Source organism: Mytilus edulis, chromosome 5, assembly GCF_963676685.1.
Source record: "Mytilus edulis chromosome 5, xbMytEdul2.2, whole genome shotgun sequence".
Taxonomy (NCBI): Eukaryota; Metazoa; Mollusca; class Bivalvia; order Mytilida; family Mytilidae; genus Mytilus; species Mytilus edulis.
The window spans coordinates 76,983,143-77,052,269 of record NC_092348.1 but is presented as its reverse complement, the minus strand read 5'-3'; the positions used below and the strand labels follow the sequence as shown (position 1 = coordinate 77,052,269).

The following is a 69,127-nucleotide window of genomic DNA, read 5'->3' as shown; positions in this document are numbered from 1 at the left end:
GTTACATTTTAGTGTTATGTCAGCTTTAACTGACCTTTTCTTGCCACAAATTTCTCATTTTTGTTTCATTAGCTTTGGCAATCTTGAGCTTATGATTACACAATTTCTTGCCTCAAGTCCCTCTTTATTGTTTCAGTAGCTGACAAACTATGAAAGTTATTTGACTTGCTTCAAGTCAAATTTTCTTGTTTCATTAGCCAATGAAATTTAAGTTTATGTTTGATAATTTCTTTGTTATCCCTCATTTTTGTTCCATAAGGTGATGAGATTTAAAGCTTATGTTTGACCATTTCTTGCCTCAAGTCCATCTTTTGTTGTTTCATTAGCTGATGAAATTTTGAGCTTAAGATCAGCACATTTCTTGCCTAAAGTCCATCTTTTGTTGTTTCATTAGCTGATGAAATTTTGAGCTTAAGATCAGCACATTTCTTGCCTCAAGTCCATCTTTTGTTGTTTCATTAGCTGATGAAATTTTGAGCTTATGATCAGAACATTTCTTGCTTCAAGTCCATCTTTTGTTGTTTCATTAGCTGATGAAATTTTGAGCTTAAGATCAGAACATTTCTTGCCTAAAGTCCATCTTTTGTTGTTTCATTAGCTGATGAAATTTTGAGCTTCTGATCAGAACATTTCTTGCCTCAAGTCCATCTTTTGTTGTTTCATTAGCTGATGAAATTTTGAGCTTATGATCAGAACATTTCTTGCCTCAAGTCCATCTTTTGTTGTTGCATTAGCTGTTGAAATGTTTAGCTTATGTTTGACCATTTCTTGCCTCACGTCCATCTTTTGTTGTTTCATTACCTGATGAAATTATAAGCTTATGATCAGAACATTTCTTGCCTCAAGTCCATCTTTTGTTGTTTCATTAGCTGTTGAAATGTTTAGCTTATGTTTGACCATTTCTTGCCTCACGTCCATCTTTTGTTGTTTCATTACCTGATGAAATTTTAAGCTTATGATCAGAACATTTCTTTCCTCAAGTACATCTTTTGTTGTTTCATTAGCTGTTGAAATGTTTAGCTTATGTTTGACCATTTCTTGCCTCACGTCCATCTTTTGTTGTTTCATTAGCTGATGAAATTTTGAGCTTAAGATCAGAACATTTCTTGCCTAAAGTCCATCTTTTGTTGTTTCATTACCTGATGAAATTTTAAGCTTATGATCAGAACATTTCTTTCCTCAAGTCCATCTTTTGTTGTTTCATTAGCTGATGAAAATTTGAGCTTATAATTAAATTAGTTGTACAGAAACCACTTATTATACGATGTTATTATGCAGTTGCATTTATTATGTGTCCGTGCATTTCATACTCATGAAAAAAGTCCATCATCAATATTTGTGCATGGTATGGACAAAATAGTACCGTTGATCAAACGTATTTATATCGGAGAAAGTCGTACAACTTTATAAATAAATTATTAAGCTGCTCCATTACTGTTATTTTGTTAGGCCTATTGACCTTGTTTGCATAGTAAAGAAGTTAAATGTACAGTTTATAACAGCTTACCAGACACCAAAATTATTTTTTGTATGCTTCAAAGACCGAAAATGTTCACCAAAATACATGCCACTGAACTAAAACTTGCTTTTACCATAGTGCCTGAGTTATGTGCTAATTAATAATGTGGTTAAATAATTGCCCTTTTTTCAATGGCATTTACGCGTAAAATTGCCTTTTCTGACTAGCACCCTGCCCTCGTCAAATCCTGGCTAGAACACTGCTACAGAAACTAACTGCCATATTCCTGACTTAGTACAGGACATTTTAAGAAAAAACAAAAGGTTGATTGAACCTGGTTTAATGGCATGCAAAACCTCCAGCTTTATGACAATGTAAAAAATATCACCAAAACACTACCCGAGAGAAAAACAACAGAAGTACACGCAAGAACATTCACAACAGAGAAAAAACGCACAAACAAATAATGCAACAGACGGCACAAAATGCACATCGCAGAACAACAAACACAGGACAAAAAAAGCGACGCTCCAACATAACCAACATGTAATCTCGAACCCAATACAATCACCTCACAACATCCGTCAAAAAAAATTTCTTATGACAATGATGGCACGGAAATGCAACCCTATAATTAATTGGACCACAAATGATAAGACGGACGATTCTTTTATCAAATGGCAAAATCAAAAGCTAACACACATTTAATGAATGGGAAACTAAAGAGGGGCAAAGATACCAGAGGTACGTACAGTCTCAGTAATCGGAAATAAACCGACAACGCCATGGCTAAAATTATAAAGACAAACAGACAAGCAATAGTACACATGACACAACATAGAAAACTAAAGAATAAGCAACACGAACCCCACCAAAAACTGGGGGTGATCTCAGATGCTCCGAAAGGGTAAACAGATCATGCTCCACATGTGACACCCGTCGTGTTGCTCATGTTATAACAAATCCGATCAATAGTCTAATTCGGTATGTCACATTCATGAATGGGAAGGGGATTGTATTTACGACGTAAGGAAAATATCCAATATCGTCTGTGAAACGGTTATTCCATCTTGATGGCGTCCGTAAAATGTAAGAAGGGATGATTTCAACTTCACCATTTGGAATCTTGTTTTAATAGCTCCCTTGTGAGCAGGAACCCTCTATCAAGAAAATCATGATAGGAAATACAAGCACGGGAATATCGTATCAATATGGAGATATATACCCCGTATGCAGGTGCTGCTGGAATGTTGCTGCTTATTGGAAAGCTGAAATCATCTCTTTTGCCGTCAAGGTTTTTTTTTCAACAGACCCTCATTGTCACTTTCTAGATGTAAGTCAAGGTATGAGTCCGTTACATTCAGTTACTTTCCTAACATGCACTGGTATAGGCATTTCCTTATATTGAAAAGATGGATAAAACCTGGTTTGATAGATGGTTAAACATCTCACTTGTATAAAAGTCGTATATAGTTTTCTTATACTGACAACAGTATGTGAGCAAACCAAACAGACATAATGACATTTATTGAGATATGTAAAGGCAACATCATTTATTTTAACTTTGCTAGTTGTATTTCAACAATAAAAATTTGCCACCTTTCCTTCAAGTAAAAAGTGTGATTAGCCATATAAATAAAAGCGACTTTGAGCCGAACTCACACTGGAGGCTCTAAAGTTTAGAGAAATGCGTTTCTTAAAGAATGAATTATTATAAATGTTCTATCTAATTCAGTTAAGATGACATGTCCAGGGATCCACAATGGAATAGTCAGAAAAGTTAAAGCTTACCTATTGAAAAGGATATTTTGAAAAAAATCAAATCACTTTCTAAATTGCAACCGAGAAACTTGCAGTCCATATAAATTGGTGTCTGCATCCCGTTGGCTTATTGTTGGTGTCTTTTTTTGACACGCCAAATATTTTGCCAACCGCTAACGAAGTTGCTGCCGGATCTTTAAAAAATTATACGATGGGCCTATGTTTTCAGGTAGCAATAAACAGTTAGGAAAAAATACTAAAATTTGCCCTTATGAATTTTACCATCCCCCTTTCATTGCTTTCTTGCAATATCAAGCTTACTGTTTGTGTCATATATGGGCATATGTATGTAATCAGAATCTTCCATAGATTTTATATCCAGCATATAAAATGGTAAAATATAATTTCCTTTTGGTGTATCCATGGCAACAATCTGCATTTATTTGTTATAAAATATTGCGAAAAGGGGGGGGGGGGGAAAGATGTCACATATTTCCCCAAAATTTGGCTAAAAGTAGAATTTCAATCATTTGAAGTAATACCTTTTCTGAAACTGTGTACATATATCATTCAGCAAATCCAATGAAAATCATATGTCTTTCATCTCATTTTTTTGTAAAATTGCGTCAAAAACTTCGCGTAGAAAAAAAGACTGTTTGTAAACAGTACATTAATTTCTGGACCGATGGCTGGTCTAGCTATGAAAATACGGATGGTCAAACAGAAAACAGCCCATAAAACATGTAAAAAATAATCTTGATGAACTTATAAACCATCTTTGAAGACTAAATTAGCACTCATCTGTCTAAAAATGATTTTTATTACACAATAACTTTCCCATTTTAAAAATCCACAGGGGCCAAAATGCGAAACTAAACTCCTAACTGTGTATTGCTACCTTAATAGTTAATATTTTTTTCAAATTCTCCCTTTTAACTTATTTTCTGAGTTCTGCCAGCTAATACGAGTAAAATGGCCTTTTATTTTTGAAAATTGGTTGAGTAATGAATATTTTATGAAGGTTAGCAGTTGACACTGAAACGCGACAAAAACTGATTTTAAAGAAAGGTGCCAAGTCAAAGTGTAAAATCTTGTCTCTACCTCAATTTTTAGCCAAATCTTAAAAACTGTACCTCTTTTGTCAGTTTTTTAATGTTGAATATCTTAATAAGATCTCTGATGATGCAACATTGTATAACATTTAGCAATTTCAAGCATAAAAATGTTAATCTTTATGCTTATTGCATACCAAAGACTTGATTAAAAAACTTGGTGATAGGGAATCAATTTCTTACATCTGATTTAACTATACATTTAATATATGCCAAAATGTAACATGAAATCTTGATAAAAACAATAATTTGATATATTCGCAAGAAAAAAAACAACGCGTTCAATACTTAGGCTACTACATGCAGCCCAATCCATCAGAAGCAAGAGTTAAGCCGATAGAGTACAAATATGAGCCTTGTGTCAAAATGTCTAATTTTGGTTGCTAAGGACTGTAAACAATAAAATTGACATATATTGTCATTCTTAAACACTTAATTTACTCAGAAGTTGATTTAGAATCTAAATATCAATAGATTTGTGGCATGAAAAGTCTTAAATAATACAATTCTGAGCTTGGTAAGTATGCCATAAGGTAGCAATAAACAGTTAGGAAAAAATACTAAAATTTGCCCTTATGAATTTTACCATCCCCCTTTCATTGCTTTCTTGCAATATCAAGCTTACTGTTTGTGTCATATATGGGCATATGTATGTAATCAGAATCTTCCATAGATTTTATATCCAGCATATAAAATGGTAAAATATAATTTCCTTTTGGTGTATCCATGGCAACAATCTGCATTTATTTGTTATAAAATATTGCGAAAAGGGGGGGGGGAAAGATGTCACATATTTCCCCAAAATTTGGCTAAAAGTAGAATTTCAATCATTTGAAGTAATACCTTTTCTGAAACTGTGTACATATATCATTCAGCAAATCCAATGAAAATCATATGTCTTTCATCTCATTTTTTTGTAAAATTGCGTCAAAAACTTCGCGTAGAAAAAAAGACTGTTTGTAAACAGTACATTAATTTCTGGACCGATGGCTGGTCTAGCTATGAAAATACGGATGGTCAAACAGAAAACAGCCCATAAAACATGTAAAAAATAATCTTGATGAACTTATAAACCATCTTTGAAGACTAAATTAGCACTCATCTGTCTAAAAATGATTTTTATTACACAATAACTTTCCCATTTTAAAAATCCACAGGGGCCAAAATGCGAAACTAAACTCCTAACTGTGTATTGCTACCTCAGATCACATCCGAATTTGAACTTGTTTTTTCACCGTGCGTCAATATGGTGTCAAATTGGGAATGTGGAGAAGGATTAAAGACAATTTCTTGTTTTGAAGATATAATTTCTGTTTACTAAGGTGTAGTATAATCAAGTAACCTCCACAGTTTCACGGTTCAATCAGTTTAATTGGCCTGAGAACAGAGTTATTTTGTAGTGCATTTCTTTTAGACAATAAATTCAAATAGATCTCAAAATGATTTTGATAGTGTAGAGGACTACTAGTGGGACAAATAATATCAAAATTAAAGAAACCTCTACCAGCTCTAACTCAAATATTAAAAATCTGTGTTAAGGGGGTTTAAAATAAGTTTGACAGCTTCAGACGTAATAAAAATTGACCTTTTTGAACTGGATCAAATCACTACTTAACATAAAGATTCAGCACCCAAAGTCTTTAAACATGTAATATTACCCCCCTTCTTAATGTTTCATGCATTAAATATCAAGTAACAAATTAGGAAAGAGTATCAAATTAAAACTCCAAGTTACACACTGTTCACACTAGTGACAATATTCGTAATACAACGAAAACCAAAGGACGATAACTGTGTCTTGGACCAATTAGTGTCTGGAGCTGACATGTCGGTAATCGCTAGTATTCTTTACTAATTTTTGTATTATTGTCATTTTATTTTGTTTCTTTTGTTATCTACTCTGAAATCTGACTCGGAATTCTTTTAAACAGAGTTTCTAACTATGCGTATTGCTGTGTGTTTGTTTTTTGACATTGGCAAGAGGTTTAGGGGAAAGGTTGCGATCTTAAAAAACATGTTTAAACCCGCCGCATTTTGTGCGCCTGTCCCAGGTCAGGAGCCTTTGGCCTTTCTTAGACTTGTTTGATTTTTTTATATATATATTTCGGAGTTTAGTATTTACTATTTACACCACTGAGTCGATGTCACTACTGGTGGACGTTTCCCGAGGGTATCACCAGCCCAGTAGTCAACACTTCGGTGTTGACATAAATATCAATAATGTGGTCATTTTTATAAATTTCCTGTTTACAAAACTTTGTATTTTTCGAAAAACTAAGGATTTTCTTATTCCAGGTATAGATTACCTTTGCCGTATTTGGCACAACTTTTTGGAATTTTGGATCCTCAATGCTCTTCAACTTTGTACTTGTTTGGCTTATAAATATTTCGATATGAGCGTCACTAATGAGTCTTATGTAGACGAAACGCGCGTCTGGTATACTCAATTATAATCCTAGTACCTTTGATGACTATTAGTATAATATCCCTTATCACTGACTAATACATCTTTTGGTTTAGGTGCTAGCTGAAGCACGACTCCGGGTGCGGGATTTTCTCGCTAATTTAAAGACCATTGGTTGCCGTTGGCTGTTTTCCGCTCTTTGGTCGGGTTGTTGTCTCTTTGACACATTCCCGATTTTCATTCTCAATTTTATCATATGCTTGTTGATAGTAAAATTATGGCATGGAGAATCAAGATATTTGCGAACTTAAAATAAAGACAAATTTTCACAATAGATTATGGTAAATACAGTTAGATTTTTAATGCGTGAGCATAAATTCCACAGAAAGATATAAGATTGATATTTTAAAAGCACTTATTCACATATCTCCACCTTGGTCAGTTCTTTAAGGGAAAAATCATTAAATTGGCAACATTAATAACGAAAATTAAAAGTCGAGGTGCTTCTTTTACGTTCAGGTGTGTTCAAGTTTTCTGTTATATCTCGAAAACGTATTAAGAAAATATATTTGATACAAGATCTCAAACTTTATCATGTAGTTTGTATATTTAGGCTTCATGTTTGTGTATTAATAATAGGGTGACAAAAATAATAACAGGCAACATAGACCTAAATGTGTTACCCGAGGTGCAATTTTGACCCACTTTTTGTTTCATTCATTAGAAAAAATAAGTGGTACAGATATTCTAACGACAACACATTAACTAGTTGCCAATAACAACAACAAAAATTCAAGAAAGGTCGATATGATTTGTATATTGTGATTATGTCTTTATATAGAAAGATCTGTTATTCAAGGCAAATACCTGTCCTACATATTTTTTGTATCTTTCTTATTTTTAGTGCTAGTTGTGTTGTCTTATAGTGTCTTCACGCCATGCATATGATATGCATGTCGTTAATCTATTCTGCATATCGGTTCCAAAGACCGCTCAGAGCTTCATATATTGAATGTTTATTTAATTTGTAGACTAAAAATAACACTGATTTGATTTGATTTGAGAATACCATTCATGACATACGCTGTAAATCTGATTTTCACTTGTGATTCAAAACAATAAAATATATTATTCCCATGTTTTAACATATGGATTTTTATGTATTACTGTTTGTTTGCAATATTTTATTTATTATCTAGAAGAATGTGTATATGGTAAACTTATATATAAAGGCAACAGTAGTATATCGCTGTTCGAAATTCATAAATCGAATGAGGACCAAATAAATCCGGGTTACAAACTTAAACTGAGGGAAACACATTAAATATTAGAGAACAACGACACAACAGAAACACAACACTAAAATGCAACACACACAGAAACAAATTTTTTAACAATGGCCATTTACCTGACTTGGTACAGGACATTTTAAGAAAAAATGTGGGTTGAACCTGGTTGTGTGGCTAGCTAAACCTCTTGCTTTTATGGCAATGTTTAATATAACATTAAAATGACAACATTACATTACAGGACTACAATACAAATAAATGGGAGAACATACAGGTCAGAGAAACACACAAAGAACACCACTAAGAATAACGTATTTTGATTTATATATGACAGACACTTCGATACAAATTATCAGAGTGCTTACAGAGGAATGTTTGGTAAAGGAAAAAGTAAATAGCCTGTTAATGTAGTCACATCTGATTAAAAAGAGGGCACATATTATAGTCCGAATGATCCACAGGTTGCAATTGGTTGAGATCCGTATGATTAGTTAGCACCTGTGACTATAAAGGAATAAGCAATAACCAGCAACAATGTTGACGTGAGTGAGTCTAAAAAAGATCATCAAAACAAAGGGGAATTAAAATCAGATCAAATAGTGATAAGTTATTGATAGTGAGTCTAAACATGAACACCAGTTAGAATTTTAAAGATTTCTTGGATTTGGAAACTGTAAGAAGAATAGTGACAGCAGAATTAAGTAAAGACAAAAGGTCACTCGCAAAAATTCGGACTGGATTAATGTAAGTCATATATATATAAATATGATTCTAATGCAATTTTTATGTATTTTTTTCTTTCATTGGTTAAAAATTACCGTCAAATCCACAGTTCACCAGGCGTAACTAAGGAGGGACCCGCCATCTTGAATTGATGGATAGAACAATAGAAATAGAACAACACCTACCTCGAATTCGCCGTTTGAATGTAATTTTACCAGAATTTGAATCTTGGAGGAGGTTTCGTATTAACCTCCAGTTTGTAAGTTTTCATTTGTATGACGTCACGCCTTTGCGCATAAATCATTCATGAAGTTTCGCGGATTTTTTTTGTATGTCAAATTTATACATTTTGTCAAGCATTAACGTGTCATTTCTTTTTGTAATGCATCAGAATCTGAATAACAGTACTGTAGTTGAAGAGTTGCCGCCGTCAATTTTGATTTGATGGCCTCAAATATCCGTTTTACTGTCTCCGCTACGCGTCGCCAGTAAAACTGCATTTGCGACCGTCAAATCGACACCAATAGGAGCTATGTGACTAATATGTACCAAAAAAAGATTTTTTTGGCCTTAATTAAATTCAATAGAGTTCTTTGACACATTTAAAAAATCGATCAATGGGAGATAACTCAATATCTTTACAAAAGATTCTTCATATTCTTCATTGATCATACCATGGAAGTAATATTTACATATAACTTCCATGATCATGCAGAAACGAAATATTAAATCAACAATTTGCATTTATAATTGGGTCATATTCTAAAGAATTTAATCGTTATTCTCCTTAGAATATGATCCAAAGATTTATATATATAATATATATTTTACACTCTCAAACATATATCCATTTCTTTCTCACAAAAACTTTACCATTAGATCAAACGAACTATTTAAAATCAAGCAATGTAAAGGGAGAATTTCAAAATAGCTTGGTTTTTTTCAAAAGTCCTTTTCAATAAGCAGTAATCAGAAGTGTCGCATTATTTTCAGTACAAGTAAAAACATTAGTCTATAATTTTTGAGGTGAGTATTGCCAAAAAGCAATAAAACAAACATGTACTCTTTATTGTAATTCGTGCTATAGTAGAGTTTTTCAATTTCTCTTTGGGGAGTGGGATTTAAGTGGTAGCTGCGGTCATTTGTACTTTACGTATGTGCAGTTTTTTCACCAATTCCTGTTATCCCTGTATATGCATTACAAACAGCATAGACTCTTATATTATATATTCTTCTCTTCTTTGAGGTTTTGAAAATAAATGCCTGTTTGAAAGATACTTAATGTATACGTAACTAAAACATTTACCCAGCAACACAGATAAAACCTGGTGTTATAACTAACCTAACATCTCACTTGTATGGAATTCGCATATAATTATGTTATACTGACAACAGTGTGTGAGCAAATCAAACAGACATAATGAAATTATTTAGATATCTTAAGGCAACAGCATTTCTTTAACGTTGCTAGATGCATTTTTATAATAAATATGTGCCACCTTTCCTTCAAGCAAAAAGTGTGATAATCTAAATAATTAAATGCAACTTTGAGCAACACAACACAAATATAAATATAAAGAATCTAACGATTTGAGGAATGTGTTTCTTAAAATAATTAAAATATAAATTTTCTATCTAATTTAGTTAAGATGACAGGTCTTCATAACTCCATGTATTCACCATGGGATAGTCAGAAAAGTTGAAAAATTAAAACTTACCTATTGAAAAGAATAATTTGAAAGCAGTACGGTAGAACTGATAAGATAAATTTTGAAAAAAAATCAAATCAGTTTCTTAATTTCCAACTCAATACTGGCAGTGTATAGACATTAGTGTCTGCATCCTCCTTGTTTATTGTTGGTGTCATTTTTTGACACGCGAAGCATTTAACCACCGCTATAATTATAACGAAGTTGCTGCCTGACCCTGAACCGATAGTCAACGATTGACTGATGTTTTAAGATCAGATTTGAATTTGAACATTTTTTTTTTTCGTGCGTCCATATGATAACATATTCGGGACAGTGTGTAGAAGGCTTTAAGACACTTTCTTGTTTTTGAAATGTAATTTCTGTTTACTAAGGTTTAGTATCACCACATTCCCCTAAATACCAGTTTCACGGTTTATTTTGCTACATAACATATAGTCTGTACATAAATAGGGGAAAACGCATGTGCGCCGTAAATGACAATTTTAAAAGCAAGAGTGTTTAGGGTTATTCCTATTATAGAGAGGTTTTCATAAAATATTCTTTAAAGTTTGAAGTATAATGTATACATAGTTTAGTTGCACTTGTCCAAAGATAAATGACCATGTATAATATTTTATAGACTAGCCAGTGGGGTTTATGATGTAGGTCAACACTCCATTCAGAATACTGAATGACCTTGTTACGTAGACCCCAATACACCTGTTACTTTTAAGTGTATGAAACTAGTAAGACAAAACAACGATCTTGGCATTCACGTGTATTAGCTTTACTGAGAAAATCTGAATTGAACTTTTTAATCAATCTCAACATAACAACCAAACAAAAGCTACGAATGGCTCAAGACAAATTAACAGCTATAGATCAAGAGAAATGGTTAATTGATGTTTTTGACGATAAAAATTCTGTAAATGGAAACAAGCTTAGAACATTCAGAAGGTTTAAAAACAATTGCAAAACTAGTCTATTTGTTAAAACAATCAACTTTCGTGACCATCGACGCATTTTATCAAACTTTCGATGTGGATCGCTGCCGCTTGCGGTTGAGACCGGACGTTACACCAAGCCGACCACTCCATTATGTGATAGACTTTGTCTTTTCTGCAATAACAATTTTATAGAGACAGAACAACATTTTTTAATAGACTGTAATTTTTATTCAGATATAAGAGAAGAACTTTTTAATTATATTAATGCTTTGAATAACACTTTTAATGCTTTTAACTCTGATGAAAAATTTGATTTTATTATGAACTGTGATCATGCTCAGGTTTTATTAGCCAAGACATTACATCTTATGTTTAAACGTAGGAAAATTAATTTGTAAATTTTTTATCATTATTGATTGTATAAATGAACTTAGAATGAAATTCAAAACAGTGTGGCTGTGGCCATTGATTGACACATTAAATTCATCCATTGACTGGGACAATTTAGTGAACGTTTGTATATAACAACTACTGCTCACTATGTACTTTTTAAAGACACCTAAACTATGGGGTCACCAAAGGTTCTCAACACCTTAATAAAGTAATTCGAAAAACTAATCAGAAATAACACGATGTTTTGATTTATATCAATTATATAAATCAAAACATAAAGGTTATTCCTGATTAATTTTTTGAATTATTTTATAATTAAAGGTGTTAAGAAACCTTTGGTGACCCCACAGTTTAAATGTTTATCGTAGGTACGTCGTGGACAGTGGTCGTTACAGACAAACGTTCACGTAAATTGTCCCAGTCAATGGATGAATTTAATGTGTCAATCAATGGCCACAGCCACACTGTTTTGAATTTCATTCTAAAAGAGTTTTCATAGAATTTTTAGTATCATGAAAAGTTTTATTATTTAAATATTTCTTTTACATTATAGTATATATTTTTTAGTTTGAAAAGGATGAAAGTGTCTCATACGTCTTAAAGGCAGGGATCTAATATGGTTTTAAAGATTTTTATATTGTATATGATGATGTATATTGGATCGTGACACTATAATAAACTATTTACTTACTTACTTACTTACTGTATTTGGAGACGTAGTTTAAATAAAGGTAATTCAACGATCACTTCAAAGATGCAAATGTTTAGTACCTACATTTACGTTTATTACTTTATTTGATTAATGGGATAATTTCTTCGGGTACTAGAGAAACAAGTGTGTTCAGTTGGTGTATTATCTGTGTATTCCAATTGAACAGAACTATGTGTTTTTTTTATTTTAAAGGTAACCTAATAACCGGACAGTTTCAGAAATCCTAGTGGTAGTATATCAGTCCTAAAACAGGAATAGCAAACAGTTACTTGTCATCTACACACCTTAAAGTTGCATCCATCCTCTCACTACACCAAGTGGAGTAAAGTCTCACCCCAACAAACACCACAACCAAGTATAAAATTTACACATAACGATTTTGGTGCTATAGTTTTGTTTAAAATATAAAAAAAATTAACCAACATAAACAAGTAAAGGATTATACAAAATATATCCCGCACATGGCTTATATTTACGGGAAAGTAAATGTGTTCACTGATATCTAATTATATTGACCACTTTTTATAATTGTGTATCTAAAACATAGACATTATAATGTTTGAAGTTCTAAATTATTTATCTGTTTGATAAAAAGTGTATGCTGAATGGAAACAACTATTTCGATTAAAACACATACTGCATCTTTTTGGGGATATCAAACCAAGAAAGTAGAAAGATATCATGGTAACTAAATATGGTGCAACTTAATAAAATCAGGAAACAGAAAATAGAAGTAGTTTTGACTTCAACGTTTCAAAACGTTTTTATTCTTCATGGAATGATGCACTTGTGTCCGATTGAATCATAATTCATCATAACTACTAGTACACTAGTACATACATAATGTGTACATGACAATGTTTTTCTATAAAAAAAATAAATTTAAAAACAAAATCAAGGATAAGTTTTTTAGCGTGTACGCCTATGGAGCAGTCAATTACAAGACTTCAACCTTCACGTCATATAGGCCCCATCTTTCCCTATATAGATAGAACAACACATCAAATTATTTTTACTCATCAAAAGACATTGTGTTAGGCCTTTGCATATTTTTGTTGAATGTTGTATTAACTGTCATATTCAGTTGTTGATGATAACAATGAGAGGATATAACTCGCATAATAAAATATAAATCCAATACAGATCAACTAAATAAACTTCAAAAACAATCATTACAATTTTGTAGTCCTATCAAACCTTTAAGTACACTACTATTCCATTAGGGACCGTTCAATATTTACCAGATGGATTGGCCGGTGCATTCTTAATAATGTTTTATTAAAAAAGTTAATGACCATCCTTTTAAATTCTACAAAAAAGTTATTGCCCATCTAAAAAAATCTTTACAAACAGTCCTTGCCCCTCTAAAACTTAAAGACAATCAAAAATGATTTAGGTTCTTTTTTTAATTTTAAAGTTTACATGTTTATATCTGGAAATAAAATAGACTTTGGTGTAAATATAAAATACAAAAGTGCTAGTTAATTCCATATATACAAATGTATATATATTTATGTTTGTATCAGAAGAGTACATTTTATTGTTTTTAAAACCAGTATGAATATACATAAAATTGAGAATGGAAATGGGCAATGTGCCAAAGAGACAACAACCCGACCATAAAAAAAAAAACAACAGCAGAAGGTAACCAACAGGTCTTCAATGTAGCGAGAAATTCCCGCACCCGGAGGCGTCCTTCGGCTGGCCCCTAAACAAATATATACTAGTTCAGTGATAATGAACGCCATACTAATTTCCAAATTGTACACAAGAAACTAAAATTAAAATAATACAATACTAACAAAGGCCAGAGGCTCCTGACTTGGTACAGACGCAAAAATGCGGCGGGGTTAAACAAGTTGGTGAGATCTCAACCCTCCCCCTATACCTCTAGCCAATGTAGAAAAGTAAACGAATAACAATACGCACATTAAAATTCAGTTCAAGAGAAGTCCGAGTCTGATGTCAGAAGATGTAAACAAAGAAAATAAACAAAATGACAATACTACATAAATAACAACAGACTACTAGCAGTTAACTGACATGCCAGCTCCAGACTTCAATTAAACTGACTGAAAGATTATGATTTCATCATATGAACATCAGGCATAATCCTTCCCGTTAGGGGTTTAGTATCATACCATCATAACATATATGAGAAGAACATAACCCGTGTCATGCCAACAACTGGTTTTTGAATAAATGTGTTTAGTTCCGATGCAAAGACCCTATCAGTGAATCAATATTAACGCCAAAATATGCAATCTTTAATGACCTGTTAACAGTATCATAACTATATCCCTTCTTTATAAGTCTATTCAAAGGTTTTGTTAGTTTTTGAGGTGAATACTGACACCTTTGTGCTTTATAAAGAATATTTCCATAAAAAATTGGATGTGAAATACCTGAACGTATAAGAAGTCTGCATGTTGAGCTATATTTACGAATCATGTCCTTATACCGATGATAAAATTTAGTAAATGTTTTGACTAGTTTGTGATATCGAAAACCCTGGTGTAATAATTTTTCAGTAATACATAAATTTCTCTCGTTAAAAACATTGTTACATACACGAGCGTATCGTACAAGTTGAGATATATAAACACCGTAAGATGGTGACAAGGGAACGTCACCATCTAAAAATGGATAATTAACGATAGGAAATGAAAAATCATCAAAAGAGATTTTAGTATTCAGCTTTCCGTTAGTGATATAGATATCAAGATCGAGGAAAGGGCAGTGGTCATTGTTAGTATTATCTTTATTTATAGTAAGTTCAACAGGATAAATTTCTTTAATATACATACTGAATTCGTCATTATTGAGAGCCAAAATATCATCCAAATATCTAAAAGTATTATTAAATTTGTTTATCAGATGTTGTTTCGATGGGTCTTTGCTTATTTTTGTCATAAATTGTAACTCATAGCAATACAAAAACAGGTCCGCAATAAGTGGTGCACAGTTAGTCCCCATTGGAATTCCGATAATCTGGCGATATACGGAATCCCAAAAGCGAATGGAAATGTTATCTAGTAAAAATTCAAGGGCATATATACTATTAAAGCATGTCCAATTGACATAGTTTTTTTGTTTATTGCTACTAAAAAAATGACCTAAAAGAGTTTGAACATATATATTCACATTCTGATTTTTTAAATGCCCATTTAATTAGGTGTGTGAATTTTTTCTTAATGAGAATGTGAGGCAATGTGGTATACAGGGTAGAAAAATCAAAACTTTGAACAGATTCAAAATCACCAATATAAGCATGCAATTTATCAAGTACTTCCAACGAGTTCTTGACGCTCCAAAAGTAATTAATTCCATTATTTTCGAAGGCCTTATTTGAACAATTTATTATCAGGTTTTTAATTGTACCAAGTGTGCTGGTAAAAAGACAATTTAGTAGTGGAACAATGTTTGAAGACGAAATAAATCTATATTTGTAAGGTGTTTTGTGTAGCTTCGGAATCCAATACATAGTTGGGACTTTCATTGTATTTGGCTCTGCTTGTAAAGCTGTAGCTAAAAGTTTATGTTTGTTACAGATGTCGTTTTCTGAAAATGGAGTCAGTTGGAATGTTGGTGAATTGGTGATTTCTTTTTTCAGAACCTCAATGTAAAATTTACGTCAAACAATAATAATATTATTAGCAGCTTTATCGGCAGGGACAAAAACAAATTTCTTGGCTAGTTCTTTTAGTTTATGTTTGATACGAGATATAGGTTTATTGTGGTTATTGTTAATAGTAAAATGTTTTTTAAAATGTTGAAAACGTATATCAACTATCTTCATTACTGAATTAAATAAAGAGTCCAAAGATTTTTTGTCAGCTTTTTCCCGTTTTGTCCATTTCATACAGTAAGTATGGAGTGAGTCGTGGATGATATTACGACACTCATTCCAATTAATAATTGACGGGGGACGATATTTAGGTCCTTTACTGATGAATGATTATAACTCTGGGTCTTGAACGATGTTAAGATCTCCTGTTATAACATGGGCAATGGGTCCATAAATATATTCAGAGGTACTACAATTACATGAAGTAGGTGTAGTTTCACTGATATTAACATCTTTACATAATTGACTATAATTAAACACAAATTTCCGGGTAGATTTCTTGTAAATATAACAAATAAGAGGTAGCTCAGTATTGTCAAAATATCAAGGAATTTGTTCTTTAACAGAATGGTCGTTAAATATACCGGCAATAATTACAAAATCAAAACCTTTATTGACATAATTTATTTTAATAAAATGTTTTTTTATGATCTTCAGGGCGATTAATTTTGGGAAATAGTTTAGAATAACAATATGCCATAATAATTTGAACAATTTCATACTTAGGACTGCTATATGACATTGTGTTGCAATCCTCCAAAATTTTATTTAACTTATTAACCGTTAATGAACAGAGTTTTGTTAACAGATAATGTCTGCCGTTGTTTTTTGAAATAGAAATTAGGTCCGAAATATTGGTATGATTGGTCCGAAATTTTCTTTGATTGCGATTTGTTCTACGACCGTGAGAACGGGTTTTACGAACAGTTTTAGAAACTATATCTAAAATGTTAACGGAATCGGTTCTAGATATATTACCAATTCCCATGATATTATCATTAAGACCGAGAGGGAAGACTGTCTGTAATTTTTTAATCCAATTTTATTCAATTATTTTCCGTGATCGTACAAACTTTAAATGAGATTCACCAGGCTGCTTATTTACTACTTCTAAAGGTTGAACTGCTAAATATTTAAAAGGATGGTTGTGCTTCATGAGGTGTTGGTAAATGATACTTTTGAATTTATTGGGTCTTTTAAAACGATACAGATGATCTTGAGTGCGTTTGGATAAATATCGTCCAGTTTCTTCTACGTACTGAATACCACATCCCGGTTTTCATGTGAGTAAATAATTATACTGTTTGTTTTTCAAGTTATATCAGTTTCAAAATTCAAAGAAAATGTGCGACCATTAAACGTGGACATTACAGTATTGTTGGTGAAAAGACGGGGAAATGTACGTAATTTTTTGGCATGACACTTATCGATTGAAGGGTAACCAAGATTTTTATTGTTAAAAATGTTAGCGATGGTAGTATTTTTAGATAACCGATTTTGAAGATTGAGACGTGTAGTTACCCTTTGAACAAGTTTATTATTTAATATTTTTCCATTTCTAAGCTTCATAATTGTTTTTTGTTAGTGAATAATATAATAAAGGAGCAAAGACTGGCGTCCAGAATATGAACCAGCATACAATAATTCCAGTTATGTAAAATTGATAAATCTGTTCGGCTAGAAATGTCAAACGCTATCAGTATTAATTACCGAAGAAGATAGGGTATATCAGGGTAGGACTGATGGCTGACTAAATAGTAGAATGGGGCTGAATATTGAAATACTACCTTTTGATAAATATTCCTAAAGTAATGAACTAGAGCAGTTCTCGCTCGGACACACACTCCATAATCTAGTTTATTATAAGAGCATAAACCTGAAGCACGGGGAGGCACTCTACTGCCTCCACACGGCACTAAAGACAAACTCTGAAAAAAATAAAATTGAGAATGGAAATGGGGAATGTGCCAAAGAGACAACAACCCGACCATAGAAAAAAAACAACAGCAGAAGGTCACCAACAGGTCCTCAATGTAGCGAGAAATTCCCGCACCCGGAGGCGTCCTTCAGCTGGCCCCTAAACAAATATATACTAGTTCAGTGATAATGAACGCCATACTAATTTCCAAAATGTACACAAGAAACTAAAATTAAAATAATACAAGACTAACAAAGGCCAGAGGCTCCTGACTTGGGACAGGCGCAAAAATGCGGCGGGGTTAAACATGTATAGATTTGATTTTATATGTCCAGCTTCAGAAACAACATGACAATTAAATCGCAAGACATAAGTAATAGTATACTATTTCAGCCAACCTTTCATAGAGGCTTAAGAAGTGCGAACAATATTAATTTAAGTAATAAAACATATAAAGAAATATTAATTATACTATTAAATGTACTTAGTTTATATTTCTTTTTTAAATCTAAAGTCATTTTAAATTTGAAAGTTTAATGTACCGGTATCTCTTTTTATCTCTTTCTTATATTAGATAATTTTCCCCCTTTTGTGACCATAGAACATGAAGATTAATTCAAAACTAGTGTATGTATTGTGAACAATCAAAAACATTTATTAATTAAATATCCAAATTGTATACAATTTTCAACCTATTGATTTAAAATAATTAAAGGAAAACAAGAATGTGTCCCAAGTACACGGATGCCCTATCCGCACTATCATTTTCCATGTTTAGTGGACTGTGAAAAGGGGATAAAATCTCTAATTTGGCATTAAAATAAGAAAGATCACATCATAGGGAACATGTTTACCAAGTTTCAATTTGATTTGACTTCAACTTCATCAAAAACTACTTTGACCAAAAACTTTAACCAGGGACAAACGGACGAACGGACGGACAGACGAACGGACGCACAGACCAGAAAACGTAATGCCCATAAATGGGGCATACAAATAAATTAAGGGACAATAACTCTTGGACTAGTAAACATATGATCATATGAGGAATTACCTAGTATTGTCTTAATAACAGAGCATGTTGATAGTTAAAATATCAATGTCTCTTTATCTTTTCTACTTTTCCAAAAAGAAATTATTGTCTTTTTAAGCAATTGAGGTAAACATGATTTTGACTTTGATGCAGCTTTTTCACCTATAAATTAAATCCCTTAATTTGACAGCAAAACTTTAAACTATCAAACAATCTGGTATTCTTTAAGATCAATATATAGATAAGATGGCCGTAGAGTTTTATTAAAATCCAAGTACATTTGGAAACGTTACACCATTTTTTAAAGATGACAATCTGAATTTAGCCTAAACTGAAAGTTTGAGCTTTTTTCACCCATTACCACAATCCATATAAATGACAGAAATGCACAAAAACTACCAAACAACCAGTCATTCTGTAAGATCAATACATAAATGAGATAGCAGTAGAATTATATGAAAATCTTATTTTACCTATTTACTAAATCCATAAAAATGAAAGCAATAAACCAAAAGTACTAAACAACCTGGAACTCTGTAAGCTCAATATATAAATGAGATATCTGTAGAGTTTTATAAAAATCAAAGTTGATTTGAAAAACTTATAAAAAAAAATTTAAGATGACTATCTGGATTCAGTCTAATCTGAAAATTTTAGGTTTGTTTTTGTTATAATCCTGGTACCTTTGTAATTGTTTGGCTTTATAAATATTTTGATATGAGCGTCACTGATGAGTCTTATGTAGACGAAACGCGCGTCTGGCGTACTAAATTATAATCCTGGTACCTTTGATAACTATTTACACCACTGGGTCGATGCCACTGCTGGTGGACGTCTCGTCCCCGAGGGTATCACCAGCCCAGTAGTCAACACTTCGGTGTTGACACGAATATCAATAATGTGGTCATTTTCTTTTTATAAATTTCCTGTTAACAATAGTTTAAATTTTTCGAAAAACTAAGGATTTTCTTATCCAGGCATAGATTTCCTTAGCCGTATTTGGCACAACTTTTTGGAATTTTGAATCCTCAATGCTCTTCAACTTTGTAATTGTTTGGCTTAAAAAATATTTTGATATGAGCGTCAATGATGAGTCTTATGTAGACGAAACGCGCGTCTGGCGTACTAAATTATAATCCTGGTACCTTTGATAACTATTTACACCACTGGGTCGATGCCACTGTTGGTGGACGTTTCGTCCCCGAGGGTATCACCAGCCCAGTAGTCAACACTTCGGTGTTGACATGAATATCAATAATGTGGTCATTTTCTTTTTATAAATTTCCTGTTAACAAAAGTTTAAATTTTTCGAAAAACTAAGGATTTTCTTATTCCAGGCATAGATTTCCTTAGTCGTATTTGGCACAACTTTTTGGAATTTTGAATCCTCAATGCTCTTCAACTTTGTAATTGTTTGGCTTTATAAATATTTTGATATGAGCGTCACTGATGAGTCTTATGTAGACGAAACGCGCGTCTGGCGTATTAAATTATAATCCTGGTACCTTTGATAACTATTTACCTTTTAACTAGATCCATATAATAGACAGCAATAAACCAAAGTACTAAACAACCTGGCATTTTGTAAGATAAATATATAAATGAGATAGCTGGATAGTTATATAAAAATCAAAGTTGATTTGAAAAAGTTATAAAAAAAGTGGAAGATGACTATCTGGATTGAGTCTAAACTTAACATTTTAGCTACCCCTATTAACTAGATCCATAAGAATGACAGCAATACACCAACCTATCAAAACAACCTGGCATTCTGTAAGATCAATATATAAGTGAGTTAGCTGTAGAGTTTTATGAAAAACAGAGTTGATTTGAAAATGTTATAATTTTTTTTTTAAATGACTACTAGTATCTGGATTTAGCCCAAACTGAAAACTACATGTATTGTTGAGACCATGTCAATTATGTTTTGTGTGTCTGCAGAAGAAATTTCCTACACACCGCTAAAATTGATAGCAAAATTTTCCTATGAAATATTCCTATAAATAATCCACTATACATATTAAAAAAAGTTCTCGCCCATCCAAATATTTCCACAAAAAAGTGCTTGCCCCGCCCCATTTTGCACCGGCCCATCCATCGGATAAATATTGAACGGTCCCTTATGGTCATTTAAAGACGACTACATTTCACTAAAATTAAAATGCTTTCTCTATAAAACTTTTCAATATAAAGTCATTTGTGTAACGTCATATGAAATGAATTTCATGAAATTTTAATGCTATCAAAATTATTGGAGAAGCATTTTTATATATTACTAGAACACACTCGTGATATCGCGGGTCCGTGACTTAATTAAAGTATATAACTATGCGCAAGCCTTATTTTAGTATTGTCATCTGATAAAGCCATGCCGATTATAAGATTCACAGTTTGCTCTGCTTTCAAATCTTTCTGTTTAACCCGTCAAACTGGAATTATTAGTAATATTAATTATTTTGAAAACAAAAGGTCTTGGAATGGAGTATTTTTTAATCAACAGCATTGTCCTATATTAGTTATAAATAAAGTTGAATTCTTTGAATCGCTATTTTACGTCATGCCCGCTAACAAAGTGAAAACTGTACCTCTACGCCTTAATTTTAGTCCAGATTTTTAGTATTCGTATTGTTATCTTAGAAAGTCTTACTGATTAAAATACTACAATAGGTAACAATTTGACAATTTAGTAGTGACAACCATGTGATTATGACCCGTGTATATAACATATTAATCCTGAATACACCGTTTAGTGGTGCGCCTGTCAGATGCGGAACGTACAGATAAGGTAATATGTAACAGGTGAATATACTACTGGTATCGGTATCAGACGCCACCCGGAACTTCTTAATTATTGGCAATAATAATTACGTGGAAAACAAAAGGGCCTGGAGTGCTGTAATTTTTAATCTACACCTTTGTACTATATCAGTTGTATATAAAATTGAATTCTCTGATTCGTCGTTTTTACGTGATGACGGCTGACAAATTGGACCTCGTTATTTTAGTATTATAGATATTAATCCTGAATACACCGTTTGGTGGTGCGCCTGTCAGATGCGGAACGTACAGATAAGGTAATATGTAACAGGTAAATATACTACTGGTATCGGTATCGGACTCGACCCGGAACTTCTTAATTATTGGCAATATTAATTACGTGGAAAACAAAACGGCCTGGAGTGGTTTTATTTATAATCTACACCTTTGTACTATATCAGTTATATATAAAGTTGAATTCTCTAATTCGTCGTTGTTACGTGATGACGGCTGACAAATTGGACCTCGTTATTTTAGTATTACAGATACTAAGTCTTGCATTCAATTATGTATCTCATTCAGTGGTTATTGATCGCAATGCTAATTAAGTTTCATGTATGTTGACGGAGTTAACCGGATCGTGACATTGATGAACAATAAAAGCAGAGCACATAAAAAGCGTAATAGTATCAGATAAGTGAATTGAAAGAGCCAAGACTTTTTTAATTTTCCATGCGTTCCCATTTTTATATTTAATTATTCCTTAACAGTTAATATTTTAATCTGTTATTTCCATTAACATTCAAGATCGCGTGTGTTTACATTCTTTCATCATCGTTTCCCCTCGCATTTACGCTGTGCCATGGCCGAAGTTATAACGAGAGACGTCGTATTTAGGGTCACTGTATACAGGAAAATATAGACTAATTAGTGTCTGGGAAGTCAATAATTTAATATTGGAAAAATTGTATGAAGATTGTGATACCATAAAGGATTTTCTTTTCAAAGCCGCACGTTCACTTCTTATAAGAGAATCTTAGCCATTGAAGTATAAAACCATGTTATACTTTTAAAATTTTGAAGTTTCATATGATTTTAAGGTTATGAAAACTCGTACGGTATAAATTAAGTACACACTTCATCCAAGCAACAAAAACGCCAATATTTCGACCAACGACGTTCTAGTTTCGGTAAAATGGATTGATATTTTAGCAAAAACAAAAAACAATAGATACTTATTTTGTTTCATTTCTAGACATCTAACTTGGGTTGTACTCATTTAATATAAACCTTCACAAATAAAGGAAAAAATCCAGCCACTCAATGGTCTTCAAATTTTGCATTTTTCGGCCTTTTAAAAAAATTTATTTGCAGTTCCTTGATGAGTCTATTGTAGACAAAACGCACGTCTGAAGTACGAAAATGTAATAATGATATCTATGATTTGTTTGTTCAAAACACAGGAGGTAGGATTAAACAGTCATCGATTTATGTTGATCAGAAAAAAGAACCAAAGACAAATTAAAACTTAGAAATTGAACGTTGCTATAATTATCATAGTTCTTTACACTGTGTTCAACATTATTTTTAAATAAGACTATTTTATGAAGTGGTATTTCTTTTTATGTTGGCCTTGTCATTGGATGCAAATACTCATCAAAGTTAAAGGCGTCAAATTAATGTAATCAAAAACGCAAATTGTCGCGTAATATACAAAAATATAAAATATAAGAACTGAAGTGCATTGATGACCCCAAGTTACGAAAGATTTTGCCAAGTACAGCTATCGTTAGAAGCATTTGTTTCTTGGGTATTATAATACACACTAATGCCAGTATTATTACACGCAAGTTTTGATAATTAATTACGTACAAGTCAAATAATTTCTTTCAAAGTAATTAAAAAACAAATCATTTTCACATACTTATACATACATATGGATTTCTAATGTTGTAATGTTTGCAATTTTTGTCCATTATTAAAAAAATGTATAATCAAACGATAGAATAATAACACGATCAAAAATCGAACTACTTCGAATTCGTTTTTGAGATATAAATATGGATTAATAATAGAATCCTGTGATGTTGTGAATATGAACCGTAGCGGACGTTATATGACGTTATATGGAGATATGGATGTTGCATTGACAATTTATAGCCAGTGTTTTTGTGGAGGAACAAGAACAGGTAACTCATAGAATCTAATATTTCTAAGGTAATGTAACACCATTGCGTTTAACATTTTATGCAATTTGTTTGCCATTTCTGTAATACGGACGAGTTCAGGAACATTATACACATCATATGATACAACCATCATAATAAAAATCAATCGGAAGTAGTGGAGTTTAGGGATTTTGGGAACAGTCGTGCAGCTGCGATTCAAAATATCAGCTAAATAAAAAGTCTTGAAAAGTCTTGAAAATTTTTACACAATTCAGTGAAAAATCAAAAGCCCTAGATATATTTCTTAGTTTTCCCAATCTCTATTTCAAATATCTGAATACGATTCAAATGAAGAAAAAAAAATGTCAATAGTATTATCGAATTGAAAGAAAAATACTGAGTGATTGACATTTTACCGTGGTAAAATTTCAACCTATTGAGATATTTCGGTAATAACAAAAATGGAACAATTCAAGCGTTACATTTTTTGTACACCTTGAGTTGATGATGTTGGTTTTATAACATGTTTGAGACATACCCTCACGTACTGTTAAACAATTTCTGGAAATATTTATTAGGTCCTTAATAATGAAGATAAAATAATTTTATGAATACTTTTGTACTTAACTGAACAATACAAAACATACTAAGAGACCATGTGGTCACTGGTAAAAACGTCATATTATTGAGGTGCGCCTAGTACAGTGAATATGATCATGTAATCGTGTGTTTGTTATGACGAACAATGCGAACATGTAAACATTCTGATTTTTTTGTCAAGAAACTGTGAACATGTATTCAAACTAATTGACTTTGTTTAAAGCTTATGCTAGTATTTTTTAAGAGAATTATATAATCAATAATTTGAAACAGAATAATGTCTGCGTATTTAAAAACTCGTTTGCCAACCATAATACAATATAAAAAAAAAACACGATCTGTTTGTTACATCACACATTCGTTATACTGCGGATTCATTTATTTTTGTGGTTATCAATTTTGAACTTTGTGGATTGAGGAAAACTTGCAATATCTTGGAAATTCAGTTTCGTGGTTTTGCCGAAGTTTACAGACATTCTTTTAGAAAATTTGTAATTCATTGGACATTCGAATTCGTGCTTCCCGGTCTCTGCGTTTTGTTAGAAACTGGAGAAGCGGTATATCCCTTGAATGATCAATTCTGTCCGTTTGTGTTATGTGTAAACGTCACAAAAGAGAAAAACTGTAAGTAATTGTCAAAATCAAATCTCAATATAAGTAAACTGGGTCAAAATTGTCAGTCACTCTTTTTTAAGGCTGTTACCCTGAACTGACGATTTTAACCCTTTTTCAATTTGTGTTAGTAACTATAGAAGATAAAGGTAAAATGTAATTAGATTTTTTTTATCAGCAACATCAGATCTTCAAGTTACTGGAAATGAATCCCACTTTTTTTGATAAATTTAAATGTGTCTTAACACCTTGAAGTCTATTGCAGATAGGCAGAAATCTTAAATTGCGAAATGCATTTATAACCTGAGACACATGTTACATAATTACTGCATTTTCTTATAAGATGTATTATCAGCCTTAGATCCGATGCTGTAAAAAATGTAATGAAAATTGTGACTAGCCATCATGTTTTCATTCAGGATAATGGGATACCCAATTAAACATAGGCTTGTTGCATGTCTATCCAGAACATACTGAAACAAAACACTACGTCTAGTTAGTATGACATATTTATTAGAATAACAATGGAATTAGTGTGTTGGGTATCAGCATAAGGATACTCCGCATTCAATAGCAACTTTTTGTTTAATTAATTCAAAAAGATAAATTAGATGTATTTCATCGGCACTTAATATCCCCCACAACGTATTTGATTACCAATTTTTAAAATGTACTAATATTAAATACCACACGAAAAGATCCGTATTGATTATCATAAAATGTTATTTAAACTGATTGTTATAAGGTTAGAATAAAATTTGGCTCAATACAGGTTCTTTTTTATTTATATTTTAACTGAGATTCTTGTGTATTTCTTTCCCACACACAGTATGCGGAGTTTGATTGACACAGATGACAAAAAGTTTTTACCGAAATGTAAAGAAGAGATAATTACACCCCCCAAAAAAGGTACAATGGAGAATGGATGCATATTCATGTAAGTAGTATACATATTATACATGTATTGTCATGTATTGTCAATATCAAAGGAATATCAAAGGAATAAGTAACCACAAAGATACAAGAAATAGATATGGAATATATGTTGAAAATGCCTACATACTCATACATGGTGATATGCAAAACATAATGCTTGACATTTACATCCGTATGTCAGTATATTATAAAAGGTAGTAACAGGTATATAACAGTTTTTAAAATGGCAAACCAAACAAAACAACCCAAAATGATATGATGGGGTTACTATATATCTTGAACTTTAAATATGTATCAATACAGCATACTGTGAACCAACTAATTTTCGTGACCGATTTATTTTTCCCGATTTTCGCGAGTAGAAAAAATTGCGCAAATATGTAAAACTTGGATTTTCCTTATCTTGTCATATGAAGTATTTGAAAATCGAAAAAATCGAAAAAATTAAATCGCCGCGAAGTTGGATAGAAAGTGCTTAGCGCAAAAAAAGTACTCGGGTAAAATAAGTTTGTTCAATTTTTAAAACTGTTATAATGTAAGAATTATTCATTACAAAAGGAAAGATAGCTCAATACTTTGTTGTAACAACAAGATGTGTTCTTTATATACATAAGCTAACTGATCAAATAATTTACAACCCCCAGCATTTATTTTTTACTTATGTGTGTAAAATAGATTACAAAGATGTAAGATATTGAAAAGTTACATAAAGAAATTAAAAAAAAAGTATACAATACAAGTGGCATGTCCATGCGTTGTTATTTTCTCTGACAAACGTTTGATGTGTGGAATTATCTAAGAGGAGCTTTTAGATCAAATGGGGGACACATGGTTTCAATTTGACCTGAAGCATGCAGCAATCAATAGTTTAATGTTTTTTCGTCATTGAAATTCATGATTTGCAACCATGAATCATTTGACAACATATTTTGATTGATTGATTGATTGATTGTTGGTTGCTTTACGCCGCATTAGCACAAAAAGGATATATCGCGACGAACAACATATTTTGAAAAAATGTACATTTTTTTCAAATGTATCAGTGTATCTTTCAATCTTGAAATCTCCAAAATCGAATATCTGCATCATTGTGAAAACGTTTTGGAAAATTACTTGCAATAACATTTATTTGATCCACCATTTATTTATATTTTACATTTTGCTGATAATTTATGATTTTAAAATGTTTAAATTTGATTAAGAATTCACCATTCAAATGAATCCAGTCACTGTTTCGAATGGCTCGAATAGTTAGCTAAAGCAGCATGTCATGAAGTACACTTCATTGTTGAAACAAACTGTGCTTTGCCTTTTGAAACTGAGATGCGAAAATTGTAGATGATGATTGGGTTTTTAAAATGGAAAACAAGTAAACGAATGAGTTAATGTGATGATGGATATTCTTAATTTGAATATCTAACCACTTTATCCAGTTTTTATTTTCAGTGCATTACTTACATTAACTTACTATTGGAAAATTATTTTTTCAGGGTATTTGTAGCCTTAATTGGATCAGGAGGAGTACTTATGTCATATTGGTGGACTAAAGATTATACATACACAACATATGTAATAAAAGATGACAATACTGATAAACGTGAAGAAATGACTACTGATAAAAATGTAGACATGACTACTGATAAACGTGTAGACATGACTACTGATAAACGTGAAGACATTGGTAACATGAGACAAGAACTCCTACAGTGTAAAACCAGGATAACACAGATAAAGCAAGATTTTACTCGTTTACAGACCAATTTCACTGAAACACAAGAAAAGGTCGAACATTTGACGAAAGTTATTACTGACTCAATTAAAAAAGCTAGAGATGATTTTCTCCATTTAAAAAGGGACATGAAGATCTTGAATGGGATGCAAGAAATCCATGATCACAGATATATAACATATTCTGGTAAGAACTAGTTTTGCACTGAATTTCTAAATTTATTAATTATACGATTATGATTTAAATAATTTGCCATTGTGATAATTTTTTATAATCTCACATGAAAAATAACTCGTTTATTTTCACTCTCGAGACTCTCCGCGCCTTTTACTTTTTATTTTTTTCACAGACAATGATACAAACACAATGCAAAAGCACAACTGTATATAATAAGTGATTTGCAAAAGAGCGACATCCGTTTCCTTTTGTAGTGCTTCACCACTTGGTCGAAGCTACTGCTGGTGGAGAACATTTGAATAAAAAACCTTGCTTCTATCTCTTGCCTGTGACATAAATGGATGGCAAAATAATGGACAACAGTGTAGCGAAGAAAGGTATCTTCGACAGATAAATTGTACATTAAGTGTAATAAAAGGTCTTGGATTTGAAATGTGTAGAAAAGTTCTTCAAGCAAAACAAAAACAGTTAAAAGTTTGGGGTATGGAATCAAGTCAATGCTTCAGATGATTCGACTGATTCAAACATTGATAACTTTATAAACATGATTTATTAGGAACCATGTTCCTCTGCCTAATTTGTTAAATTTAACTCTAACTCTTATTTGGGATGCGTGGTGGCAAAGAGTATTGAGATCTTAACTTTGAAGATATTTGTATTTAAGTAGACTCCCAAGGTGAGGAATATCTCTGTCACTGAACGTCAAACAAAAACTAGACAATAAAATGATCTTAACAACATGAAACAAATGAAACGAAAAGCCTGGACTCATCTAAATAAAAACCGTTTCTGTCAATTCATTTAGCATTTTTCTTAGTAAAAGACCAACAAAGATGACTCACCACCTGTTTTCCTTGTCATAAATCATGTTATCAATAGGTTATATTATCATGCATGGTTTAAATCACCAATGGGAATTAACACTATTTATAGCATAACTTCAAAAATGGTGAATCCGTGTACAACAATCACAGTTGAAAAGAAGCTAACAAATCATAGTACCCGCAAACATCTTATTCAAAGACTACAAGCCAAATGTGTTAAAATGCCCAAATTATGCAAATAAATGGCCATAAAACCAACTGTTATTCGAGATTAAATGAGTGCCAACAAATGCATATATCTGATGTCCTGAATGATACTTCTTGAAAAAACTCTATGCTGGCCAGCAATGCATACAGCATATCATGACAATGCCATTGTAACACCAATTACTGTTTCAAGCATAGTATCACACACATCTTGTAGTCGAACAATTGCACTAGTGTCTACTCAGATGATCTACGATCATAGAATGTCATCTTACTTCCAAGTGAGAAACTACAGCCATGGTGGAACATTCAACTTTTTCAGTTACACTGGAAATGAGAAAAGACAGCATGAAACTGTTTTTCTTCCAGAACAAGCAGCATAGAAGAAATTCAAAAGAATTCTTCCCTTAACCTTGAGTTATTCTTCCTCTGATTAATGGTTGACATTCTGTTTATGACTAGCTTATTTATCTACAGATAAAAATTTAATACATGTATTTTACATCAATTTGAACAAAAACAAATTGTGCATTTAGAAAATAGTGTTTTTAATCATTTTCATAACTGCGTGGACAATCGCAATAAGTTATGTTGGTAATAATACTGAATTATTTACCTGTAACTTATTTGTCATTGGCTATCGATTCTACGATCACTTAGTCGGTCAAAGGCCTTCCAGTGGGAATTTAAATAACATAAAAGAGTAAAGTACATGCAGGTGCAAGAGAAAAAAAAAAGATAGTTGAAATATTCAACATTTAAAACAACACACAAGGATTATTAGTCCTCTGCTAGTGATTCTTATTATAAGATTTAGGCGTTTATAACCTTTGGCGAACCCACAGTTTAAATGTCTATATCACGAACGATATGACAAGTTGGGCGTTTTAAATGAACTTTCACCTTATCTAACACAGTCAATTGATATCATGAACGCACAAAGAAATGGTCTTGTCCACCCTGTAATGAACATGATTTTAATTTCATTTATGCTTTTGGCATATAAATGTAAAATATAAAATATACATATTTGTATTTTTAATTCCCTTTGAATATGAACAACATAAAAATTTAGATTTTTTACTTTTAGTAATAGCATGTCCAATACATGTAAACTGACAATGTACAATGCATATTTATCATAAGTCTTAGAGCGAATTATCAATTTTATGCTGATTTGGGAAACTTGACTCAGTGTAAATAAAAACACCATTTTTGGTGAATTAATAATGAAACCCAATTTTCTTCTTATTTGAAATAAAAGAAATAACAGATTTATAGGCTAAATTTTTGCTAGACGTATTTCTCATTGTATCAATCTGATGAGTTTAGACTTTTTCAACTGATTTTTATATATAGTTCGTTCTTATGTTGTACTGTTACACAACTGTCCCAAGTTAGGTGAGGGTTGGAATCCCGTTTACATGTTTAAACACGCCACATTCTGTATGTATGTGCCTGTCCCAAGTCAGGAGCCAGTAATTCAGTGGTTGTCGTTTATTGATGTGTTACATATTTGTTTTTCGTTCATTTTTTGTACAGAAATAAGGCCGTTAGTTTACTCGTTTGAATTGTTTTACATTTATCATTTCGGGGCCTTTTTTATAGCTGACTATGCGGTATGGGCTTTGCTCATTGTTGAAGGCCGTACGGTGACCTATAGTTGTTAATTTCTGTGTCATTTTGTCTCTTGTCGAGAATTGTCTCATTGGCAATCATACCACATTTTTGTTATATATATATAAATGTCAATTTCAAGGCAGTAATCATAGAAGACAAAAATAACTAGTAGACATTTATAGGGCAACATATATACATTTACATGTATGACCTTCATAAAAAATTATAAAAATACTCAAATTCAGCTGAATAAAAGTTCGTACGTGTAATAACCTGGAAGTTTTTAAGTCAAAAAGAGAAGATTGTGCCAAAAGTATTGAATTTTATAACTTCATTTTAACTGAAACTTCATTTTACCATAGTGCCTGAGTTAACGTCTAATAAATTACGAGGCTTAAAGCTATTATTAAAGACTTGAAATAGTCCAGCCACTGAAGAGATTCCTAAATGAGGACAGGCACATGAAGAAAATGTTCATGTTACCCAGGTTTTTTATTTATAGCTACAATAGCACAGTTTCAAATTAGTTCCTGCTTATTTACGACGAGAACATATTAATAATTTATACAATAGGTTGGATCTGAAAGGCAGGCTGACTGTAATGACAAGTGGGATTTGGCCTTCCACTGGGTGCTGAAGATAAGTTAGACAGGAGTAGAAATGTCGCCTTGCAACAAGCCTTAAAAATGTATTCAATAAGTTTCTCTATTATAAAGAAATAATATGTCGTCATTCTACCTATGCTGCGTAATGTAAAAAAATGTACATCCTGTATCAACAAAACGTAGAACTCTCTCTCTATTGGGTTCTATTGCTATTAATCCATGTTTTGTATTACAGAAACAGCCTATCTTCTACTGGTGGGTTTGATCCTAGAGACATTGATAATTTTTCTGATTGTTTATAAGTATTTTCCATGGAGAAATGGTAACCATGGTAGTCAGGGTTAAATATTACAGAAAAATTTATGCTTATTGAGTCATGGAAGGTTGATTTTTTTCTTCACATGACTGCCAAATGTTGTAAAGGATTAATCATAGACCACCAGGATATTTCTGATCATTATGCAGCAATCAGCCATGGTGAAGACAGCACAAACTCGGACAATCCCGGAAACATAACAATATAGTTATATATACAAACGGCTAGGATAGTGGTAATGCAAGCTGTTATTTGCTATTCTCTCAAGTGTAACAATATAAGTTCCGTTTTAGACGAGCTACTTGTCATGTCTTTTTATATTGTATTCCTGTTATGATATAATCTGTTGTGTATGCTGTTGTCATTACATATATACTTAAGCGTTTCTTGTTTATGGTTTAATTTGTAATTTATTATTTTCGTCTGAAAAGCCAATAGCAATTTGGAAGTTAGAGATAATATAGATATCAACAACAATAACAACAACCACAAAACATTTTGAAGTGTAAAGAGAGGTATATACTGTGTCTGTATGTATAACTGTCTGTGTGCTCTTGATACAAAATATGATTTTCTTACCCCCACGTCAATTTACTATCAAATACGCTTCCAATTACTTTTTTAATCGATTCTATTTTACCCTAATTATAACAATTAACTTTTTAAAATAACACCGAATCACATTTTTACTTTTTTACCATATGTAGCTTGCTAATTTTTCAGCCTCTTAAACAATTTTATTTGATAATATAACGTTGAAAAAAATCAGAATTAGAACCCAGCATTTAAGACATAAAATAATATTCTTACTCTTCAAATATCTTCTCTTGAGAAATACCGTATAGCGGTTTTTTTCGCGGGTGTAAAATTTCGCGATTTTCATTAAATAGGGTATACGAAATATTTTGACGGTTATTATTTTAGCGGATTCAAAACTTTTATCAATACCTTATCATGTACACGTTTAAAATGGCGGAATTTATTTTGGCGTTTTTGTTCTATCCGTTAAAATAAGCGAAAATTTACACCCCGCGAAAAAAAACCGTTTACGGCAGCTTTGATGGTGGGTTATTTATAAACGTGAAAGCTGGTTTTACTGTATAGTCTGTGTTTAATTTTGAAATTATTAGTACTTTTGATGTTTAGTCTGTTTTTTGTGGTATCCAATTGACGTGGCCCTGTACTTATACATCGGTTTTTTTTAGCGACAAACCGAAAACAATTTTTTTCTTTCAATTTTAGCATAACATATAGTGGGAGCTGAGGGTGAAACAAACAATTTATTTTTCTCAGGGTCCAAAACAAATTATTTCCACTCATAAGGGATCCATGTTGTTATCGAGGGTCAACACAATCATTCGACTTAAAAAATGTATAATACAGCCCAAACACACTTGCAAAACTTTTTTTCTTTCAATTTTAGCATTACATATAGTGGGAGCTGAGGGTGAAACAAACAATTTATTTTTCTCAGGGTCCAAAACAAATTATTTTTTTCACCAAAACCTGGAAACAAATTTTTTTTTCCAAAAAAAAACATAGCCCCCCCCCCCCCCCAGAAAATCAAATGGTTGCTGCCTAAGATAATAACAGAATGTTGACTGCTGTTCCCCTATTTTTGACATTTTTACCCTATTATGTTTTTTTTTTCTGCACATAGTTTTGTCAATATAATGGAATTGTATGTGACTATTTACAAGTTAGAGGTTTAGCTACCTATAAAACCAGGTTTAATCCACCATTTTCTACATAAGAAAATGCCTGTACCAAGTCAGGAACATGAGGAATATGACAGTTGTTATCCATTCGTTTGATAAGTTTGAGCTTTTGATTTTGCCATTTGATTTAGGACTTTCCTTTTTGAATTTTCAGTTCAGTATTTTTGTGATTTTACTTTTTATTGTACTTAATCGTATTGTTGCACACGAAACGAAAGAAGATGAAACAATTTTTGTAATATATATACATACATTTAAATGTAGCCAAGCCTACGGAAATGTCAGTCAAACAAACTTGAGTAGATCCACTCATAAGGGATCCATGTTGTTATCGAGGGTCAACACAATCATTCGACTTAAAAAATGTATAATACAGCCCAAACACACTTGCAAAACTTAAGAAAATTGATCTGCATCAATGAATCGATTGCGTACATGATTGGGAACTTGATTAGTGCATGGCTTATAAATATATTTTGTTACGCCAAAGATTTTAACACCGGTCACGAAGATGCTACCGTCTCCTGAAAAACTCAACCGACGGTCACACGCTTCATTCGCTAGTTTGAGATTCCGTCACCCGATGTTTTAGGATCAGACTTGAAATTAAACATTTCCTTTATCGTGCCACTATCTGGTGTCAATTTAGGTGATCAAGACCATATGAGTATTTGGACCGTACGCGTACGGTCCAAATACTCATATGGTCTGGAACATAGACATACAGAAACTCTCGTTTTGGAAATATTATTTCTGTTTACTAAGGAATGTTAACATAAAATAGCCTGAACACTGTCTTATTATATTTTGCTACAAGAAATATCTTCATTAAACAAAAAATCGCGAAATCCATTTGCGCCAGAAATGTGTTCTTTTGCCAATGCTACGTTTGCGTCGCTAGAAAATGCATAGTATCAAAAGTGTCAAAAATAAAGAATACTATCACGCAAATTAAAACTAAAATTTCTTTTCTCCTCCTTTATCAAGGCTTGGGACCAGCACTCTACACTTAAGAGATTGAAATCATTTACATTTCAAAACATAAACTATGATATTCAGACAACATAGTTATAGTAAAGGCTGCGATTTGTAATTTTTCTAAATCAACATGCATAGAAGTATAATTCATTCAGACCTGCTATATTAAGCAAAATACCAAGCTAAACGCGCGTTCCTTTACAATATGTTGGTATCTAATTGTGTAACTTTTAATTTTGTCATTTTTTTACCTATCTGTTTTTCTTTGCAATAGTTTTCAGAAGCCACAAGTCAATTGATATCAAAACTGGCTAGGCTTGGGCTCTTATTTGCGCCTGAGGTTAAATTCTGTAAATTGATTTTTTATTGTATATTTTGGAGATATCAAATGAAGGTTTAAATTTTCTAATTGTGTGACAATATTTAAGGTTTTATTCGAAATAATTTTATTTTTGCGTCAAATGGAACCACATTTGAATTCACAAGATTAATATATTTACAAACACATGTAGTAGAATGCCAATAGAATCATACAAAATGTTATGTTATGTTATGTTATGATTCCAATTTCAGTGAATGCAAAATTGTAAATTGAGAGATTAAGACTCCCTGGAGCTTTCGGTTTTAATCAATGCGCTAAAATGTCCTCTGAATATAAAAAGGTCTCTTTGTCACAAATACTGATTTTATTTTCCCTGTATAATGTTAACAAATTAGTGCTATTATCCCTCATATTAAGGAGTGGTTCATTTGTTTAACTAAAAACTCGGTCGCGAAAAAGCATTGTTATTTTAAGACATTTTAAACGAAAATAAAATGATTATTTTTATCTGTTCTATAGTTCTTTATCGACTGACAGCGAATGCATAAATATCACTCGTCTCGTTCGTCCATTGGCCGTCCGTGTCACACTTTCACATAATATCTACAACGCCTGAAAAACGTTTTGAAAAATTTCAACCAAACTTGCACAGATTCTACTACAGGAAATAAAGTTGTGCGCATTCTTTTTTTAAAATTTTCGATTTGTTTAGTTTTCCTTTCCAACAGGTGGATTTTGACCGTTTCTGATTCATTGTATCACTATATAAATTCATTTCCTCTTGAAAACGACGTAATTGAATTCACCCAAACTTCACGGGCACGAATAGCAGAAAAAGCAATAACGACACAAAGAACATATAGTAAATACTCTGCAACTGTAGATTCGATTATCATTATACCCCACCTACGATAGTAGAGGGGCATTATGTTTTCTGGTCTGTGCGTCCGTTCGTTCGTCCGTCTGTCCCGCTTCAGGTTAAAGTTTTTGGTCAAGGTAGTTTTTGATGAAGTTGAAGTCCATCGACTTCAAACTTAGTATACATGTTCCCTATGGTATGATCTTTTTAATTCTAATGCCAAATTAGAGGATTTACCCCAATTTCACGGTCCACTGAACATAGAAAATGATAGTGCGAGTGGGGCATTCGTGTACTGGGGACACATTCTTGTTTATTTCATCTTTTTGTAAATCAATAATGTTTTGTACTTCGAATGCAATAGTTTGAGGAACATTATGTTTGATAATTGCAAATAGTTATAAAACAACCATTTGACTTAGGAAATGCAGTGGACAAGATAAGGGAAAAACATCAACACCGTTGATATTTCGTAGCATCAAAACATTGATCTATTAAAATTAAGGAGATCCGGAAAGTTAAAAATATATATTCGTATTGTTTTTTTTTCAATTAAAAAACATTTATTTCACATTTATTAAATTTCACATTCAACCAAAAACTGCATTCTTGCAATGCTCTACACAAAATGCGTTACTTATAAAGATGGAACGATATCTTCATCGTCATTTGATTTTTTGTCCTCTGCGCCATCACCTGGTTTTCTGTCATCTGTTGTGGTATTCCGTCTATCCAAGATACGATTTCTAGCCAGTAACAGAAGCACAGGTATCATTAAGCTCGATATTGCACCAAAAATTATTGTGATCAGATTGTTGATATCTAAAATAAATAAAATAATTCAAATTAACTTCTTTGTTATTCGTAGATTTCTCGTTTCTTTCTTAGCAATCTAATAATTGTTTTTCTAAATCGTTTTTTTTTTATCATAAATTTGGCTGTAAGTTTTTTCTAGTTTAAATTACTTTGTGAATTTGGCATTAGTTCATATAGGAAACAACACGGTATAGGTTTTTCAAAGTCTCATTGGGGGCCGTACGGTGGCCCATAATTGCTTGCTAGCACTTTATTTCAACTCTGTTGGATATTTGTTTCATTGGCAATCATTTCACATTTTTATTATTTTCATATCTTTATATGTAGTCGTTGGTCATTCTTTTGGAAGAATAACATTGACTTCGAGCGGAAATAATCACGTGACTATAGCGACATAGGTAATAAGAATTACCTAAAGTACTATCAGAATCTTCTTCTGACTTATTTTCTGTTAAAAATATCATACAATGATTATCTGGACCGCAATTAATCATCTCGTGGATTCTGAAGTTAGTCGGCCGCCTCTGATTAAGTTCCCTGTGTCCTTAAAAAAAATAGTCAAGTTAGCAACGATAATTATAATAGAATAAAGCAAGAATCTTAAACATGAGAGTAATTGGTACAGGTACCATTCAAGATGATGCAAAATGCACAAAAGATAAATATAAATACACGTCAAGAAAAAATAATCAACAAGAATGTGTCCCCAGTACACGAATGCCCCACTCGCACTATCATTTTCTATGTTCAGTGGACCGTGAAATTGGGGTAAACCCTCTAATTTGGCATTAAAATTAAAAAGATCATATCATAAGGAACATGTATACTAAGTTTGAAGTCGATTGGACTTCAACTTCATCAAAAACTACCTTGACCAAAAACTTTAACCTGAAGCGGGACAGACGGACGGACGAACGAACGGACGCACAGACCAGAAAACATAATGCCCCTCTACTATCGTAGGTGGGGCATAAAAATTGGTAAACATTGATTGGTAAATAGCTATATATATAAAGATAGATCACTGATATAAAAAAAAATCATTACAAAAACTAATCCTTCAATTTCTTAAAATATAACAATTTAATCTCACACATAATCTATTCAGAACCTTCTAAATGTGAGGCAGTTAACTGCATTTACGATAATTCTTGGTAATATTTATTGTCTCCAATCATTTTCTTATACATCGAGTAACTCTTATGTTCCCGTTATAAATACGTTAACCGTTTGCAAATACACTATACTAAATAAATGTTTTAATTCTACACGATTGAGAAACTTCAGCACTACCGTCTCATTATAAAATGTATCCATCTTAAACAAATTAACTCTAAAACAGGATACCCGTCTTCGTTTGACAAACTTAAGATGAAGCAGTCTTCAATAATAATTTTTCGTGATTATTCAAAAAGAATTGACAGGTCGTATTTATTCCTGGCTCAAAAAGATAAGCCTAAACAACAGCGATGTTATTGCTGTTTGTCATCTCAAAGTCACTTGTCTCATGATAAAAAAAAAAACAATTTAGACAAACCTGCTTGTATTGTGCGTACCCTGACGTTCGGGCTCTCTTTAAACGTGTTATTAAAGATGTGCATGGTTATATTTAGCCTGAAAGGAAAGTTTGAACACAGAATCAATGGAAGTCTGGCTTTCGACCAATTACAATCAAAAGGTACTTCCTCTAGTATCTGTAATAGAGAGAGATCAAATCTACATTAACGAATTAAGTAGGTATTGAAAAAGAAAATAATTGTATGTCTTAATCTTAACAGGTTGATTGTAAAAATCAAAAATCTGTAATTAACTTTGTTGTGTGTGCAAGACAACAAGATACAATTATACAATGTAGATATGAAAAATCAACAGTTACAGCTTTTTTATACATCCAAACTTATCTTGTCTCAACCAGGGATATAACATATGGTACATAGATATAGGAAGATGTGGTGTGAGTGCCAATGAGACAACTCTCCATCCAAATAACAATTTAAAAAAGTAAACCATTATAGGTCAATGTACGGCCTTCAACACGGAGCCTTGGCTCACACCGAACAACAAGCTATAAAGGGCTCCAAAATTACTAGTGTAAAACCATTCAAACGGAAAAACCAACGGTCTAATCTATATAAAAAAAAACCAGAAACATACATGTACAAGAACAATCTTAAAAAGCATTAATTTTTATTCATAGAGACGGCAAAAATTCTGGTAAGATCAAACAAAGCTTTGGTGCTTCTTTTTGTAATTAATTGACGTGAAAATGGTTACAGAAGCACCGTTTATATGAAGCATGTGCACCATTCTAAAATGTGTGCACTGTTTATAACTTTTGTTTTTTTGAATTCTTAAAACATTGTAAGTTCAAGATAAGTCCTATTTAAGTGGACAGGTTCATTGTTTAGCCTAATATCTTAAAACCCTCCGCATATCCGATCACAATTTAGAAAAAGAACAAATATCATGATTATACAAAAAACTGTTATTCATGTTATTCATCTACATTTCCCTAAATCAAGTGATACAATACAGTCTCCCTACCTAAATACTTACCGCGGATTCAAACAATGTTTCATTGTTGTTCACCAATAGTTTCTGCTTTTCGAACGTAATTGTATTATTGCCCTCTGTATCACATGGTACGAATAGATCCATGACCTCATAGCACAAATGTGAATATTTTTGTGAGTTGTTTTCCTCTTTGTATCCGGTCAATACTATAGAACATGGTGGATGTAAGGGGTAATCATCTGATGTAATGGCAAAGGACTTGTTTTCTAAAACTCCATAATGTTGATAACATTTGTGTCCATACTGTCTTCCCAGTATCACTGAAAAGATAACAAATCAATAAATAGGTTAGATGGGTTTAGAAAATTATTGCCAAAACATTCAATGAATAGCGAAAAATGGCCGCCCCTAAAAAAAAAACAACAAAGGATAGAGAATAATGGGGTCGAAGAGTATTAAAATCAACTGTGGAAAGTATAAGAATTGTATATTCAAATCTGATTACAGAAATAAAAAATGGACAGAATGAAGAAAATTTTAATCATGAATAAACAGATAAAGGAAAAGGTAGGAGAAGCCGGTAATTGTTCTGTCCCCTTGTATTCGAAAAATCTACCAAATAACATGCTTCAAATAATCATGATCTGACATTAGTCTGTTCGGCATCAGCACTTATATGTCATAATTCTGTAATTGCATTAGGGCATAAAGTGCTTGAACTACGTGCAAAACACATAGATATCAATAACAGCTTTTACGGATAATTCTGATGCTCATATCTATTTTGTCCGAAAGCAATTTGTAAATATAAGGTGTCCAGATTATGCTTGATAGTTTTACTATTTTTTCCAATTTCAGGAGACAACTAATCATGGCTCTCGTCATACCTCATGTAAAATAGTAAATTACTTTGCATGACAGACGAAGCGTTATTTTTAAAGATACATGGTCTTACAAATACAAATACAGAAATGAAGTTCCTTTCCATGTCCCAATAACCGAGTTTGTCTGGCCTCACGGTCATAAAACTTTCGAGCATGATTTTTGTACTCAGACTCGAAAATCAACCAATCAAATTGCTGGATTTCATGTTTTGAGCACGTTTTTTGTGCTCCGAGCACTGAGCAAAGTTTTATGCCTTCAAGGCCTGACCTTTTGATTTCATACTTCAACCTATACAGTAATCTGAACATCGACTCATTATATTAATCTGTTTATTTGTTCTTGATGCTTTTAATGTTTTGGTGTATGAGGATTCTTAAATATATATTTGTAATGCGTACGGGAGTCAGCAAATGTATCATGGTAAAAACTCAGCATGAATACGATATAATAAATAAATATTATAAATATCTTATCAGTATGATTTTATGGCAATATATATTGAAAACGCTTTTCGTAATTTATAATTTTTGACAGTTTACATAACAATTTCATGATATAGTCTGGGAGTTTTCTTCAACTCCCTCTTTTTTAAAAGTACGGAGCTATCGTGCAACAGTATTATACAAAAACTTACATTTCTTCTGACTATTTTCAGGAAAACCATATCCAGAAGATACTATCGCCACAAAGAATATAAGCTATAAATGTGAATGATATTGGATTAAAATAAAATAAAGAAATACAGTCGGGTCTTCAATTAGAACTAGAGTTCAGACTGAGGGATACCCATGCTATGTGTACGGTAGCCAGTTAGCGCTCCATTACAACATAAATGTTTTTCAGTGCGGCTCATATTATATAGGGAAAAATAGTAAAACCTTTTCCCGACTTTAGGTTGGCCTTTCGTGTACACAAGTAAAAAGTAAAATCACTAAAATACTGAACTCAGAGGAAAATCCAATCGGAAAGTCCATAATCACATGGCAAAATCAAATGACAAATACATCAAAAACGAATGGACAAGAACTGTCATATTCCTGACTTGGTACAGGCATTTTCAAATGTAGGAAATGGTGGATTAAACCTGGTTTTATAGCGCTTAACCTCTCACTTTGTTGACAGTCTCATCAAATTCCGTTATGTTTACAATGATGAGTGAACTAAACAGACATAATAAATGATATAGTCAAAATATGGGTACAGCAGTCATCATCGTGTAACAATTTTAAAAGGAACAAAAGCATCTATCTACAAACACATTAATTGATTCGCGTGTCTGACGTCAGAAATTATATACGTCACATATTTTTGTCGTTCAATGTTTATACAAACAATTTTAAAAATTGACATGGGCAATGTTAGCAGACAGGGTTAAAAAATCAAGAGTATGTAAGAATTAATTTCAGAAATAGACCGAGATTTAAAATAGTTCAAAAGTTATATAGAATTTATAAGAATCCACAAATAGTTCATTTCACTACGCGATTGAATAATTTTGACGTTTGTGGTTCAACGTATTGTTTAATTCATAATAGAAATATACCATAACGACATATAATAGTACAATGTCATACTGACGGAATCTTTTAAAGTACAGATTCACCTTATAAGAACCAAAGAAACACAAAAAGTCGCATATACAAAACACACCAGCATAAAATGAAAGATAATACAAACACATTGACGGGATGTTTAAGTACCGAGCCATGTTAAATGGATATCACATAAAACAATCCAACAGTAAATGAGAAGATTCACGAAAGGTTAAAATTGGCCCTTAATGTTTAATGTTGTTTTTTTTTAAATCGGGCCAAAACATTACAAATTTCATATAGAAATACTTGTGAAAATACTATTCAGACTAAAATATTCTTTTTTGTCACCTTTCTTTATAATTTTGGAAGCTTTGACCGTTAAATATACATTATTTTTATATCAGGTCAATTTCGGTAAACTTTCTCCAAAACTTTAATTGTTTTTGGCATAATTAATCGTGGCCGCCATCCACGACCCAAAAAGTTTTTATATTGAGGAACTCAACATCAAAGATGAAATCTTTTGGTTTCAAAACATTTTGGACCGTAGGTGGCGTTCAAGGTTTTCCTTAAGCTTTAAGGTCTGAAAATTGCACACAATCATCATATTTTGACAAAATGTCCAAAATGGGCCTAATTTCGAGAATAGTATGTACTTTTATGAAAAGAACTGATTTATTGAGCATTAAGGCTTTTGAAATAGACCAATTTACGATCAAAATTGTGAACTTTTTGGTGTTTTATGATAAAGTTGATATTTTAGTCCATTTTGAGGATTGGATGTAAGGATATTGTGGTTTTTTTTTCTTTTTATTTATCAATAACTGTAGTATGTATAGTAAGTGTTTTTTATTTACAATATAATTTTGAAACTCATTGACATATTTTTTTTTCTTCAAATTATTCGAAAAGGTTTTAAATTTTGATACCATGCAGAATATGGATACCATTAACAAGCGCCGTTCGAAGATTGTTATGATTGTCCCTTTGGTATCTTTCGTCCCTCTTTTATATGATACTATTTGACTTTATTTAAAGAAAAGTAAGTATTGTCGATAATGAAAGAATATAATACATGTACTGCGTTCCCTTTACAAATGTCAATTCTTGAACCGTAATACAATTATATTCGGAGCATTTTTAAAACAATATCATTTTATTTTAATGTATAATTACTTTATCTTCTATCACAGCATCAGTTAAATTTCAAGAAACATATATATATTTGAGAATAATATTTGTCTAAGTAGTGTTTTGTATATTACTTCTGCTGTTGTTTTTTTACTATATAAATGGTGTTTTCTTACTTGTACGGTAGGAATTCTATTTTTTTAAATACTAATTAGTATACATGTATTAACTTTTTTTAAACTTGCTTTATTATATATAAATTTTAGGAATTTTAAATAAATAAAAAAATTATTGTTGAGTATTGTCGCTGTAATGTAGATTTCAAGTTCTGATAATTGTAACTAAAGTGTTATAATAGATGTTAAACTATGATAATTGTCACTAAAATGTGGATGTCGATTTTGAATTAAGATAAATGTCACTTAAATGTCACTGTTCATATTACTCCCGATAACAATTGTCACTAAAATTATATTGTAGATTTCCTATTATGATAACTTGAAGGCGTCGTTTGAGGAGAACATCAGTTTAAAAGAGCGGCAAAAGATAACAAAAGGGACGTTCAAATGCATAAGTCGAAAACAAATAAACTGAAAACATATGGGAAAATACGAAAAACATGACATAAGGAAACGTTACAGTATACATAACACTCCAGCAACACGCAATCCGACACAGTCTATGGTTCAAAATACATAAAACCAATCCCTTGGTTGTAGCGTAATCAATGATTACTGACAAGACATGCATCAATTCACAAGGATGCTTCATCAAATTGGCGCGTTAAATTTGCGCGAAACATTTTCCACGATTGCACGGCAGACATTCCAAATGTCCGCAAAATTTACAAAGTACCCACTTAAGTCTTTTGTGCAGAGACATAATCAAATTTTCTTAAAAATTGAACATTTTAAAATTTCTAACAGGGGGGATTTCAGGCATATCACTGGGTAACAACTAGCAGGAACCACTGACATATACACGTATAGACTGTTCCTGTCGAGCACATTTATACAAACTGTTAATCCAGACTAAATAAGGCCGTTAGTTTTCTCGTTTGAATTGTTTAACATTGTCTTTTCGGGGCCTTTTATAGCTGACTATGCTCATTGTTTAAGGCCGTACGGTGACCTATAGTTGTGAATTTCTGTGTCATTTTGGTCTCTTGTGGAGAGTTGTCTCATTTTCAATTACACCGCATCTTCTTTTTTTTTATATGCTTTATATCACATAAAATGTTCCTTTAAAGAAAATACACAACTATCAGACATTTGGTGCTATTTTATGTTTCAGTAAAAAAGCTAGACACCTCTATATAAATATATCTTAATTCTTGATTTAAAACAAAATACTCGAAATGTTATACCATTGAAAAGTTTGTTCGCAGAAATGTCATACCTGTCAAAATTTTAAATATAAAATGTTCCTTTAAAGAAAATACACAATTATCAGACATTTGGTGCTATTTTATGTTTCAGTAAAATAGCTAGACACCTCTATATAAACATATCTTTACAATTGATTTAAAACAAAATTACTCGAAATGTAATACCATTGCAAAGTTTGTTTGCAGTAATGACATACCTGTCAAAATTTGTAATTCACGCAATTGTGGTTCGTACCATGAAATAACAAACAAATAGAAACAATATTAACCAAAAACTTGCAATGAAAAAAAGAACCCAAAATGACAACGGGTTCACCTCTGAGTACTCGTTGTTATAAAATAGTAAGTCGAGTCCCAATTCTATTTCATATTTGAGAAACAAAAGCTTTAAAATAATGTATTTAATTTAAACATTTTATACACACATAAACTGAATAATTACACAATTAAATTCAAATTTCGATCGTTAAAGAAAAAAAGAATCGATGAACAATCTTTCTTTTTATAAAGATGGCAATCACAAATAAAATTTGGTTCATCATGAAGTTGCAGAGACATACACACCTATCATTTTTTTAAAGACAGAACTTCCGCATTTATAAAGCACTTTAAATTTCTTAGAAAAAAACATCTTTCTGAAAATTTATCAATTTAAAGAAACAAGCTTACCGTAGTATGTATTACTCGTGTTTGTGCCATTGCATGGGTTCATAAAAATCATTATCATTATATTTCATATACTTTGACAGATGTGAAATGTACATATTGGACCATTATCACTAATATAACGTTCTTCTTGACATAAACTAATATGGTGTCACGGAAAATTTTATTTAAAAATAGTATACAACAGTAGAGATATATACATAAATAATGAATCATTTGTCGGGTAATGAATTTCTTTTGATAAATGTATATAAATCTTGCAGAAGGACTATTTATTTTCCCCGACTTTAATATGTTTAATCAAAAATTATAAACACAATGGTTTATTCCTTATAAATAATCCTGTTACAGGAACATAGATACAAACACAACATAAAATATCTCATGATGGCACTAAACTTTCAAAAGTTATATTAACTCCATTTTCCAACATAACGACATCATTCAATTTATTTCCATACTATATTGAAACAATTAAAATTTAGGCCATTTCTTAGAAACCTGAAATGGTATACCCTCATCAATGATCCTTCTGCTTATGATCTCATGTGATTACCACTTAAATAAATCAACAAATGCCTCTCTTCTAGTATCAAATGATTAAATTGAAATTGTATTTTATCGCTGATAGTCAAGGGTGCCATCTTTACAGAAGTACAAATGTATGTGATTCAATGCTTGCTATCTTGAACCTTTTGCGCCATGCTGTTCTCGAAAAAGTAAATAATCTAAAAATCTGAACAAAAGGTAAACACCTAGATTGCAAAAAATACACAACTAGATTTGTATACATGGTTTGTAATACATAGCTTAAGAAATATAACAGACACATATTAATTTCAATGGTAAGAGGCAAAAGAGGCAAACAGAGAGATGGAGGCAGCTGCAACCCCAATAAACAACCTTTTAAAAGAGGGGCGAAAGATACCATAGGGACATTTAAACTCATAGATGAAAAATAAACTGACAACGCCATGGCAAAAAAGAAAAAGACAATAAGACAAATAATAGTGCTCAAAATACAACATAGAAAACTAAAGACTAAGCAACACGAACCCAACAGAAAACTGGGATGATCTCAGTTGTTCTGGAAGGATAAGTAGATCATGTTCCATATGTGGCACCCTTCGTGTTGCTCATGTTATTACCATCCCGGTAAATAGTCTTATTCGGTAGGTCACATTCGAGAAAAGGGAACGGGATTGTAGTTACGACATAAGGAACATATCCGATGTTCAAACATATATTCCTTAACGGTCAACCAACTCGCGATGGCGTCGATCCATAAAATTTACGAAGAGATGATTTAAACTTCACCATTTGTAACTCTTGGTTTAATAGCTTCCTTTTGAGCGGCAACCCTCTATCAAGGAAATCATGATAGGAAATACAAACCCGAGAATACCGTATCAATTGGGAGATATATACTCCGTATGCAGGCGCTGTTGGAATGTTGCTACATAGAAATGGAATGTTCACAATTGGGAAGCTGAAATCATCTCTTTTGTCGTTAAGTTTTGTTTTCAACCTACATTCTTTGTCAATTTCCAGATGAAACAAGATATGAAGCAGACCTAACTGTACATGTATCTGTTGTATCCTTTATCTCTAGTTCGATGGGGAAGATGCGTTCAACATAGTCACCAAATTTTGAATTATTAAGTGAGAGAACATCATCTATATAGCAGAAAGTTAAGTTAAAGGCTATTGCTAACTTTTTTTCTTTCTTTCTTAGAAGTTTATGTAAGAAGTCAGCCTCATAAGAATAAAGGAACAAGTCAGCAAGAAGAGGGGCATAATTGGTTCAAATGGGAATGCCGAACGTTTAATGAAAAACACGTCCTCAAAACGTAACAAATATGTTGTCAATCAAAAACTCAAGAATCTTGATAATGTCAGTTTCAGAGAAATTTTTGTTTGAATCAGAGTGATTCTTTACAAAGTAGGATTTAAAGGTGTATTTTTAATAGTTCAACAGTTTGGACGCAATTCATTTACATTTATTACGGATCATTGCACCATTAATTACACAATTGGTGATAATCTTTTATAATGAAATAGTTGGACAATTTAATATTTGTTTTAAATGAATTTCCACAAAATTATCGCAGTAAAATTTTTAAGAATAACTATGAATCATCTAGCTAGGGTTAAATTTTAATTTACACAGTTAGATTTTTAAGTGTTTTTGTCCCCTTAATGAAAATGTGTACTAGTTCAGTGAAAATGGACCTCATACCAAACTCCAAAACATATATATGAACTAAAACTTTAAAAAAAAATGCATAACTAACAAAGGCCAAAGGCTCCTGACTTGGGGCAAGCGCAAAAATGCGGTGGGGTTAAACATGTTTTGTGAAATATTAACCCTCCCCTATACATCTAGCCATTGTAGAATAAAGAAGCAATACGCACAGTTAACCCCAGTTTAAAAAGTCCGAGTCAAATGTTAGAATAGATAACAAAAGAAAATAAGCAAGACGACAATGATACATAAATTAACAAATGATTTCTAGCAGTTACTGACATGCCAGCTCAAGACCTCAATTAGATGATTAAAAGATGTCTTCATCATATGAAAATCAAGCACAATCCCTCCCGTTAGGGGTTTGGTGTTATATCATCATAAAATATATGAGACGAATATAACCCGTACCATGTTAACAGAGTAAATGTGTTTATTTCCGATGCAAAGACCCTACGAGTTAATCAATATTGATACCAAATAAGCAATCCTTAATGACCTTATAACAGTATCATAGCTATATCCCTTCTGAATAAGTCTGTTTAAAGGTTTGGTCAGGTTTTTATGTGAATATCGACATTTTTGTCCTTTGTAAAGAATATTATCATAAAAGATTGGATAGGAAATACCTGAACGTATAAGATGTCTGCATGTTGATTTGTATTTACTAATGATGTCCTTGTACCGATGATAAAAATTAGTAAATGCTTTGACTAGTTTGTGACATCGAAAACCCAGTTGTAATAATTTTTCAGTAATACAGAGATTTCTTTCATTAAAATCAAATACGTTGTTACATACACGAGCGAATCGAACACCGTGGAATCGAACAAGGTGAGATATATAAACACCATAAGATGATGACAAGGGAACGTCATCATTTTAAAAATGAATAATTAACAATAGGAAAATAAAAATCATCTCTTTTATGAGAGCATGTCTTATTAGGCCGTCATGAGTGAGTGCATTCTTAAAGTTGGTTTGAGATGTGGTAGTTTATTCCAATCTTTGATTGTTTGTTTGAAGAATGAATATTTCAATCTGTCTTTATTACATTGAAATTGTCTGTATGTTTTTTTGATGGGTAGATCTTGTTTGAGACTAGCTTTTTATTTGTATATCTTGAGGTGAAATGTAATTTCATTATTTATGGTTTTGTTGAACATTAGGAGTATCGGTTTTAACCTCCGTTCTTGTAAAGTTTGCCAGTGTAGAATTTGTAGCATTTCGGTCATACTGCTGGTATTGTGATATCTGTTGCAATTATATTGTGCAGCTGCACTTGTTCCAGTCTGTATACAATGCATATTTTCTGAGGTCTGTGATTCCCAATTGAACTGTGCATCACTGTTCTAATTTTGATCTTACTTTAGTTTGATTAGGTATTTATTTTACTAATGTTGAGTTAAGGTTTAGATTTCGTTCGATAAATGATATACATATTGATTTGCATTTGATGCTGATCGAGATGGATAGAAACTTTTTATTTATAGCGCTGCCCCACTTGGCCACGATCGCACTACGAACTGTAAAAAAATGAAAATTTTGACGATTGTAGTGCGATCGTGCAGATCGCAGTAAGGTCGTAGTACGGTCGTGGTGAGGTCTTCATGTTCTTGATGAGCATGGCCATCTTTGAACATGTTCAAAACAGTCTTGGTGCGGTCGTGACGAAATCAAGTCGTAGTAGAAGCGTAGTCGCTGTACCATCGCAGTGAAAGTGCGATTCTAGTCGGGGAGACTGCGCTACGATTTCACAGCGACTTCACTACGACCATCACGTTCTTACCACGACCCAAACACGCTTCCACTACGACTATATCACGTTTATACCACGCTGTTCAAGACCATATTACGATTTTAGCACACCCATGCCGTTCTCATCACGCTGTTCTTACGACCCGACTACATTCATACTACTATCATCATACTCATTGTCATATAAAATTTATAAAAGCTGTCCAGCTTTTGTTTGTCTGTATGTAATTTGGACCTCTTGTCCTTTATATCCAACGGATCAATCATTCTTGACACATCAGTGTCATCCCTAATATCATTCACTAAAGTATCGTCATTTGATCTTGATGGACCAGCAATAAGTTGTGATTCAGGTTGGATTGGTCGGTCCGATATATATCTTCTGGATCATGATTCGTTACTATCAGATCTCCCTCTGCCTCTACCTCTACTCTTATCCTTACGAAGATTTTGGTTGCAAGACTGCGTTGTTTCCGAGAAACTCTACGTATCAATGAGAAATAGAAAGAATGATACAGTATTTATATGGAGCACGATGTTGACATTATTTGCTGGGAGCGTAGTAAGATCGCGCTATAAACGTACTGGTATGATAGTAGTATGTCGTGGTAAGAGCGTGCTATAATCGCAGAAGAAACATGGTAAGATCGTGTTGCAATCGAATAAATCGTGGTATTGTCGTAGTGAGGACATGATGAGCGTAGAAAGATCGTGATAATCGTAGTGAGATCGCAGAATAAGCGTGGTGAGAACGTGGTATAATCGTAGCGGGATCGTTGTAGAAGCGTAATGAGGACGTAGTAGCAACGTGATTGAAACAACAATTTATATTTTCATGCCGCTCATACTGCATGCTCACCACAATCTAAATTTGTTTTAGATCGCGGTGAGCGTGGTGCGATCGTGGTCTAGTGTGACTGGAGCTCAAGAGCGGTGAAAGTCAAAATTGACACTTAATTACGCATTCCAATCCTTAATCTGCACAATCAACGATTATTCTGATAACTTATCACCCATCATGAGATGTAAATAGCTCTTGACCCGTCTGCATAAATTAAGCTGCTTAAGTTAAGATTTGTTCTGAACGGACGAATATTTCTATATATTTAACGATAAATTAGTACTATGATTTTGAATTCTTAACTTAAGTGTTTTTATGTACATGGGCCCTGTTCACTGACATGTTTACTCATCTCACTGAGGTGGTTATGTAGTTATACGATGCGATGGAGAAGTTATTCAGTGGTTGCTGTAGGTTCATTATCCTGTCATATTTGTTTCGTGATTAATTGTGGTTATCTCAGTTGAGATATTTCACATTTTGTCATGTCCAGCCCCTTTTAAAGCTGATTATACGTAATGTGTTCTATCAATTGTTGAAAACCGTGCGGTTACTTTATGTCATGACAGCACATTGATATCAATTGTTACAACGAAAGATACTTTAACATATTAATTTTAAAAACAATATTACAAATTTCAAACCGATATCGAGTTGTTAACAAGCAAAGACCGTCCCCATGTTGCGATCGACATTTTCACGGTGTCTATCCATATCGGATCCTTTACGCGCAATTCACGGGTACGCGGCTCCTTTGTGAACAGATAACGGATCCTTGCCGTAAACATAAGGTGAGTTAATCTAAACGTTCCTTTAAAATTGTGTTTTATTCTGTCTAAACACTCAACCGAAAACAAATATCAGGCGGAATAAGCCAACTATCAAGGTAAGTATATAGATGTATTTTATTTCGTTAGCTATTATGATTACGAAATAATCACTGAAACAAGGGAGTGCAATTGTATGAAATTGCAAAGTGATGTTGACATTTTCTAGACTTTCAAGCATTTCTTCCCTGTTTTTGCTGATAATAGTACTGAATTGTATTAGAAATTGACGTTCTTTTATTGGGTAAAACAAACTACCGAAATTCTAATGTTCAGTCTTCTGAAATTAGTTCAAAATGTTATAAAATTTGTGGCAACGGATCTTTATGATCCGTTTCCAACACGGTCTTTTAATTCTATCTGGAGCTTATTGTATACTCTTTCATACTCAATAAAATGAAATGAGCAATTAAAAAATGATGAACTGTTTATTCAAATCGATATTGACAGAAATAACATGCATAAAACGCTGTTTTTTGGAAAAAACAAAGGTTATGTGAGACACTTGCCCACTTTTTCTTGTAAAAATAGCCTGTTATTCTTAAACTATCTATAGCCATAAGAAGAGTGGATCAGTTTGACATTCTAAAGTTCCGTGAACTAAGAATTTAACACAAAATACCTCTCTGGTTTGTTGTCATCCATAACTTTCTAACAACACCACGTTGTTTTTACGGCAAGGATCCGTTATCTGTTCACAAAGGAGCGGCGTACCGCTGAATTGCGCGTAAAGGATCCGATATGGATAGACACCGTGATTTGTTTGCGAGGTTAAGTGAAAAACACTTTTTTGGCATTTATAAATAAGCATATTATGTAAACCCTGTTTGCTTTATTAAATTGACCACTCTTTATAAACCATTTTTGACAGTGATGTGATTTTTTCAAGTCTCCATTACATGTATTTTCCTGGCTATGAATATGTCTAAGATGTTTTAAAAAATATAAGAACTCGATTAGATTTAATATGCAGAATGAAAAGATAATTCATCGCTCGTCATAGATTGTCTTGGAGTTAACAGACATAATTCGTGTTGGTCTTCTTCCGAGGCTGAAAAACAAAATGAAAATATGATTATAGTTCACGTTCTACAAACAAGACTTGCAAAAGTTTCTAATTTGATACAACTTAAATACATTTTCTTGTAGCATTTTGAATATGTATGGATAACAATGAGTTTGTGTTTGCCAGTTAGCAGTTCATCTACAATAGACAAAAATTACCACCGGATAAACGGATAGAAAATGATAATAAGGAAATATAGCAATTTTTCTGAGATAAATATATGCTTTCATTAGAATTGATGACATTTATACAAATTTAAACCTCAGTGAATCGAATAATACAACATCTTTTTACACTGTAAATTTCGTAAAAAATCATACCGATGTTAGCAATGCTGACTTGTCATGTCACTTTATCTACTATAATTTCAGCAAAACACACATACATGTGTAAAAATGATCACACAACGACAAAAACACTTAGAGTAGTCGACTGAACTATTTGACTTATTTAAAGATGTTGCCACAAAGTAACCCAAAATGTTACACAACATGTAATCTAATTCAGGTTCTCGGTCGAATATATTTGTGCTTATACAACTAGAGTGTTTCCAAAAACTCAGTATTGATAAAATTCTGTATGCTTTTCTTATTTTCACTAGTACAGTGTGCATTTGCATCAATTGAAATCGGAATTTTCGCTTTTTCTTCGGCTTATGAATTTTTATTGTCCTTTGGCATTTCGCGCCGCTCCTTCTATGTCGATTCCATTTTCACATATATAATGTAAAGTTCGTTTTTATTTTAAAAAAATATACCAGAATTACAAGTTGTCTGGAACAGATGATATTTGGTTTCATTCGCCTACATACGCTTGCAAATAAAAAAAAATACCTACCTGGATGAATAGAAAAAGAATTTCCCAATTACTGATTAGAGAAAAGTCCAAACCATATTGCTTGATTTTGTCCAAGTTGTATTACTTGTATTTTTTTGTATAGCTGTCCAAAACAACACACCTTAAGATGAGGTCAATAAATCGATTTGACTAATAAAACATCTTTTAAAAATAGAAAAAAACCTATACCAGCATCATTGTTGTCGATTTTTCCGTCGATATCGTCTGAACCATCGCCTGGATTTCTTTTACCGATTTCTTCTTTAACACTCCGGTTTCGAATATTATGTCGAACAAGGAGCAGAACCACAGGAATAAACAAGCTAGTGACTACACCTCCCATGATTGTTATCAGATTGTTGAAATCTGTAATAAAGAAATAAATTGAATTTTAGTATGTTCACATCTGAACAACAAATATATCAATTTTACATGTCATACTGCTTTTTTCACTGTCTTTTTAAATGTTTCAATTGAAACGTGATTATTGAAATGAAAATTTTCGATCTAGAAGATAAATAATTGTATAATAAGAAACATTGCATCTGTTTTGTTAAACACTTATTTCTAGTCCGTGATTACTCTGCCGAAATCGTTGGGTCACTGTGAAAACAGTCTAATAATGAGAAAATAAAGGTTGGCAGGTAGGTGAAACTTATATAAATGAAGAGATAAATAAAAAATGAACAGATTGATGCCCGATTTATATAATTCCAAGGCCGTCAGTCGGCACCAGAAGCGACGAAGCAGCGCATCTATTTTAGCTGGGCAAATATCCACTTTTTGATATGGGACGAGCTCTGACGTCCCATGGCCCCAGCTTGTCTGGCAAAACAGCTGTTGGACGTCAGAGTAATCTCGGACTAACTTATTTCATGCTTCTATGAATGACTTTTACTTCGCTTTATTCCATTTGCTAAGACGTCACGCACGATATTATGTCTCAATTGGTAACGTCAACATGAAACGGTTTATGCGGATTATTGGAGATAATTTTTATTTCGTTGGCAATTTTTTTTGGACGTTAATATGGATACTTCTAAATATATGGTTGTACTGAATATAGTGAAATATTTCCCACTGGAAGTAACGCAAGCAACAAACAACATATGTATTTGGGTAACATAATAGTCTATATAAAATAAGAAGATATGGTATGAGTGCCAATGAGACAACATTCTACCAGAGACCAATTCACATAGAACGTAATAAAATGCAATCTTTATCCATTTAAATCCGAAAAGAAAGAAGATAGTCCATTTTGCTGTAATAAAAGCGTTTGTGGGGATTTACAAGTTAAACTGGTCTTACTTATAAAGTACACTTTACTTTTTTAATAACGGAACAATTAAATGAAGAAATAAAACGATTGTCTGAAAAAAATAGTTATATTCATCCCATATATTTACAAGCTTTGTATGATATTATTAGAAGAGGAGTATATAGCCACTCTTCAGGCACAACAATTTTATTTTCACTTTCAAGTTCTATAAAATGAATCTTATTGCAGAGAAATAACAAATCGCAGTTTTACGCCTCCCAAATTTGAAAATGAATTGATGATTTTTAATCCTCTCGTATAACAGTCTTTTCACAACTTTAGAACCTCATCTAAACGAACAACCCCACTTATCGGATTTTTTTATATACTTTATGGTCTTGTTGATACTACCACTAATCATAATCTATATCGTCTGCCAAAACCGCAATTATCATGTCCTTTAATTTAAACAATGTCTTCGATTATATTTAATTTGTGTTGCAATCGTCATCTTTTTTTCGGAAACAAGTTCCTGACATCTTGAATTTATTTTACCTTTTTGAAATTGCCTTTTTTAATATTGCGTTTTCCCGCAATCGAATGATTTGTCCATTAAATCAGTTATCACAATTGTAACACGATAAGTCTCGGAGAAATAGATTTCTAACAAAAATTTGTTGATATTATTTGTTGTATTTTGTGAGTCCATTTCAAGGGTTTACAATTTATATTACAGCCAAGATTCTCCGACTTATCTACCATAGAAAACTGTCCTATATGATACAACCAAGGGTGCTTAAAGTTGCATTTCACCCCAAAACACAAAATAAACAAATAATCTGATTTGAAAAAAAAACAAATAGCGTCCCGAGTCGACAACGTTGAAAACGTAAGAAAATCATTCAGTAGAAAAACTTGCAGGACATTGGATTTGTTTGAAAAGTAGTTTTGACTACGCAAATTATCAAACAGTATGTAAACTGTTTTGTTGAAATAAATTACAATAACGGAAAAGCACTTTTTTTGCATGCAATAAATCGAAATTTTCAAAAAATAACGTCGCAACCGACAGTTTACTTGTAAAAAGCGTCGAAATTCGACATTGGACATTCTTGCAAGTTAGACATTTGCCAGAAGCCGTTGCATTTTTATTTGTGGTGTGAGTGCTGTATAAAAATTCGGTTTTGATATGGTCTATCTATGTACTTTTGTGACTCACAATGTGAGCATAATTTATGAACGAAATTTAATACAATCCTATATTTAAAAAACTATAAATTTTTGATAACTTACCGTTTTCCAAAATCTGACCATGGTGAAGACTATTTTTTTGGCCCAAAAAAGCTTTGGTCGTTACATTAACGCATATTCAGTAACGTTGTTATACCTTATATATAAAGCGTATCATTTTAAAATTCGAATTTTCGCGGATTTTACACTGTTTCGAAGAGCACAAACACCTCTGTAAAAGTTATTATGCGTGTTGTCTGTTACGTCTGACACGCATATTATTGACGTTTTGTCAATATGTTTTTCCTTATTTAAGACTATTGTAAAATATGATTAAAAGATTTGTTGATTTTTTTCGGAATAGTTTTTTATGGTCTAGTTTATGAATATAATTGTTATATAGCTTAACTGTTTTGATTTTATAGAAAAGCTGTTTACTAGTGTGGACTGGTTGATTTCAAGTATTAACGAAATAACGTGCGTAATGTCATTATAGCAAAACTCACCCTTCACTTCGAATTCATGATAGTGCATTTGCCAATTACAGATTTTATTCTGTTATAACTTTTTTCTTATTTATTTTTTCTTATTTATTTAATAAAAAGCTAAAGTTGATATCAAAAGATTTAAGCTAAACAAATAAGTATTTAATGTTAATGATTTGAAAATGTTCCCGTAAGCTCTTATTTGTAAATGAAAATTTGTGTCCCTCCTAGGGGAAATTACTAAACAAATGCATCTCTCATTACAGGGTCAATTATAGTATTTACAAATAGGCTTATACATACTTGCCAACTGTCACTATTTGTGGGGATTTCCCCTATGGAGGCTCCCATTTGAAAATTTTCTTCTCAATTTAAAACAAAACAATAAATTTTACAATGGTATGGGATTATAAAAGCATGAAGAAGCAAACAAACAACATATACATAAATTTGAAAGGTTTAATAGGACTATTGGAGTCATCTTGCATGTAAAACGCCCATAGGAATTTTGAAATTTTGGTCTGTATGCTATTACATAATCTTGTGGTGTTGCAAAGTTTTTTTTTAAGTAGATTAATTCCATTGAACAGTAATGTTTTAATAGACTATATGATTTTCATTTAAAAACCAGCTATGGGTTAACACGACTATCCCTTAGTCATGTTAATTCATTCTTCTGTGATCAGAAACATTTCTTCACCTCATGCATGACATTGTATTTACTAACCTATTGTTTTTCCCTTGGCATCATTTTCGTCCCTCGCAATCTCAACAAATTTCCCCACCACTTCTGTACAAGGTGGACATCCTTGACAATTACAGAGGCTAGAGTTTCGCATTAAGATAATTTGATTGACGCGTACAATGGCATGACTTATATGTTCATATTCTGCATAATCGAGACTGAAACCTAATTTGAAAAATACGTTAAAAATGTCTTGTTAAAAAGTCAATATTCATTTTGTTTAAATACTAAATAGTTCAATGGGAATATCATATGTAATGCTACTCAAGTCATGACGTCTCGAGTCTTAATCACTCTCTGATACTCGATTTTTTTTTACAATACTTCGCATACATAAAGTATATTAATTTGTTTTCACCACGTTTACATATTTTAACATAACATAAAATTGTAAGACTTTTAAGAACTACCGTCTTGCATTGGCTAGAGTTGTGTGTATTTTTTTTAACATACTTTTGCATTTCAATTAATAGAGGATGCATGCATGGTAGGTGACACATACCCTGTCGACAAACCCAGTGTTGCTGCTATAGGAGCTCATGCATTACAGGTGACACATACCGTGTCGACGCATCCAGTGTTGCTGGTCTAGGAGCTCATGCATTACAGGTGACACATACCCTGTCGACAAACCCAGTGTTGCTGCTCTTGGAGCTCATGCATGGCAGGTGACACATACCATGTCCACGCACCCAGTGTTGCTGCTCTAGGAGCTCATACATGGCAGGTGACACATACCCTGTCGACAAACCCAGTGTGTCTGCTCTAGGAGTTCATGCATGGCAGGTGACACATACCCTGTCGACACACCCAGTGTTGCTGCTCTAGAAGCTCCTGCATGGTAGGTGACACATATCATGTCGACGCACCCAGTGTTGCAGCTCTAGGAGCTCATGCATGGCAGGTGACACATACCCTGTCGACAAACCCGGTGTTGTTGCTCTAAGAGCCCATGCATAGTAGGTGACACATACCATGTCGACAAACCCAGTGTTGTTGCTCTAGGAGCTCATGCATAGCAGGTGACACATACCCTATCGACAAACCCAGTGTTGTTGCTCTAGGAGCTCATGCATGGCAGGTGACACATACCATGTTGACAAACCCAGTGTTGCTGATCTAAGAGCTCATACATAGCAGGTGACACATACCATGTCGACAAACCCAGTATTGTTGCTCTAGGAGCTCATACATAGCAGGTAACACACACCCTGTCGACAAACCCGGTATTGCTGCTCTAGGAGCTCATGCATAGCAGGTGACACATACCATGTCGACGAACCAAGTGCTCTAGGAGCTCATGCATAGCAGGTGACACATACCATGTCGACAAAACCAGTGTTGTTGCTCTAGGAGCTCATGCATAACATGACACATACTCTGTCGACGCACCCGGTCTCTCTGCTCTAGGAGCTCATGCATAGCTGCAGGTGACACATACCAAGTCGACAAACCCAGTGTTGTTGCTCTAGGAGCTCATACATAACATGACACATACCCTGTCGACGCACCTGGTCTCTCTGCTCTAGGAGCTCATGCATAGCAGGTGACACATACCCTGTCGAAGCACCCAGTCTCTCTGCTCTAAGAGCTCATGCATAGCAGGTGACACATACCCTGTCGAAGCACCCAGTCTCTCTGCTCTAAGAGCTCATGCATAGCAGGTGACACATACCCTGTCGACGCATCCTGTCTCTCTGCTCTAGGAGCTCATGCCATTCGTTATGTTTTTGTTTTTTTTCCTTGATCTGTCTCTTCTTTATCGATTTACGAGATTTTATCAGCGATAAACTACTATCGCCTTAATTTACTTATTTTGCAATTAATCATATTACAAATAACATTTTTTTTTACAAAAACAGACAAAGGATTTTTACATTACTTAATGTTGAATGCTTTGGCAACACAAATGTTTCGTTTAACCGCCATAGTTTTAGTAAGCAACATACATATGTCAATGAGACAGCATCAAAATATTATTTAAAATGAAAATAAAATTTCCAGTTCGTGTCTTATTGAGTAAATTTCAAAGTATGATTCAATTCTAATGTTACTTTAAAAAATATCCTTGCAAAATAAACACAAATGAGAGAAAATAAAATTAAAAATAAATAGGACGAGAAAACAACACAATTGATAATGGTATAAAACCGTTCTATCAAGTTTTGTTGCATTCCCTTTTCACCTTTCCCCTTATCACCCTACCATTCAGTCTGGTTTAAAAGTATACTACATGGTGCTAAACAAAACATGATATGTACATTACAAATGTTTGTGACGTACAAAACAATATTCCTACCATACCAAATACAGTATACAAAGGTGAGACTTACCAGTAACCTTTGTTTCACAAAAGCGGAAAGGTATATGTGAAAATGAAACAACATAATAATACATTACAAGATCCAAACTTTTGGTGTTGAATAAGTAAATTGACGAAAAGAACTTCAGATGAAAATCACAGCTTTTCTATGAAGAAAGAAACGAAAAAGAATCTGACTGTATATGGAAAAGTCGTTCGTACTTACGTTGTCTGCTCTTTGCTTTGAAAAACGGTGATGTTTTTGTCTGTGATTTGTTGAAATAAATTGGAATATATGTAGTTATTTCTAGCAAGAACGCCTCATTATTGTCTTGTCCACAGAAAGGTGTAAAGAGACCCTCATTCGTCAACATGTCTTTTCTGAAGGGCTGTAAAAATTACGAATATTTAAATCCATAAACTATCTTTAGAAATAATATAATCTTAGAACTTGGAAACAAAATATACAGCACCTCGGGTTGAAACCGGTCAAATTGAAAAAAAAAAACACAAAAAAAAACCAGACTCACTTTAGTTCGTATTGCTCGATTGAAAGCTCATTGCATCATTTTTTTAATATGTTTATGTTTTAATAAAAAAAAAAAAATACTAAGGAGTTATTAAGAATTGCTCATTTTACAAGATTTCAAATTGACAAATTATAACATTTGCAACAACAAATTACTAACCGACAAGAATTTTCTGAATGACATCACAGATAAGTACATGTAACTCGTAATTCTGCTTAACAATTATAACTGTTTAAGAATTAACGAGAGTAGGATTTTCTCTCGAACAGTTCTTGATAAAGGGGACGAATGATACAAAAGGAATATTAAAACTGGTAAGTAAAAGAGACGTGATAATGTCGTGGCACAAAACGAAAAACGACCAAAAGATAATTATTTTATTACTTATTTCAAAACTAGCTATGCGTGAATATAGTTTTGACAAGGATGAGATTGACCTGTCACATTTATTGATAAAGCAGGCTTGCAATCTATGAAGAGGTTGACGAGACCTTTCCTTATTTTTGTTTTTGTTTTGTTAATACTTGATAGCCCAGTTATAATTGGCGCAAACTATCGGTGGTATGAACTAAAGAGAGTAAAAAGTCAGAAGAAAAATAATGAGAAAATATTATTTTTAAATTTGAAGAAACTTCAATTTTTTTGTTACACATTGCAGTATGTTGTCTGATGTTTTACTTACCGAAGATCCGTTAAACCTAACGTAGGTCGCAGTATCGTTCTCGTATACAACCAACGACCAAGCCTTTACAATAACTGAACTATTGGAATTACTTGGTAAGCGAATTTCAGTGATGTCATAACAAAGGTCCTCGAATGTTCTGTTTTGCATTGTATACCCTACAAGACTGATTGTACATGGTGGGTCTATAGGACAACCGTCAGCAAACAAAATTACTGTTGTGTTAGCTTGTATTTGAAGTAACTTATCACAAATGCTTTCTGGATGATGTCGCCCAACTTGCACTGCAATCAACGTAAAGTGTTTATTAAGGCAAACATAGTTTCTTTTTCGAGATTTTCTAGTAGGTATAATTTGTGCAGCGCTACTGATATAAGATAGTAATATACGTGCACGATGACATGAATCATATATTATCAGACAATATTAATATTTTTACTCAATAAATGGCCTTCTTCAATGTCAGTGTTTTTATCAAATGCAATACAATATGAAATTATGTATAAAGTTAACTCAATCGTACAGGTAAATTTCAAAACGGTTGATTTGAATATGAAATATGGCACACAACAGACAAAAAAAAAACATATGATCTGAAGGTATACGATCTATTTGCCACTATTTGCCACTATAAAACATAGTACTTACATTAATTCTGTTATCAATAGATTAAAACATTACTAACTATTAATGCTAATCAGCTATGCACATTTACGGGTCTACACTCTGTCGATACTTATATTTTGGCATTGCACAGGATCATGTATTCTCTGACTGTTCATGACTTCTTTATTTTATATAGTACTAACACATAGGTTGATATTTTAGTTTTTGAAGCAGGATTTTTATTAGGTGATATTTGCTTTCAATTAGCGTTCATTAACCGTGAGTTCTCTCAGTTCAGTACTCTGTGCTTTGTGACGATCTGATAAGTGAAAGTCTTCTCAACTGATTTTTTTACTTTTTCTTATAGTTATATTATCCTGTAACACCATTGTTCCAGTTGAGGGGAGGGTTTGGCGCCCACAAAAATGTTCAATCCCGCCACATTATGTGTGTGTCTTCCAAGTCAGGATCCTGGAAGTCAGTGGTTGATGTTGTTTGCTTTATACCATATTCGTTTATTGTTTATTGTTTTTAACAGTTTGTCTCTGCAATGTGATGTTGCACGGCGGTCACCTGTTAGGGAACGATTTGGTCCTCACCACATGTTTAATCCTCCCCTTTTATGCTGTGCCTGTCCCATGTTAGGAGCCTGTAAATCAGTCGTTGGCGTTTTTTGTGTATAACATATTAGTTATTCTTTATTGTATCGGACATAAATCCATTTTTGTCTGTTGAATTGTTATACATTTTTCATGTCAGGGTCTTTCGTAGAGTGCAAGGTTGTTTTTCTTATTGTTAAAGGTCGTATATAAGGTGATCTATAGTTTCTATCTTTTCTGTCATTTGGTCTCTGGTAGAAACTTGGCTCATTGGGAATAATTCCGAATCATTCTTTTATATCTATGTGCGTATATAAAAACTGAAAATATTAAGAAAGAGCATATTTTCTATAACTATAGTAATCGTCAGCCAAAAAAAGTTCTGTTAGTCTTTAATTAAATTATTCACTTTCAAAATGCAGGAAAAACATCAACTCCGTTCAAACAAAAATACTTACATTCAAAATTTGTGTTGTTGCAGTAGCAAATCTTTACTTCTAGACTCAGCAACTGAATGAAAAATGGTTAAAGTTATTTACTTATTAGTTTTACATGTATCCTATTGAAATACAGATTTTTAATTCATCAGTATCCTCATCCTCATCATTACCGTTATAATTATATATGTGTGTATGTGTGCGTGCATGTGTGTTTGTGCTTTATATAATGAAACTGGTGCAAGTTGAGTATTTATACTTCTAGAGTTAAACATTGATTTTTGCAGAATATTCAAAATTGTTTCAAAAAAAGATTAAACACAATATATGCAACAGTAAATAACCTTTGTCTTTTCACTGATTATTACTAGTAGATTTAGCAGACGGGTTATCGATGATGACGGATTCATTCTGAAAGATAATCACTGTTTAAGTATATAAAGTTAATGTTTACATGCGGAAATAAATTGAATAATTACAAAAACTAATTTTCCAATATTTAAACGATTTTGAAATTATGAAGATTTAGTAACATAATAGCTGGAAACGATAACTGCCAAATTGAAATAAAAACAAAGATAAAGAGATACAATTTCCAGTATAACTCCTGCTAACAAAACAAAATCAACTCTATCAATGTATTTTAAAATGAAAGATAAATGTTCTTCTATAGGTTAATCTTATTTCAAAGTTCAATTCACTATAAATGAAATTATATTATGTCTCAAACATTTTCATATGTAGACTTATGTATAGGTGAGGTAATTAATATTGTAGTGTCTTTTCATTTCGTATGTGGTCAAAATTCAAATAAAAGAAATATTGATAACTCTCAACTGCCGAGTCTATCAGTCAGAGCTAGGACTTTCGGCTAATTTCCTTTCTCACCTATGAACTTTAGAATTTCGTTTTAAATGATGATTGTATTTCATTTTAAAATTGAGAATGGAAATGGGGGAATATGTCAAAAAGACAACAACCCGACCAAAGAGCAGACAACAGCTGAACGTCACCAATGGGTCTTCAACGCAGCGAGAAAATCTCGCAGCCGGAGGTGGTCCTTAAGTTAGATGGCCCCTCAATAAAAATGTGTACTAGATCAGTGAAAATGGACGTCATACAAAACACCAAAACATAAATGAGCTAAAATGATAAAACATACAAAACTAACAAAGGCCACAGGCTCCTGACCTGGGACAGGCGCAAAAATGCGGCGGGGTTAAACATGTTAACATTAGTATATTATATATTTTATAACATATTTTTGCATATTAAAGGAGATTCTAACTATGCAAGCCATTTCAGTGAAAACGATGCTGTTTAATGAAGACAATGCACTTCGACAGCAGCAACTCTTTTTTGTTTGTGACATCTTAATATACCTAGACGTATGTACATACATCTCAATATATATATATATATACAATGACTTAGAGGGTCGTTTGTCATTTTTGTTACTCTTCTTTTGTTTTTTAGTTATCTACAACTTAAAATCTTACCCTAAGCAACATCGGAATTATCCTGAATATAATATGCATCCTCAGTTTTGAATACGCTTTTTGACTTAAAACATAGTAATTCGATTCTGGAGTATTTCATTTGAAAGTATAAGCATATCTATGCTATTCAGCAACATACCTATATGAATAATAAATAGTTAATTCTATAATAAATCAACTTTATGACTGTTCAAGTTACCAAATGTTAATTAAAGTCTAAAATTTCTGTTTTTACAAGTAAGTTTACTATGGATCCGATATAATACGTTTGGCTTAGTTTCAATAACATCATTTTCATAAGAAAATCGTCTCACATTCGTTTAAAATAGCTTGAATCAATGATACATTAATCTAGGTTATATCAGTAGATAGTAGGTCTAAACAATGACGTCGCAAAACATAAATATGGGTGGATGCACCTAGATATATAAAAGAGGGGAGTGCAAGTCTTGTCTAAGTTATGTTTAGGCTATGCGCATGCTCAATCATACAAGTATAAACACCAGCTTAGCCCTAACCGAAGTGTCAAATACAGAGCCAAATCATGTATGGTGTTGCTCATTGTTGAAGGCCGTTGAAGGAGTATTTCGATTTGAAGTAGATTTGATTTAATAAATCCCTCACAGCAAAATGGAAAACATTTGATACCATTTCTTGCGAGCTTCACGTGTTTCTAAAATTAATTTTAATAGCTACGCTCATGCCCAGATGGTTTTTTTTTCAAATAAGAGTTTTAGAACACAAAAACAAAATGACATCAATAGAACAACCAACACATTCTTAAGTAAAATTTTACATTGGGGAAGTGCCAATTTTGTTTAAGCACAATCACATGATAATATAAGCGAAAATTTTTAGACAAAATATACTATGTAAATCATGCCAACACTGAAACGCTAGAGAATGTTACTCTCTAATGGCCAAAACAAAAGCTGGATTTGAACTTTGTTTTATAGCTAGTTATATCTCTCACCTGTATGACAGTCCCCAACACTACCATTTATAAACAACGATGAGTGAACAAAACAATATGACATGATAGGTGAAAATTGCAAAAATAAAAGTACAGCAGTCAACATTGTATTATAATATTATTCACCATATAAAAAAAAACCCAAATATGTGAAGGTTAAACTGTCAATTGAAATAACATTATCAATATATCTGAATGTGAAATTCAATGATCTGGCTCTTTGCTCTTCTTGTGTCTGAAAGCACTCTGACAAATATGAAAATAAGAAGATGTCGGCAATGAGAAGGCGCACAATTCGTTTCCATAGGATTGTGGCGACAATTTGTCAGTTGATTGTATTCTGATCTTAACAATTTAAAAAAAATAATTTCAACCTCGAAGATATTGGCTTTCAAAGCAAACAATATATATATAAACAAATTATACTTACTCCCCGATATTTACTTAAAATAAAGAGACGGAAAATACCAAAAAGTCATTCAAAACTGCATGCGTCGAAGCACAAATGAAAATTAGATGACCAAAATGAAACCGACGAAAATACAAACAAATCCATAAATATCCCATAGAAAACGTAAGATAGAAAACACGAACCCGAAAACGATGTTTGTCATTGAAATTATACCAATCATAAGTAATAACATCATCTGTAAATGTAAACGACTTTCCCTAGATATGTCGATGTAAATAGACGGTACTTCTAAACGATTAGGTAAAATACTAAAAAATCAGGATGAAATGTTGATCGTGCTTTTATGAACCTTTACTGTACATACAAATTTGTGTGTGTTAAATCTAACTGTTAATAAACTGAGATAGGATACTTTTACATCAAAATCGTTTAGAAATTCAATCTTTTCGCCTTCCTTTACAACTTAAAAATCTATTTTGTAGCTACCATACTGATACAGTATCCATCTTCACACAATCGCATACCTTTGTGACAAATCTATCATGTCTATAACGATTAACATTATTTTCCTACCTAGTATATATTTTTCATTTCATTTATTCAGGACATACTAGGTCGGTTTGACTTTGACTTTGTTATAGTTATTGACCAAGCAAGTCGGTATATTGGATTTAATCTGCACGGGTTGGGTGACCCTGGTTAACCCAAACGACGTAGGAGTTCGATTTAAGGGGTCACGCAAAACGTGCAGATTAAATCCAATATACCGATTTGATTGGCCAATAACTGTTTTAACACATGACGCCATCAATTTACGTGAACGTTTTAGATATATGCAAACGATATCCCGCAATCCACGTTTCCTAGGAAAATTCTTGTAGAGTAAAGAAAGGGGGAAATGAGCCTTAATGTAGTATGAGGTTGGTACGTTTTAAAAATTTTATTTTTTTTTATATTTAGGCTTCCTTAATTGTTACATTATTTGCGATTTAATTGTAAATTTTTTCTATCGTTTCTGTTAAATTTATTGTACTTTCAAAACGGTGTTATCGAGTAATTTCAATTGCTTTTCTTTCCGTAATGTATGCTTAGAGAAAGATGAACCGAGGAAGATGTTAGTACATAAATTAAAAAGGTTCAATTAACAGAAACAACGGTTCTCTTCCCAATCTTTAACCCCCCCCTCCTCCGATCACAAATTTAAATTCGATTCCGAAAGAGTCCCTGTATATGAATAAATACGCCAAAAACGTAATGAATTTCATTGAGTCTATAACTTATTCAAATCAGATTTCATTACCTAAATATTCTTAAATACATGATTTCTTTTTGGCAGAAAATACAAATGAAATCGTAATTATCTGTTCTGACATTAAAACACTGAATTTAGATTTTCAGTGTACACAAAATAAAATAACATATGTCCCATTTTAGAAAATAAAAAAGGAAGGAGAAACCTTTCTTCTTTCATCAGGGGCCTCGTTTTCCAAAATGTGTAAGCAGTTCTTCTACTGTAATTACTAGACCGTCAACACTGAGGGTTTGAAGGCGAACTCCGCCCGTGCGGTTTTTGTTTACTCCAATATTAGTTGATTACGACTGTCAATTTTCCTATCAAAGGGGCTACCTCTTTGGGTTTTTTTGGAAGAAGGGGGGGGGGGGGGGGGGCGGGTGTGGCAAATTGGTTGTTCGCCATTGAATTGGACAACGTAAATTTTTAGTCTCGCTACAATAGTAAATATTGTTTGATTTTATAGAATACATGTTACACCCTTTTCAAAATCCAGGAAACGCCCTTAAACAGGTTGGGAACAAACCCCCTGTATGGTGATTATACCTCTATAGAGGGATAATCCTTCTTTAGAGGGATAAAATTATCCCTCTATAGAGGGGTATTTTTGTTTGCACTGGATTTAAAGCAAATTGGGGCAGAATGGCATTTTCTAGTTATATTGGCTATAATCTCTAGCATTATATGCATCAACATATGCACTTTACTAAAAATTGGGATAACCAGTTTTCTGCTAAAGTGACAAAACTTGCAATCTATTGTAAACCTATCTGAACACCTGATCAACAACAAAAGGAATAGTTGACCTTTAAATTTCATGTTAAATCTATCAATAGAAATTCTGTTCAGTGAGGCATAAGTGAGTAGAATTTACCTGATCATCACAGCTTTCAATCATGGTGAACAATAGCTTTTATATTTAGTCAGATAAGCATCAAACTGAGCATGAGCATATTAAATTAAGTACATCAATTGGTGCATCAACTATTCCAGGTTACTGCCATAATAAGTAGAGAATGCCATTCTGCCCTATTTTGATTTAAATCCAGTCTAAACAAAACTACCCCTCTATAGAGGGATAATTTTACCCCTCTATAGAAGGATTATCCCTCTATACAGGTATAATCACCATATAGAGGGTTTGATCCCAACCTGTTAAAGGTAAAAATAGATTTGAACTGTAAAGTATATCTGAGGTAGTTAATGCACACCTTAGCTGTGCATTATTCAGATTATAGCACAGTAAGAACAAAGTGATTTTACCCATGTCATGTGTTAAGTTTCTTTAATGCACAGTCAACACTTTTATTTTGAATGATTATAATTTTAAATGTTGATTTATAACTTATGGATAAGAACTCAAATCTGAACATGTAAGATATATTAATTACAAATAAAAAAAAGAAGCACATGCCCAAAACAGGAGCCTACTATTTAAACGTGTTACAATAATACGTTTATCCATCATCTGTCTCAAATATGCTCTCGTAAGTCAAGCATGGTATATTTTAATTGATTGATTGATGATCTTTATTTCTTCCATATATATGAAGATTTTACAATTTATATTATAAGAACATCATCAAACACATTACACACACATAAATTATATTTACATATTCTAAACAACAGTTACATTTAATATAAAAAATAAAGAAGATGTGGTATGATTACCTATGAGACAACTCTCCACAAGAGACCAAAATAACACAGCAATTAACAACTATACGTCACCGTACGGCTTTCAACAATGAGCAACGCCCATACCGCAAAGTCAGCTGTAAAAGACCCCGAAATGACAATGTAAAAAATTCAAACGAGAAAACTAACGGCCTAATTTATGTACAAAAATTGAACGAAAAGCAAATATGTAACACATAAACAAACGACAACTACTGAATTACAGGCTCCTGACTTGGGACAGGCACATACATACAGAATGTGGCGGGGTTAAACATATTAGCGGGACAGTGGTATAACAGTTTAAAAGGCCAAATAAAGTACGAAGTTGAATAGCATGGAGGACCAAAATTCCTAAAAGTGTTGCCTAATACAGCAAAGGTAATCTATTTCCGAGGTAGAAAAGCCTTAGTATTTCAAAAATTCAAAAGTTATGTAATCAGTAAATTTAAAAATATGACCATGTCAATGATAATGTATGTCAGCACAGAAGTGCTGATTTCTGGCATGGGCTGGTAGTATCCTCGGGAAATTACAACTCCACCAGTAGTGGCATCGTCCCAGTGGTGGTAAGTATACTCATCATAGATACCAGGATTAAATTTTGTATATAGGAATACATTTAGATCTTTTTAGTGCATTAGCATTAATCGCGCCGAAAAAAAACACAGAACAATATGGATTTATCTTTATATAAGCATTGATTCGCACATTTGCCAGCGGCAACAATTTTTTTTGTGGAGAAATAATAATAATAATAATGCCAATAATCTCTTCGAAAAAGAGTCTGGAACAATACATTTCGCAGCTTTTTCTTGTCACAATTAACATTTTTTTAAATCCTTGTGTAAGCTAGGTTCACACTGCCGATCAGATCAACTCGATCAAGCCCGATTAAGACAAATTATGTGATCGGGAGACTGGTCTGATTCAATCGACATGAATGTTCGGGATAGTCTACTTTGCTCGTCATCGATCTGACTTTCTACCCGAGAGTTTTTGACATGTCAAAGACATTCAAGTAAGGATCGAGAAGCAAGTCACTCGAGAAGAGATCGAGAATTCGTCGAGTAGCGGTCGAATTGATCGGGAAAGGATCGTGTAGAGATCGAGTTTGGTCGGAATACAAAAATTTTACCAATCAGTACTCGATCATTTTGATATTTGCTCGACTAATGTCCGATCATTTCCAGATTAACTTGACCAATGCCCGATCGCTTCCAGATCACTGCGACTTGTATATTTATATTATCTCAGACCAACTCGACCAATACCCGATCCCTTCGCGACCACATTCGACCACTCTTCGATCTCTACTTGGCCATACACGAGAACACATGACTGCTACACTATTCTCTTAAAGTATGTGCAAATCTGATTAACTCGCGTAACTATGCTTCCGCAAAAATATATTGGCAACATTATTTTTAACTTTACAAAAATGCCTCCATGTACAGTACGTGTCTTTAGTTTTGCAAGGAAAGGTAACAGTTTAAAAGAGAGACAAAAGACATCAAATGAACAATCAAATTCAGAGGTCGAAAACAAACCGACACAGCCATAGCGAAAAACGGTAACCGACGAGGAGACAACAGCAGTCCACATAACATAGAAAACTAAAAACTTAGCAACACGTAACCCAACAAAACCTGGGATGATCTCAGATGTTCCGGAAGGGAAGAAAATCCTGCAATTTTGGCACCGGCGGATTTTTCAAATATTAAAGTAATTGTGCAATAATATTCATTGTTAGACTGCTGATGACTAAGTTATCTTTCAAAGTTAGTTGATAAGAACATCAAGATTATATTTTTACCTGTTTTATGGGCTATTTTTCCGTTTGTCCAGAAATGTTTGTAGCATAAAAAAATGATGTGGTACAATTGCCAATGAGACAGCTCTTCACAGAACACCAAATGACACAGACAAAATCAATAACAACTATAGGTCAACTTACAGTCATTTTTTTTTCATTCGAACTTTTTGACGTTATTTCCACAAAAATGAGACGAAAGACAAATATGTTTTATTTGGTGCGAATTCTTTCTAACAGTAACTATACAAACTGTTCAGCGAGCACACGTTTTGATAATTTGTTTCTAACATACTTTTGCGAGTTTGCATTAACTTTGACAAACTATAAACTCGCTGCAAATGCGTCTACAGTTTGTCGGTCGTCGTTTGATAGTTCAAACGATGCATTTCTTTCTAACTTTAACATTATATTAAATCAATTATCTAAACGCGTTCTTGCTTGTCATAACTCAAAACATTGTCTAAAATTACTCAAAATTTCGATCCCCTCTAACCAAACGAGGCATTTGTTTCTACTACTGTTACGTTTAACAAACTATAACAAACGGCACACAACGTTTACCAAATTTTGGTT

General features: G+C 32.7%; 3 protein-coding genes across 3 annotated transcripts; 1 reads left to right on the top strand and 2 right to left on the bottom strand.

Moving 5' to 3' along the window:
• Positions 1-26,027: 26,027 nt before the first annotated feature.
• On the top strand, positions 26,028-32,810 carry LOC139522526 (uncharacterized). The gene is made up of 3 exons (XM_071316007.1): positions 26,028-26,144; positions 27,634-28,058; positions 31,541-32,810. Exons 1-3 carry the CDS (start codon positions 26,038-26,040, stop codon positions 31,648-31,650), a joined length of 642 nt encoding a protein of 213 aa, XP_071172108.1. The 5' UTR covers positions 26,028-26,037; the 3' UTR covers positions 31,651-32,810.
• Positions 32,811-36,121: 3,311 nt separating this feature from the next.
• Positions 36,122-38,002, bottom strand: LOC139522525 (uncharacterized). Its single transcript, XM_071316006.1, has 3 exons — positions 37,852-38,002; positions 36,727-36,858; positions 36,122-36,320 (listed from the first exon to the last, which is right to left on the bottom strand). Exons 1-3 carry the CDS (start codon positions 37,913-37,915, stop codon positions 36,136-36,138), a joined length of 381 nt encoding a protein of 126 aa, XP_071172107.1. The 5' UTR covers positions 37,916-38,002; the 3' UTR covers positions 36,122-36,135.
• A 12,929-nt stretch (positions 38,003-50,931) lies between these two features.
• Positions 50,932-62,448, bottom strand: LOC139524482 (uncharacterized). The gene is made up of 7 exons (XM_071319269.1): positions 62,383-62,448; positions 60,905-60,956; positions 59,242-59,525; positions 58,256-58,418; positions 55,710-55,892; positions 52,196-52,372; positions 50,932-51,154 (listed from the first exon to the last, which is right to left on the bottom strand). The coding sequence occupies exons 1-7, from the start codon at positions 62,419-62,421 to the stop codon at positions 51,066-51,068; spliced, it is 987 nt and encodes a 328-aa protein (XP_071175370.1). The 5' UTR covers positions 62,422-62,448; the 3' UTR covers positions 50,932-51,065.
• Positions 62,449-69,127: the final 6,679 nt, after the last annotated feature.

Coding starts and splice junctions, on each gene's coding strand:
- LOC139522525 (XM_071316006.1), bottom strand. CDS start 37,915: ATGCACATCTTTAATAACACGTTTAAAGAGAGCCCGAACGTCAGGGTA. Junction 36,859..37,851: donor GGTACGCACAATACAAGCAG/GTTTGTCTAAAT, acceptor ATTTTTTTTAAG/GACACAGGGAACTTAATCAG. Junction 36,321..36,726: donor AGATTCTGATAGTACTTTAG/GTAATTCTTATT, acceptor TATTTATTTTAG/ATATCAACAATCTGATCACA.
- LOC139522526 (XM_071316007.1), top strand. CDS start 26,038: ATGCGGAGTTTGATTGACACAGATGACAAAAAGTTTTTACCGAAATGT. Junction 26,145..27,633: donor GAGAATGGATGCATATTCAT/GTAAGTAGTATA, acceptor TTATTTTTTCAG/GGTATTTGTAGCCTTAATTG. Junction 28,059..31,540: donor CAGATATATAACATATTCTG/GTAAGAACTAGT, acceptor TTTGTATTACAG/AAACAGCCTATCTTCTACTG.
- LOC139524482 (XM_071319269.1), bottom strand. CDS start 62,421: ATGCATATTATATTCAGGATAATTCCGATGTTGCTTAGG. Junction 55,893..58,255: donor CAAAGCAAAGAGCAGACAAC/GTAAGTACGAAC, acceptor TTTTCAAATTAG/GTTTCAGTCTCGATTATGCA. Junction 51,155..52,195: donor AATCGACAACAATGATGCTG/GTATAGGTTTTT, acceptor TTTGTTTTTCAG/CCTCGGAAGAAGACCAACAC.